The sequence below is a fragment of the Nelumbo lutea genome, chromosome 2, assembly GCF_056320005.1.
Source record: "Nelumbo lutea isolate HS-2025 chromosome 2, American lotus-T2T, whole genome shotgun sequence".
Lineage (NCBI taxonomy): Eukaryota > Viridiplantae > Streptophyta > Magnoliopsida > Proteales > Nelumbonaceae > Nelumbo > Nelumbo lutea.
In genome coordinates, this window is record NC_142685.1 from 16662382 (window position 1) to 16734470 (window position 72089).

General features: G+C 38.3%; 1 protein-coding gene and 2 pseudogenes across 2 annotated transcripts; 2 read left to right on the plus strand and 1 right to left on the minus strand.

The window, feature by feature from the left end:
• Nucleotides 1-24517: 24517 nt before the first annotated feature.
• Nucleotides 24518-27275, plus strand: LOC148868856 (large ribosomal subunit protein eL33y-like). The gene is made up of 5 exons (XM_088972906.1): nt 24518-24612; nt 24726-24761; nt 24882-25110; nt 25218-25260; nt 27107-27275. Exons 1-4 carry the CDS (start codon nt 24581-24583, stop codon nt 25257-25259), a joined length of 339 nt encoding a protein of 112 aa, XP_088829032.1. The 5' UTR covers nt 24518-24580; the 3' UTR covers nt 25260; nt 27107-27275.
• Nucleotides 27276-33390: 6115 nt separating this feature from the next.
• On the minus strand, nt 33391-34323 carry LOC148868857 (FHA domain-containing protein FHA2 pseudogene; annotated as a pseudogene).
• Nucleotides 34324-35104: 781 nt separating this feature from the next.
• Nucleotides 35105-55707, plus strand: LOC148868858 (cytosolic enolase 3-like; annotated as a pseudogene). Its single transcript, XR_016106601.1, has 7 exons — nt 35105-35352; nt 39430-39506; nt 40050-40153; nt 41192-41290; nt 41405-41490; nt 52768-52849; nt 53213-55707. The product of XR_016106601.1 is annotated as a cytosolic enolase 3-like (transcript).
• The last annotated feature ends 16382 nt before the right edge of the window (nt 55708-72089 follow it).

Consider the following 72089-nt stretch of genomic DNA (forward strand, 5'->3'; position numbering starts at 1 on the left):
TACTTTGTACTTAATGGGGGGTGTGGTAAAACTTATTCACAAACAGATATGGAGTCAGGAAGAAAATGAAATAGAGAATATAAGAGGTTGGGTTTATTACTGATTTTTTTAAGGAGATGGGATGGACTACCCCCTTTGTGTAGTCCCATAGACAATAGTAAATGGAACTTTAATTTGTATTATCACATCATTCTCAAGGTATTTTTAAGATAAAATTTGTTGAATAGGTGCCAGAAACATGTGAGAATTATAATTTAAGGGAAAAAGTTAAATTGATAAATTGTTTCATAAAATAACATAAAGTGCAAAGCAAAGTTGTCAACCCCCCGCCAAGTAGATGGCCTACTGACCAATACAAATGTGTATAAAAATAACATAGAATTGCTATTAAATCTGGAGCTGAGGGCAGCTCGGTAACGTCTGAGACCAAATAGTCGAAGATCTCCATCTGCAATGAATGAAAAAAATATGGAGCTGAAGGCAGTTTGATAATATCTGATCGAGTGGTTGAGGATTCCACCTGCAATGAGTGAAAAAAAACATTAGAGGCCCCGAATATATTTTGGACAGGAACTCCAACTATCAAATTAGTCGAAAACTGATGAAAAGCCGAGGTCATAAGAATTAGTAATGGATAGTAAATAACTTAGGATTTGGTGCCCTTTTATAATTGCAGTCGCCTAGGAGTTAGTAATGAATAGTAAATAACTTCTTACGAATCTTCATCATGAATGCGACTATTACGGGGGCGAGATCCCATCGGCCAAGCGTTACCACATCGTAAGCGTGCGGAGAGAGAGTTCAGCTGAGATCGTAACGCCTATAGTAAATACTTCCACAATAATAACATAAAAAAATCACGGCAAATCGAGGTCGAGGTGATGAGATTATCCTTGAATAATGCCACATGTCATCATATGGCAAAGCGGCCAATTATACCACATCAATAGGAAGTTAAGCACTGCTAAAATTAAAGCTGTTCTTGGCTGGCCAAGTAAAAGCTAAAGCTTAACGATAATTTATACGACAATTTTTCTGAATAAATACAGAAAGATAAATGTTGACGGAGACGATGAATACCAACAACTGCTTTAATATATGTAAAGTAACTACTTTCTTGCATGGCTTCTAAATTTCCATGCAATTTAAAATATTTTATTCATTTTATCTTCTATAAGTTGGGGGAAGCGTGGGGCGGTGAAGTATATTAATTAACTCATCACTGTGATTAGACCTGTTATTGGGCCGGGTGGCCCGACCAGTCGGCCCAGCCCCCGAACGGGTTTGAACATGCAAATCAGCCTGTGGGCTTAATCTTGGGCTAAAAAATTGAGCTTGCAATAAATTCAAACTGGGTTCAGGATTTGCCAAAATAGCTCAGCTTGAGTCCGACCTGGCCCAACCTATAATTGAAGCTAAAAATCCTAGTCGAATACCCCTCTTTCTTTCATCTCTTTGGCTCTTTCACCTCTTTTTCCAGTCGAACATTTCTTCTCCACATCCTCCACAGTTCTCAGTCCTCACACTCTTAGGCAGCCACACAATCGGCGAAGCGGCAAACGTTCACCGATGCAACAACTCCGGCGGTGAGTCCTCTCTCTCTCTCTCTCTCTCTCTCTCTCTCTCTCTCTCTCTCTCTCTCTCTCTCTCTCTCTCTCTCGTTCCTCTTCTCAAATCTCAGACACCGACAACGGCGAGGCAACGAATATAGGCACCGACGGCGGCGGTGAGTTCTCTCTCTCTCTCTCTCTTGCTCAAACGCGAATTGATCACTGTTAAAATCGCAGGTCGCAGCTCACAGTCATCGCGAACTCAGCTCCGGCGAACACAATCACCAGCGATGAATCCTCGGGCTTCGGGCCGGGCTCAGGCCCAAATTATAGGTCCATTGGTTGAGCCGAGCTCGGGCCCGAATCTAACAAATTTTTATTAATGAAGAGTAAAATTCAACCCAAACGCAACCCGACCCAGCCCATGAACAAGTCTAACTGTGATTGAACAACTCTAAGAACTCTACTAAGTCACCATCGTTTTCTAGCCACCTCTATAGAATAAATCTTTTTATAAATTAATACACCCAAAGTTAATAATGATGACGATACATATCATGCACGCAGATGATCTAAGCTTCACTACCTCAGTATGGCGATGCTCCTCTAATAGGTACATGAACCAACAAATTAAATTGATTTAAGGATATGCAAAGCACAACGACGAATAGAATCAATATATTAGAAAAGGTTTGTTTTGGTTCCAAGTAGCTAGGCTGGAACATGTTTATTTAAGAGGAAATTTATGAGCTATAAACACATAATATCCGAAGAGTTTTGATCAATTAGAACCCATCTATGAATTTTGATAAATAATATATGATTGATTAATACATTTATGATACCGGTTGATTGATTACAAGTTTTTCATACATGATATCTTTCTGATGTCATATTTAAATCTCATTTAAGGGATGTTCAATAATATGGTTGGTTTAAAAAACAATTTTTACATTGATGAAAACACCTCCTAATGAAGGTGGTTTTGACAACTGTTGCATGTTACCATAATCCAACCACCAATGTGAATGGGTTTTCGTTTTAAAATTGCTTTAGAAAATAAATCCATTCACATTGGCAAACTAATTCGGATTATTTAGATACAATAACTTTTCACTGATTACACAGCCCCCTGAAGAGACGTCACATTCAGCTGACCTTGCTCTTGACAAACACCCCTTTAATCACCAATTAATCGTATTAACTCTTAAGTAACTGATCAAATACGCCAGGGCTGCGAATAATTGTATGGTGGGAACATTATGTGAAAATTAGAAAAAAAAAAAAAGTCTAAGTTAGAATATACCAGTCCACATCGTCCCTTTTATACTTCCACCCTGACTCAATCCATTGAGAGTCTGTCAATGAATTCAGAAAGAAGCATTTATAAACTGAAGTCAACCACCCCGTAGGAGAAGATAAGAAGACTGCTTGAATGACATCTACAGAGCCAACACGCAACTGTTTTCCCTAGTAAGGTGCGAGCCTAAGAATTGAAGAAGTCAAATTGGAGGAGGAGGTTTTGATGTTTTTGATGTGGTAATTGTTTTTTTCGAAAATAAAGCGAATTATATTGTCAGAATACCCTTTAACATACCTTAGGCCCTGTTTAGTTCATGGAAATAGGGGTTTGGAATATACCAGACTCAATCCATTGAGAGTCTGTCAATGTCTAAGTTAGAATATACCAGTCCACATCGTCCCTTTAATACTTCCACTCTGACTCAATCCATTGAGAGTCTGTCTATGAATTCAGAAAGAAGCATTTATAAACTGAAGTCAACCACCCGTAGGAGGAGATAAGAAGACTGCTTGAATGACATCTACAGAGCCAACACGCAACTGTTTTCCCAAGTAAGGTGCGAGCCTAAGAATTGAAGAAGTCAAATTGGGGGAGGAGGTTTTGATGTTTTTTGTTGATGTGGTAATTGTTTTTTTCGAAAATAAAGCGAATTATATTGTCAGAATACCCTTTAACATAACTTAGGCCCTATTTAATTCATGGAAATAGGGGTTTGGAATCAGAATTGAAATGGGTTATTCTAATTCCAATTGTTTGATTCGATAGAATTAAAATCCTATTCTCATTTCTATTGGAATGACATTCTCCCATTTGAGGGAATGGGAGAATGGACATTCTCAACCTCCCCTGTGGATTGAAATCCCAATCCTACTATTTTAATTCCCATTCTCATCATTCTCATTTCTGTTTGTGGGAATGAATCATTCCAATTCTGATATAAACCAAACAGACCCTTAATTTTATTGATGTATCTTCCAAAAAGTGTTTTTTTTTTTTTTTAATTTGACATACCTTAATACGAATCTATGATTCTTGAACCAATCAAAAACCCCTGTTCACCACTTTTGCTGGTTGATTGACTACATGTGTTTACAGGATCATCGTCGAACCCCTAGTAACATCCAAAATAACTCAACTACTTGCTATATCCCATGTGATCTGAAATGTTCTCTAGCCTCTCTCACCCCACGAAAAAAAAAAAAAAAGACAACAACAGCAACAACAAAACTTTCACAGCAATCATGTGGTATTCATCAAAACACACGGGGTCTTTCATTGGTCCAGTCTCTCTCAATGTTATATCTATATATGGGTTATTTACTAAAATATCTCTACATTTCATAAATTTATTACCAACTACCTACTTTATAGTTTATATTTTACTAAAACAGTAGTTAAACATTAAACACCTATAGTCTCATCTAAAAATGGTCATGTGGCCATGTAAACTGACTTTGAAAATGTTTAAAGGCATAGGGATATTGTTATCTATTTCAAAAGTTCCCCTAGCACTTCATATTTTGATTTTGATAAAAATGATAAATAGAGAATGGCGGTAGTGTCCTGTGTCCACGTCTGCAACAGTGTATTCTAAATTATCACATATTATTTAATATAATGTATTTAGTGATATAGACCTAAAACCCAGCCCAACTTGAACTGGGCTACCGGGTTCCAAGAGAGCGTGGCGGCTTTTATATCAACTACGTTACGTTAACCTTTTAAATAAAGAAATTTTGCTTGCGTGAACAAAAGTTATTTGCTAAATGACTCCGGATTATGAATGAAAAGTGCTATTTTATGGAAGGCAATGATATCCAAGCAGCCATCATATAGATTTTTTGATGAATTTTTTATGATAAATATATAATATTATTTTTGAAAATTTGTAAGCACTTACTCAATAAGCAATTGTTTTAAATTTAAGTACTCTCAAACATGCCCTTAATATTTTTGTTATTGTAAACAAAATTTAAAATATTAGAGACTTCTTGTAAACTTGTTGCAATTTATTACACATGTTACTAGATGTTGAAGAAAAATTGAAAGAGTTCGACTATGATATGGAAAAGATATGATATCTGAAAAACTTCTGACCAGCCAATCTATGTTATTTATCAAAATCCATGGGTGGGTTTTGATTGGTCAAAACTCTTCCCATACCATATATTTTCTTCATTGTAGATTTTCCCCAAGGGAAATTCCCAATGAATACCCTGTACTTTGGGTCTAGTGCCACTTCGGTCCCCGAATTTTAAAATGTAATAATTCAGTACCCAAACTTTTAAAACATGACAATCTAGTACCAGCCATTAAGTGGTATTTGAAAAAGATACAAATGCCCTTTAGGTGTTATTTAATTTTCATTATCAACCATTTAAACGTTGACAAAAAAATTAACAGTCTCAAATCCTTGTGTTTTCCATTTCTTGAATAGAAGAGGCAAGGATTTGAGATTGTTAATTTTTTGTCAACGTTTGGATGGTTGATAAAGAAAATTAAATAACACTTGAAGGGCATTTGTGTCTTTTTCAAATACCACTTAATGACTGGTACTCAGAGGGCATTTGTGTCTTTTTCAAATGCCAATTAACTGTTGGTTAACATCTAGTTAACAATAGTAGAGGTGTAAATCGGGTTGGGCCGCTCGTGGCTTGGCACAGCTCGACCCGCCCCAAATATAGCCCCCCCCTCCCAAGGGGCCCAATGACTAGTTTTAGCTTTTGGGGGGGGTTTACAGAAATACCCCTCCAATAGTTATAAATAGCCATATTAGGGGGGTATTTGTGTATTTTGCTTTTTGGGGTTGAAAAAATGATATAAATGCCCCCCCTAACAGCTATATAACAACTAGTTTAGGGGGCTTTTTGGGTAAAGTTATAAATAACTTTACAATGACCAAAATACCCCTCCCAACAACTAAATAATAGTTAGTTTTTTGGGCAATTGAATTATGTTTAGTTCCTATAAATAGTTCTATCATCCACCATTCTCTTGATTAGTTGATTGTTTGATTCTGCATTCTCCAATTCTCAAGTCTCAACTTTATTAAAGTTTCAACTTTCAACAAGAAGAATGTTTGCTTAACCAGCTCAAGTATCTCAATTTGGGAGGCTTGGACGTTGAAAGACTTCAACCAATGAAATCAAGTTGGGATTTTGAATTGGCAATCAGGGTAAGCCAAATTAGATTAATTTTTATCTTTTTAGAATTAAAAAAAAATGGCCAACTCTTCTGAAAACCAATTCCCCAACATGTTCACCATTGGTGATATTCAATCGCATCATGATAGTGTTAGCACTAATGCAATTTTTCAAAGTAGAGGAAATTGAGGGGAAAGAGAAAAGGGATGTTTGCCAAAACTGTAGAAAGGACTTTAGTTATTATAGCAATGGTGGTATGGGCCATTTGAGCAGACATCTGCTCACACATGAGAAAGAAGAAGATGAAAGGAGAGAAACAACCCAAACACAGATTGAGAGTGGGAGTAGTTTTGGTACTTATAAATATTCACAAGAACATGCTAAGTATATTATACATGCAGAACAATCATTTATATTAGTTGAAGATCCAAAGTTAAAAAATGGTTGCATAGTTCTACAAATGCACAATATAAAAAAGTTTATAGGAATACTATAAGAATTGGTGCTTTAAATTTTTTTTATTCATATAAACAAAATTTAATTTCTTTGTTAGCAAGTCTTAATTCTAAAGTTACAATTACTTTGGATGTTTGGACATTCAAATTTAATATTAGTTATATTTGTGTTACTGGCCATTTCATTGATGAAAATTGGCTTTTGAATAAAAGAATTTTAAGTTTTACTATGATTGAATGGCCACATAGTGGCCCAACTATTGCTGCAAGTATTTTAAATACTTTGCATGCCTATTATTATTTTCTATTCATTTTGATAATGCCATCAATAATGATTTTGCAATAAATATCTTAAAATATCAATTAAGATTATGCTTAAATGTTAAATTATTTCATATTAGATGTGCATGCCACATCTTAAATTTATGTATCCAATATGCCTTGAATATTATTTCTACTCATATTTAAAAAATTAGAAATTGTATTATATATATATAAAGTTCAGAGGCAATAGGTAAGAAAACAAGAATTTAAATATTTATGTCAAAATTATGGTTTAAAATATAAGCATTCTATATTAGATGTAAAGCATAGGTGGAATTCTACCTATGCTATGTTAGAAAATTGTATATCTCATAAACAAATTCTTTCCAATTTTTATAATTCAAAATTGCCTAATGATATGATATTTGAGGAACACTGAGAAATGAAAGTCTGTATGAGAGATTTTTTAAAACATTTTTATTATGCAACTAATGAATTATCTGGAATTTATTATCCAACTAGTTGTAATTTACCTTATCAATTAATGGCAATTAGTGATTGTTTTGCAAAATATAGAAATAATCCAAAATTTCAATGTATTGTTGAAATAATGGAAAATAAATTTAAAAAAAAATATTGGGAGAAATGCTCATACCTTTATTGTTTAGCTACAACATTAGACCCTAGGATTAGGAAACTTGAATCATATTGTGAAAATACAAATATTGATATAGGAAATAAAAAAGAATAAATTGATAATTTATTATTTTAAACGTACAGTTTGTATGAATCTAAAGTTATAGGAAATATTCCTACAACTTGTTCATCATCTTCTTCTACTTCTAACCTTGAGCCTAATAGTAGAAGAGAAAAAACTTTTTTATTTAATAAGTAGAATGCTGAAATTTGCTAGTTCTACAACAAGTTCATTTACTGAACTTAATTTTTATTTACAAGTAAATTTTTCTAATTTAGGTGAATGATCAAATAATTTTGATATTTTAGCCTGGTAGAGTGAATATTCGAAAAATTATCCAATTTTCGCCGCCATGACACGTGATCTACTAACCCTTCCAGTGTCTACAGTTCCATCGGAGTTTTGTTTTATTGCAAATATTAGGGTGCTCGATGATAAAAGAATTTGCATGAACAATGAAAGCATAGAGATATGCATCTCCTTCAAGGATTGGCTAGAGGTAAAAGATAGATTACAATACAAAGGAGGGCATGATACTATACTGGATATTTCACCAGAAGTAGATGATGAAAGTCATGAATGATGATTCATGAATTTGACTACTTGTATAATTTTTTTTTATTTTTTCAAATTATTGTAAATTTTTTTAATATTATTTAATTTATTTGATATATTTTTTAATTTTTTAACAATGTAATTTTGTATTTTCAATTTGTAACCATATTGTATTTTTTTATTTTATTAATTTATTCTATTTTCATATTTCATTCATCCAAGTATCTAATGATCTAATCATTGTATTTGTAATTTGTACCATTCAAATTCAAATGAAATAAAATTCATATTTTTCTTCCAATTTGTTATTCCATCATTCTTATTTCAATTTGGTTAAGTATTTTTTTTTATTTATGTGTTAAATAACTTAGATTTTCCATTTCTTAATTTTTTAAATAGTTTCCAATTTTACTTAGAAAAGAAATCAAAATTAAAAAAAAAACAAAAGAAAATTTGAAAAAAAAAACAATACAGCTCGGTTTGGCTCAGGCCCAAGGCCCGCCCTGTGACCTAGCCCAGCCCCCAAAATTTCCACCAAGGAGGGTGGCACGACCCATAACAGCCTATAGGCCAACACGACATGGCCTACCTTTTGAACGGGGCCACCTACGAGTCGTATTGTGCCGGCCCGGCATGGCCCACTTTACACCTTTATACAACAAGTACTGGGTTGTTATGTTTTGAAAATCCAGGTACTAAGTTGTCACATTTTAAAGTTCGGGACCAAAATAGCACTAGGCCCAAAGTAAATTAGGAGTGCTTTTTGATGTCTATGACTTTTGGCCTTGTAAATGAAGGAGCCTTTTGGTCCATCAAATGCCAAACAGAAATAGACCCTTTTTTTTTAATTTTCGGAAAGATATTTTCTAGAAGACATGCTAGTTGCCTATAAAAGCTTTTAAAAGAGGTATCTGTATGAGTTTAAGGGTGTCAATGGACCAAAATCAATTTGGACAAGTTTATATTGGATTGGGTTGGATTAAGCTAATATCTGGTTCATTGATATAAGATAAGAATATATGTGTCAATGGACCCGGGTTTGGGTTGAAACCAATCTAAATCAAAAATGAATTTGAACAGATTGGACTGTTCAGACATTAAATTTGACTGGTCCAATTTGATTTAAAATATTCATTGGATTGGATTGGACCTGATCTATTTATAATGAACTCACGTTGACTGGATCAGATTGGGCCAAATCCAGTCCAATTGACACTCCTATATGAGGTGAAACTGATGTGAGGTAAGATACAAGCACATTATGACTGTGTTTGGTTTCGTTGAAAAGAAGAGAGAAACAAAATGTTGATGGAAAGGTCTTCAGCAATGTCACAAATTTTGTTATTAACTTTCCCTCAATTTTTTGTTTACGTCTTATTTTCTATCAAGCCAAACATGACATAATAATCAATGGGTTGGTCAAAAAATTGTAGATATAAGGATGAATGCCCAAATACTTGTGCTTAGATTTGTAGTAGAAGGGAAGACTGAGGAGCAAGAGTAGTAGAGGTGGAAGATCTGGGGTGTAGGATGTAGTTGAGAACTTGAGATAGTTGTTACTGCTCAGTGAACACTCCATAACATCTTTTGTGGGTTTTTATTTATTGTTTTTTTCCACTCCAATTGGTTAATTATAATACGAGTAACAATATTGCTAATTATAAAACTATAAAAGTAGTGAGAAGTAAATAAACCATCAGCTAGGGGATTGCGATTTCCCCTGTAAAACTGGGGCTTCGCCCTGTCCCGCCCCAAACGGGGCGGGTTTTCCCCGACCCTAAATAAGGGCGGGGTGGGGATGAGAAAAATAATTTTTCCCTGAATCGGGTATGGGTCGGAAACAGGTTTTGTATATAATTCCCCGAATCCAAAGGTAAATTAGTAAAATATTTCTAGGTTTAATATTGATATTTAAAATATTTCTAAGTTTTTCCTAAAATTTTAAAATCCTAGGATCCTATAATTTTATTTTTGAATTACCCCAAACGGGAAATTTCTAAATTTTTCCCATTTCAAGGTAATTATTTAAAAATTATCTATTTTATGGATAATTTATACATAAGACATAGGAATTTGGAGGGAGTGACTTTGGGTGGAAACAGGGAGGGAGTGCCCCACCCCAAACCAGCCCCGTTGTCATTCCTACCATCATCATTCTACCTCTTCTTTGCATTCAACATTCACCCAATTAGAGGTACGAGAAAGTTGCCCGATTTGTTACATTTCAATTACATTTACATTGGGCCTTGGCCCATAAAAAACTTAGGAAATTTATGCTCCAACCAATCCATATTGCACTCCTATTCCAACTACTTAAAAGTAGGCTTTTCATCATCTAGTGACCTTTATATTGACTGTTGATTTTGTTGAGGACAGGAATGTTAATTTAATGGGGTCGGGTTCGATATGGGTCTGGGTCAATTCAGACCAACCCACATCAACTCTGTTATGAAACCAACCGTCCCGATTTAACAATGATAGGATACCAAATCCGACCCAACCCATACATGGAACATCTATACACAATTAAGGCTACTTCTGCAAGTGATTTATTGTTGCGATGTCAATGGGTTAGATCGACACAGATTCATCTTAACCCAACTCTAACCTGATAGAGTCCTGTCCGGTCAATGTGGATTTACCACTTAACTTGACCTACTGACATCCATAGTTGAAAAGTGGCGAAAATCGATCCACCATGAAGTAATTGATTTTCCTTTTGTTTTTTACTACTAGTGGTGGGGGACCCGTACGATGCTGGGAAAACCCAATGTCGGCTGCTGGTAAATTTCTAAAAATATATATATATTAAATTATTGATTTTTTAAATATATTAAATAATTTATTTCTTTTTAAATATATTATTTACAAAATTATACTAATTTATCTTTTATTTTTTAATATAAGTTAATTAATAATTTCCTTTTCTAAAATTTTTCAATATTATACTAATTTATATTATTACAGAAATAATTTCTGTAATTATTGGTTCAAATTACCATTTTCCTTTGCCAATACTAATTTATCTTTAATAATATAAAATGAAACTCACACAATTTTTAAATAATTTTCCAAAATCCATCAAATGTAATAAAATTTCTCAAATTTCCAAAATATTTCAATAATTTTCAATAATTATTTAATTGATTTTAAATAAATTTTCCAAAATTATGTTAATAATTATTATTGGAATTTCTGTATTTCAAAATTACTGTAATTACAGTAATTTCAAATAACAGATTTTATTGTAATTTATAATTCTGTAGTAATTATTATTTTTAAATAATGGAAATTTGTGTAATTTAATAATTACATTATTGGAATTGATACCAAAATGGAAAGTTGTTAATTATGTATCAATAATTGTTACTATAATTTTCCTTTATTTTAAATCAAGATTCGCAGTTTTTCTATTATTAAATTTTCAAAAATTATTAGATAATGGGAATTACTATTTGAGATTTAAAAAAAAAGGAATTAGTTAAACTACACTAACAATTATTTTAGTGTAATAATTATAATTACATTGATAATAATAATAATTTAAATAATTATAAATTATGATAACATAATTATAATTTTTCAATAATTTCAATATATTTTCATAACATTCCAAAAATTAAAAACTGTAATAAGATTCAAAAATTGCACTAATTTATCTGTTATTTTCAATTAAAATTAATCAATAATTTTCTGAAAATGTAATAATGCGAATTATGCTAAATTTATGAATAATCAGTTATTAATTTTCAGTAATTATTTATTGATTGAATTATCAATAAATTTTCAATAATTTCAGTAATCTATTGAGTAATCAATAAATTGTCCATAATTTCCAAAAACTACACCAAACTATCTTTCATTTTCGAATGAAATTAATCAATAATTTGTAATTATCTGAAATCATAATTATAATTTTTAGAAATGTAATTATTTCAATATCTTTTATGAACAATCAATTACTAAAGTTTTTAGGAATTATTGATAATGATTTATCGATAAATATAATAGTATTTTATTAATAAATTAATTATTTGTATTTATTTTCAGAAATTACTATTATTATTTTTGTAAATTTAAATGAACATTATTGATTAATCATTATAAATAATAAATTTATTAATAATAGTAATGCTTTAATAGTTAATAGTATTTTCATTTACATTATTAATTACCAGTTTTTTCAATAATTAACAGCATTTTAATAAAAACAGTATTTAATGATTATAGTATTTTACTAATTTATAGTATTTATTAAAATATAGTATTTTAATACTTTTAATTAATTACATTATTTAATAATTAGGGTATTTTTAAATAGTTAAAAATACTCTTTGGCTATTTCCAAATTGTTGTTGCAATTTTATGATAATTATCTCATTAGCTTTTTATTATCCTAATTGGATTAGCTTATTAGCTTATAGGAATATATACACTTTATGCCTACAAGGAAACCACAACAATATTACTGTTAATAAGCTCAATATGGAAGTCATATGCACATATGTTAAATATTATTATACAATATTTAAATAACACATTTTATATTAATATATACAAAAATGTAAAAAAAATATTTGTTTGAATTTATAAAACAATCATAATTTTATAAATAACACAGGCAAACCTGTAAGCCTAGACAAATATTATTACAATTAAGGTGTGGTTGGGCTAGGCCACGCAACCTTAAAAACTACTAATGCACAATCAAAATTTAGCCTGAGATTTTTAATTTTTTGGATCATTATTAAAAATTAACCTATTTGTTAACTAACATTATTGTTAACAAATAAAGTATTTAGTTAATTAACACTATTTATTAATTAATAATAAATACAATATTTATTAATTAATTATATTTTTAATTAATATAGTACTTTTAATAATTAAAACATTTTTAATAATTATAGTATTTTATTTAATTAACATTATTTATTAAAAATAATGTATTATATATATATATATATACCTCAAAGCTTCTCTTCTTTGAGAAAAGCTATTTATCTATTTTTTCCATTTTTTATTTTCTTTTTTTTTTTCAAATATAAAGCATTAACCATTGCTTATATTGATTAGATTAATAAAATTGCACATTATTAGAGAGTGACCTTTGGGTTTTCCAAGGCCTCTTATTTTAATGCATGCTATTATTATATTTGAGAGATATATAAATAGATAGATAGATAGATAGATAGATAGATAGATAGAGAGAGAGAGAGAGAGAATAGTAATAATATAAATCATGGTTTTTAAAACCGAATTAGACAACAAACTAATCAGAGGTCTGGTTCCCGAGTCGAACGGTCCAACTGTTTGAATCGAACGAATGACCCGTTGTGACAAAAAAAAAGTAAAAAATTAAACATTAAAAAGTTTTCCAAAAATGTTATACGGTTCAAATGGTTAGCGGTTTGCTGACAAAATCAACAGTTTTTGTTGAAATAACAGTTTGGGGGTAAAACGTAACCAGTCACCTGATCGGTTCCCAGTTTTTCTGATCCGGTCCAATTTTGAAAACCATGATATAAATCAAATAATATAAATATTTTGAGGCTAACAAAACTTAGTAAATATTAAAAATATGTTTCAATTTCACTTAAAAATCCAACTTAATAAAAATAATAAATTTAAATATAAAAATATGAATTGATAGCTATAAAATACCAACAATTAATTAAAAATCCAATAAATTCTGAAAAACCTAAACATAATTAATGTACTAAAAATAATAATGGTATTTATTGAAAATGATTAAAAACAACAATTAATAGTGTTTTATTATTAAAAATAAGAAAATTATTAAAAAAAGGGCACAAGCAATAAATTATTTAAAATTAATTATATTTCTTATTAGCTATGGTATCTATTCAGTTACTTAATTTATTTTTACTAAAAGTAGATGCGAATTAATTTTGTAGTGACTAATATGCAAAAATAAATGATAATAATACTGAATATTATTGAGCTCGCCCAATATTGAGGATAAGGCAAGGAAATTCAAGGATTCCCCATTTTTTATGAGGAGCGGGGTGCCTTTCCCTTGAAATCACCCGACATTGAGGAGTGGTTGCCTTGCCTTGAACCCACCTGACACTAGGGACGTGGCGGGGAATGGGGTAGAGTGTCTTGACTATGGGGTAGGGACAGAAAATGGGGTGCCCTACCCTATTAAATTAAAGTTAATAAAAAATTCATTTAAAAATAATAACAATTATTAAAATTACTATAAATTATTGATAAAATGAAATTTATTAAAAAATATTTGTTCATATTTAATTAACAGTAGTTATTTTCTATAAATCAACATTAAAAGAAAATAACAATTATTAAAATTTTAGATATTAACAATAACTTTGAATACTTTTATTTAATTAACAAATTTTTATTATTAATTTAATATTAATTAATAATAAATAAATTAGATCCCTCTCTCTCCCCTCCTTCGTGTGTCTCTCTTTGGTCTATCTCCCTATCCTCTTCTCTCTCTCTCTCTCTGTGTGTTTCATTTATATGGATTTCTTCTTTTCAAGGTTCTCTTAGGGTTTGAGTACTTATTTGGATTGTGCTTTGATGTAGGGTGATTTGGCCTGACCTAGTAATAGGGGGACACGTGGACACGACCTAACTACCAGGATTATAGCTCAATCCGACGCACCAAGTCTGCAACGAATCGAGCTCAGATAACCAAACCACCTCGAGGCAAGCCCACCTCGGGACAAGTTCACCTCGGTCCCAAGGCACTTCGGCATTCGCACCAGGTCGGATCCGAAGGGCATTAGCTTAGGTAATATTGACCGACCACTACATGGCAACCTCGAAGATCTCGCCACCAGCTTCCACGCCTTACGGGATCACGCCTCGTAACAACTAGCAAACAACTAGCATTATCTCCTCCATCCGATTCGGGCGGAAGCGATGAATCTTATTAGTTGGCAGCGTTATCCCCAATTAACACGAAAACGGACCTCTCCGTAACGAGGACCCCGGAACAGCTCCGTGAAACCTGTGAGGACTCCACTATATAAAGGCTCCACCCCCCGGGGTGAAAGGTACGCATAATCTCTGCTCTCTAGCTCTCTTGCATTCTAAGCTCTTATCAGCTCGCAACCAAGTACTAACTTAAGCATCGGAGCGACCTTGTCGGATAAGCACCCCCGGGTTCTCTGATTCGCTTTTTGCAGATCAATTGAGTTCGTCGTCTACTAGAAGCCATATCACCTCCAGTTGGGAGCAGCCGGGTTGCGCTACATCATGCTTCATTCAGGGATTGTCTGAATTGGCAAAATGACATGCAGAGATATTGGTTTTTTGAAAAGCATCTTTGGCCATCTAGTGGGTACATGAATGTTTTCGTTTTCTTGTTTGCCTTTATTTTGTTTAATTTCATTCTGTTTTCTCTTACAAGGAAAGAGGATTTATTGGTGTCACCAGAGATGCTTAGGATTGCACGAAAATGGAGGATTATTGAGTTTGTATGTATTTGCCTTGGAGATGTCGACTATTTATTTTTTTTTCTTTTTTGGATGGTTTTGCATCTTTTTTTTCTCTAACGAGGATGTCTCTGTTGTCATGGTTGTGGTTTTTCTTGGATTTGATGGGATTGGCTTCCATGTATAGTACTTGGCTTATGCGTGTTAGGGTTAGTCATATTAATTACTTTTTTTGTTTTTTTTCAAGGGTTTAATTAGCAGGTTTTCAATGGCGAGGCTATTCCCAGCTGTTGTCTTGGTTGTGACTTCTGGTGTTCAATAGGGTTTGGAGACTTATAGTTTGGTTATTCCTATTCGGCTTAGAGATGTTGATTTTACCCTTTTTTCTGGTATTTTATTACTGATATTTTGTTTGATTGTTCATGGTCTCTTTTTTTTTTTGTTTGAAAGATGAGTTCTGTTCATGGTTCAGCCATTGATCAAGGAGACATGGATATTTTTTTATGCTATCAATTTGATGTTTGTGTTGGGGTTTAGCAGTGGCTTTGTTGGTTTCAGTGGTGCTCTTTATTGTACAGTTGTGGATATCTGACCTGGAGGGGGGCGATATGGGTTTGGAGTTGTCTATCTAAATTTTTGGAATTGAGAATTTAGGAAAATTCAGGATTTTTCAAGAAAAATATTTTGTTTTCTTGGTGATTTGCTGCCCAATAGGGATGAGATTCTTAGGGTTCGAGGACTAAGATATGGTGTGAGAAAGTATTAGGCACCCCACACATGCCCGGTTGAACTGACCTCTACTTCACCGATGTTTTAAGGAAACTTTCATAATTTTTGGGCTTAGAAATAAAACACACTAAACAAGCAATTGAGGAATGACAATTGTATCTACCCATTTTATTAACTAAGAAAAGGAGTATATGCTATCAAAATGACAGTAACACTAAAGAGAGAATGATCGCATGCTATTTGTCATGAATACATAAAAAAAAAAAAAAAAAAAAACTAAAGAAATTGCATGATGAATATCCATAAAACTGAATGATTAATCTAACAATGGAAATATAAAATATTGACCTACCACAATGACACAACTTCCTATTAATAGTTTCATGTAAAACTAAATCAAATAGGCAAATAAGTGAATGACATGAACTAAAAAACGGCTATGGAAACCAAGTAATGACTCCTATTATATACTAAAGCAAACTGGAAGATAAAAAAAAAAAAAAGATTTTCAAAAGTGTATAATAGTAAAAGTTGTGACGAATTTAATTGATTAGAGAATGCCAAATGCAATTAACAAAAGCTACTACGTGACATGATCAAATCCAACGATTCTAACTATTCTACCAATTGTTAGGTTGAAATTAAAAAATCTAAATGCAAGAAGCGATGCCAATTAAGCAAGTGAGATGAGAAATGAGATGATGCTAATAAGAGTAGAAAAAAAATGACGGCTTACTTGTTTAAGATAACAAAGAAATTCTATCAATTAGGCGGAATGTCAATCCTAACTACTTGGTCATAAACTAAGAAAGATGAAAATAGCAAGATGAAAAGGAATAAAAAAAGGGAACGTCTAACCTTATGGGTCATGAAGCAGGTGTCACCTCTTGTCAGTCTTTCTATCATCAATATTACCTTCATAGTTGCCCTTTTTATGCCTCTTCACGAGGCCTTTGAAATATTTGTAAAATTCCTTGGATTCGAGATGAATTCCCGGTCATTTGGGAGGTTAAAGACATCGGTTATATAGCCCAAGATGTGTGGAAACACTGCTAAATTGAGTATCATTTCTGTTGCATAATTTTTACTTCTAGGATGCTTTCAGTTTCTTTTCTTTGATGTATGCATGACTTGGGAAGCTCTTAGAAAGATGTGAGAGATGGTGGAAAAAGAGTGTAGGACATGGGTTAGGGAAGCTTAGGGCTGTTTGGGATGTGAAGGGGGGTATTCTCTAGACTAGTGAGTATAGAATAATTACTCTAGGCTTTCTTGTGTGTTTAGGATGTGAGGAAGGGGTGGTATTTATAGATTTTTTGAGAGGGGAATGGTGGGTTGAGATGAGAGACAAGGGAGATCAATGACTGATGTTTAAATGGTTTTTAGAGGGAGATTGATTGAGAAAATAAGCTGTCAAGACAGCTTTGTGAGAGATTCTCTCAATTAATCAAGACAAAGAGAGAAAGATTTCACAAAATTATCTAAATTGGACATTCTAAGTTTAGGTGATTGGCTCGATTGATTGGAAGCTATGGCTGGTCAAGTCTTATATTTTTAAGATGTTTCTAGAGGCTGAGGGGAAGTTTTGGTCGTGGAATGCCCTAAGTTCAAAGTTATTATGAAGAGGGTTCTAAACAGAGGGCTCGGGTCGAGTCTAGCTTCGGATCTCAAGATGGAGGGGCTAACGGTATCGGAATTGAACGATCTTGGTACCGTTGGATTCGGACTTTCGAGATATATCCATCTACAGGGTTGGATTTCATATTTTCTGGGGTTTAGGATTTAGGATCAGAGATGATCTCAACCGGACGACCGAAATTGATTTTGACTTCGGGTCTTGAGATGAATGGGTAAGCAGTGTCGGATTTGGGTGACCTTGGTGTTGCTGGATTTGGATTTTTGAGCTTTACGTACTTATGGTCTCAAATTTTGGATTTGATGTGAAATGAGGATTATGATCAAAATGAATCCGATCGAATAATCGGAATTAGTTCCGACTTCGGGTCTTAAGATTATGGGGTAAACGGTGTTGGACTCGAGTGATCTTGGTGTCATTAGATTTGGGTTTTTGGGTTCCACGTACCTATGGTCTCAGATTTTGGATTTGATGTGAAATGAGGATTATGATCAAAATGACTTCGACCGGATGATCGAAATAAATTCTGGCTTCGGGTCTTAGGATGATGGGGTAAATGGTGTCCAACTCGAGTGGTCTTATTGTCATTGGATTCAAACTTTTGGGCTCTAGGTACCTGTGGTCTTAGATTTTGGATTTGATGTGAAATGAGAATTAGGATTAAAATGACTTTGATCGGACGATCATAATTGGTTCGAACTTTGGGTCATAGGATGATGGGGTAAATGGTGTAGGACTCGGGTGATCTTGGTGTCGTTAGATTTGGACTTTTGGGCTCTACATACCTATGGTCTCGGATTTTGGATTTGATGTGAATGAGGATTAGGATTAAAATGACTCTGATCGGACGATCAGAATCATTTTCGGCTTCAGGTCTCAGGATGCAGGGGTAAATGGTATTAGACTTTGGCGATCTTAGTGCCATTGGATTTGGTTTTTCGGGCTCTACGTACTTATGGTTTTGGATACTTGAGTCCCCAACTTTTATAAAATTCCAAAAATACCCCCAGGTCGACCGCTGGATTAGCTAAATCATGCTTAAAGGTCAAAATGCTGCAAAAAGAATGAAGAGCGTAAAAATGGAGTATCTACAACAATTACAATTATGTTTTATGGGTGGTGGTTATGTAAGTTATCCAAATGCTGATTGGATTAGATATTTTGTGATGTGAGAGTGGAGGTTCTATGGTGGATTATGTGATTTGTTGTTGTTGTTTGGGAGTGGTTTGATGGATTGTTGACGAAAATGACTATTTTTGTGTGGGAGTGGAAGTTCTTTGGTTGATTTGATGATTTTCTACAACTATTTGGGAGTGGAAAGCGATTACTAGAGTTTGGTCTGTTCAGAGCTTGGTGGTTGGTGTTTGGTTTGAATCCTGTGGGGGTTGTGGGGGTTACCGATGTTTGGTTTGGTTAGATTTTAAAACCAATGTTTGTTTCGTTGTATTTAAAGTGTCATCATTTTTGTGATGTTATGTTTATTATATTTATGAATTTTTATTTTCTTTTTTATTATGATAGGAGTTTAGTCTGTTGTTATTTTTTATTATCATTTTTTTGTGGTGTTGTCATGCTTACCAAATTAGTTTTGTATATTTTGGTTTCTATTGTTCTTATTTCTTTTTGCCAATGTTTCTTTTTGTGGTTCAGGTATGTGGCTTTGCTATTTGATCTTTTTTTTGGTTAGGATATTCTTTTTGTTGCACTGGTTAGGATATTAAGACATTTCTTTGTTTCCCTATCTTTATATTTGGTAAATAAGTACAATAATCATCAATTGTAGTTTGCACCAGATTTGTTACTTCCATGGACTTCAGTAAATCAATAAAATTGCTCCCATAGGTAAAGAAGCACTTCCCATGCTCATATAATAAAAAATTTGTGCCTTCACTTAGAAAGGTGTTTTTTTTAATCAAATATGTTGCTTCCTTTGCAAATTTGACAAAGGACCAGCCTATATAGGACACCCAATATTGAATTCCTGTCTCCAATTTTTTAAATCAATGGTTAATTCTTTGCTATATATGCAATATAAGTTTCATCAATGGCAGACACACAACAAGTTGGTTGGGTTTTTGGAAGTTTTAAAGGAATATATAACACCTCTTTATGTTGTTACTGTTCAGTAAGTTGGTTAGTATTTTGTTGGTTTCTAATTTTTCTTAGTTGTGTAATTGGATTCATATTAGTCTGTGAAGCTCCCTACCTGGCCCAATATGAGTGTTTTTTTCTCTTTTTTACATTTATTCTATTTTCTTAGAAATGTGATGTGCTATTACTTGGGGATGTTTTTGAAAATGTCTTATTTTGGGTATTTCTATCTTTACTTATTTGTCCATAATAAATTAGAAAAAATGAAAAACAAAAATGAAACATGAGGTAGCTAGACTTACCCGTAATAGTTCCAAATGGACAAGACAAAATAGAGCACATTTTGGTTTTAAAATTTCTATGATAAACCAATAACCAGGTGAACACTTGCAGAGTTAGAATCTCAATTTGACGATAATTTCTATAATAAACCAATAACCAGCTCCCTTGAGCTTATGAGAAGCAGGAGTCTTATATTTATATCATCTTCCTTATCACATTTATTTGTAGATATTTAATGGTAATTTACAGTTTTAGTTATTTTTCTTTCATGGCATAGATTTGCGGTGAGCAATATGTAGAATGTTTGGATGCTTCATTATTATTGCCATTCTAATGCTTTATGGTTTGAATGTATTGCAATTAGCTTTCAGTAGAAGATAACCATAGACCTATCAGAGCTTAGGTACTTGGAAGATGAGGAGAAGATGCAACCATGGGTTAAGTTGTAGGTACCATTTGGGAAACCATGCACTTGGTATGATTTTCCAGGTGTTGAGAGAACCGTTGCATTTCCTAGACTGAAGATCATGAAGATGACGGATAGCTATGGGCTGGCCTTTGCTTCAACTGGAGGAGTTTATATAGATTTGGAACAATTGATACAGAATTACGGGATGAAGAGACTTTGATAAGGAACAGAGATGGTGGTTTTGATGTTGGAGTTTCTACTTTGGGTCAAATATAATCATTTATTCCCTCCACAATTGGTGTGTAGTCTCCAATTTGTAATGTACAATAAAACAGTATAATCCAAATTAAGTTGCTCTAATACTAACCTTACATTTTCTCTTAATCCCTTGCGACATGATATTGGATATTGGGCTTTTCCGTGCATTGCACGGGGCCCCGCTATTAAAATATAATTGCAAAGCAGGATTTATATAGCCAGCCAATCCCATAGGATAGGGTTTTGACGATGATAATGACTTTTGAGTTTTGAATAACCATTTAACCATTTAGGTTTTGACAAAATGAGTGTCCATTGTGGAGGATTTTCCTTAGCTTTCGGCTTTGTAAAGTGGGCCTCATCCAAGGCTGATCCAAACCTTAACCCAATAAGATAGGATCAATGTGGTTTCTACCTCTAAACCTAAACGCCCTTGATATGTGTCTTTAGGGAAGAAAAAAAAAAAAACAGGCATTTAGCTTTGTATGGTGGGCCAATCCAAATTATAAGCAATTTCGAAAGCCTAAATTTATGAATCCAGATTTGCTCCTCACAGTTCACTGAGTATCTGACACCAATCTTATAGCATGTTGCAATCATGTATTGAGAACATTTTTCTATGAATAATAGCTTACGAGATGTTTCAGATGTAAGTTTTCAAGTGCTTGTGACTTGTGACGTTGGTGTGAGGAGAGCTTTGTGAGGATCAAATATGAACTCTAAAGCTATGTTTGGTTTGAAGGAAAAGGTAGGGAAAGGAAGGGAAAAGTAGAGAAACCAATACAAGGATTATAAGGGTTTCCCTACCTTTCCCTACATTTCCTTCAAACCAAACACGGCCTAAATTTATTGTTTAGTGACAAAAAAACAACTTTCTAAGTTGGGCTTGCAACTTGGGCTGACCCAACTCCACTCATCTTGAGTTCTTGCATTGATTGGGCCTATGCAAGAAAACTTGAGCCTAACCTACATGTTGTTTGGTTTTGTGGCTGTTTATTGGAAAAATGGTGCCAGATCATCACCATTTAGGCATTGGAGGAAACACCATTGTTTGGTAACACTATTTATTAAATAAACATTTTCTTGATTTGTGTGAGAACCAACCATTGAGGAAAAAATACCATTTTTAATATTTCCCCAATGAGTCCGACTTCAGTCGGGACACCGTTCGTGCAGCAAAATAACACACCATGTGTTCTTAAAATGTACATATATTTGATACGTGCGAGGTGATTTAAACTCCTCATTCCTTCTATAGTTTCATTCCATCCCGCTCCTCTCGCCCCTGATTCCACCAACCATTAAATCTCTCGCCCACTGAACTGCCAGAATCTGATGGACAGGGACCAAAGTAGCCATTATTTGGACCACATAGTCTAAGGCTACCAGCGGAGCAATTGTTATAACCTTCCAGCGCAAGAGATTGCGGTATGCATCCCATTAACCTGTTGTGTGACACATCGAAAAGGCTAAGCCTAAGAAAAGATAGACTCCCGGGAATTGATCTTGTTAGCTGGATGTTCAATAGGTTTAATGAGTTAAGGGAGGGCAATGTTCCCAGTGTCAATGGAATTTGACACGTAAGTGAGTTGTCGACGAAATTTATGACGTTTAGAGAAATGCATGAACCTAACAAATTGGGTATGCTGCCAGGAAACATGTTATCCTGCAGCTGAATAATGCTGAGCTTCTTTAATTTTTCGATACTAAGCGCAATGTCACTTGAGAACTTGTTGGAGCTCAAGTCAATAGAAACTAGAGCCATCGCTTCTGAGATTTCCGACGACAATTCACCTGAAAATCTATTACTTGTGATGTATAACTGCTAGAGTGTTTTGGCATTCGCGGTGTCAAACTTAATGACTCCTTCAAGGTGATTCATAGCGAAATCGATGATGTTGAGGTTAGGCAAACCCCAGATCCCAGCAGGGGCGCTACCAGAAAGGGAATTATTGCTTACGCGGAAACGAGTTAGAGTCAAACAATTCGCATAAGTGGTTAGAATTTCTCCAGTAAACTTGTTCTACACCATGAAAGGCTTTCAATTTTCCATTATTGCACATTTCAAGTGGAATCAGACCCATCAAATAATTCTTAGAGCATTGATGATATCGAAGTCCATCCAATAACCAAGCCTCTGAGGGAGAGTACCACTTAGGTTGTTCCGGTAAAGCATCAAATTCACGAGATACTTAAAATCCTCAGTCTTTGGGGATTTCTTACGAAACATTATTCTCAAAGAGTTATAGAGTGATGAGTTGCATCAAGGACCCGAATTCCGAGAGATCTCCTTCGAGATTTTTAGTTGAAGCATCGAAGTTACGGAGACTGGTGAGCTTTCTGAACCCGACTCGAATGTTTCCGGTCAATCCATTGGCATATAACTAAAGCTGCGTGAGATTTCTAAAATGCACGATATCGGCGAGAATATATTCAATATGGGCGAGAGAGTGGTGAGAATAGTGCGTTTAATTCACCTCACACGTATCAAACATGCACACATTTTAAGTTTAATTCACCTCACACATATCGAACACACACACATTTTAAGAACAAGTGGTGCGTTATTATGCTGCACGAATGGTGCCCTGATTGAAAGTCGAACTCTTCCCCAATACCCAACCATTTATTTATCATTGAGCTTATATAGTACCTAATGGCTTGTACCTAACTATCAAACAAGATTGAATACTAGGGTTGTTCATAAGAATGCCCAACCCCACCAAACTGACCAACCCGGACCGACCCAACCCGAGTCAGCCGGGATTTCACCCATACTGGTCGGTCTCGGATTGGGCTCATACATAAACTGATATGTCGGGTCGGTTTCGATTTCTTGCGTGAAAACCGAAATCAACCCGACCCGAACCAAACTAGTATTGTACTAGTTTGGTAGTTCCTACTTCCTAGTTTGATTAGTTTCCTAATTCCTACTAGTCTTCTACTTCTAGACTTCTACTAGAACTAGAACTCTAGAAGGCCTATTAGACAATTACAATTAGAACTCAATTAGGTGTCATTTTTTAGTTTTTTACCTAGATTAGAATTTAGAAGGTTTCTAATTTTTTTATTTTATTGACAACTTTTGTCTTATCTTAAAATCTTCTATTCTCTAACTTGGTTGGTCCACCCCCCTCATTCCCTCGAACTCAATTGCTCAAGTCCCATTCTCAAAATCTCAACTTCAGACATTCAAATGTTAGTATTTTTTTTTAATTTAATGCATGTTACAAGTTGATATATTTTATTTGTGTTTTGTTTAAGTTTAAGCTTTGAAAAAAATCCAGTTAATGATGATATATTTGCACAAAAAAACTTCAGTTTTGTATGAAAAACCTAATCTATTTAAAAATTTAAGTATATATTTCAGTTTTAATTTAAATATATTTTATATTTAAAAATATTAAATATAATTGATATTCACCCTTTTTGTTAATTAGTTTAATGGTTGAACAATTCAAGTAACAAAAATTAGTCTTTGTATTAGGTTTAGAAGGTAGTATAGATCACTTTTAACAGTCTCATATGCTATCCTAAGTCCTAACTCCTAAATTCAGATAAAAAAACAAAATCAGGTATATTATTCTCAAATAAAATTTGAAAAACGAAAGACAACGTAACATCCGTTCATCAAGATGCGTGTATCGGAGTTTCCATAGGTCTGCTGCATGGAATAACTTTCTCTTCTATTTATAAATGTTATCTTCGCTCGAGAATTAGGTTTTCGCTTTCCCTTCGCAGGTTCTTCGTTCCGCCGCTTGTGTGAAGAACTCTCAAGAAAATGGTGAAGGGACGCCAAGGGGAGCGGGTCAGGTCTTAAACCCACCCCTTTCTTCCTCTCGATTCAGCTATCTAACTCTGCCTGTGATCCTCTCGTCCTTGTTAAATGATTTTTCTGATTTATGTTATTTACTTTTCTGTTTCAGACTCTATGTGAGAGGAACTGTCCTTGGATACAAGAGGTATTGAAACTAGTCTCACTTGGAAAATTCCTTGTTTGCATCATTTTCTCACAGTTTGTTTTCAGTTTTAGTTAGAACCAGCTTATTGAATGATTAGCAATTTTTGGTTTCGTGTTCAAGGTCAAAATCCAATCAGTATCCAAACACGTCACTGATTCAGATTGAGGGCGTGAACACCAAGGAGGAGGTCGGATGGTACTGCGGCAAGCGGTTGGCCTACATTTACAAGGGCAAGGTCAAGAAGAACGGAACTCATTACCGTTGCATTTGGGGAAAGGTTACCAGGCCGCATGGTAACAGCGGAATTGTCCGAGCCAAGTTCAAGTCCAACTTGCCCCCTAGATCTATGGTATTTTTTTTTTCTTTTTTTCTTATTTATTTCAAGCTGGCTTCAACCATTTCTTATTTCTTTTCTGGTTATTGCAAATCGATATTAATATTCTGTGGTCTTTGCAGGGTTCGAAGGTCCGGGTATTCATGTATCCGAGCAACATTTGAGGTACCATTGCTATCTCTATGTGCTGATTTCTTTGATTGGTGATTTGTTGATTTAGTTTTTTTTTTTCTCTTGTTATTTGCCTATCTGCTTGACTAGTGCGGTGTGGCCAATGGATTAGCTGGGAAGTGTTTGTTATAGATTTGTGGTTTCTTGGAAAATGGATAGACAAAAAATTTTTCCTGACATAACATTTTATTCAGTTAAACTTATTTCTATGAAAGCATCTAAGCCCATTTGATTGGTTATTTAGAAAGCTATTGTTCATACTCTAGAAGTCGTATGAATGATGAGACTTGTTCTTTCATGACGCCAGAAGACAAACTTTCTGAAAGTTCGATGAAAGGTTTGAAAAGGAAAGATGTTGGTGAGTAATTTTAACTTTAACATTGACGAGAAAGGGTTAGATTCAACAGTTTACAGTGGAAAGATATTTAGAAGTGAAGAATTTACATTAGAAGATAAGATGGGAAACGGGGGCAAAATTTCAACTTCCAGACTAAGCCATGGTTGAATTTCCATTAGACAGGCATATAACTGTCATTCGTAGCTGAAACAAAGGGACGTTGAAGCGAACATATAATTGGGGGAAATTTTCAACTTAGTCTCAGTTTGGAAAGAGCACACATACAAATATTTGGAGTGCAAGACTTTGTTTTTCATGTTATTTTGTATGTAGTTGTACTGTAAGTATTCGTATTTGTACTCCTTCCATACTGAGCCTAAGTACAAATACAAATATGTAGAGTGCAAAACCTTGTATTTTGTATCTATTTGCACTGTACATATTTGAATTTGTTTTCTTTTCAAACCGAGCCCTAGGAAAGAATCAGATATGAGATAAGTGGTTAAAGAGGAAGTGCAGATGGAATAAAGCCTTTGATCTTCTATAGACGATGGTACTTTGTTTTACTAATAAAAATCTAGAAAGAGGTAGAAGAAAACGCCTCTTCTGAAGAAGGAACATTGAGGGCTACTTGTTGAAGCCCTACTATAATGAATATGCTGCTACCCATTACTATTACATTTACTGTCAAGTGTAAACTTATTTTAAGACTCTCTAAAATTAAACTGAATTTTTAATGATGCGCTTTACACCTTTTTTGCCTTCATTAATACCAGATTACATGGAAACTACACTATAACTAAAACATTACACTATTACCGTGATGCACAAGGTGATCCAAGGAAAATGTCCTATGGTATCCAGATATGGCAAGAACATAACAGGTCAATGTCTTGGATACAGAATATACACTAAAATTTGAAGCAAACCACATGCTTTGCTCTGCACTACAGGCGTCTGGATATAGCCCCTTGAAGCTAGAAGAAAAGGCCCCTTGATGCTTTTTATGTTTGATATTATACTATTAATAAATACCATTAATTTCTTTACTATTGCCGAAGAAAATAGTGCTTTATTGAGAGGGACCATCCTTAAATAAATAACTTGATTTGATAAATGATTCTTTATTAAGCTGAATTGGTAATCTGGAAAAGTTGAGAGGCCCACACACCTCACCTATGATTACCAATTTGCAGTTAAACTGGTAATCTAGAAAAGTTGAAAACCATCCTTAAATAAATAGTTCTTTATTAAGCTGAATGACATTGTTTCCTAATAACTTGATTTGATAATTCTAACACTACTTTAATCCTTTTTAACCTTCATCTGTTCTGGGGGATATCCCATTTCTCAGATAGAAATTTCATTTGGAGTTGAAGATGTGAATGTGGGTGTTGGTTATAGAGATGGTGTTATAAACTTATAATGAACTGGGAATTCCATTATTGACCACGGATTATTTCCCACATTTATTTTCTAATCGTCACTTTTTATTTGGTGCAGTGTTTGCAGCACATGAATATGTCGATTAAGGATGCAGTGGATTAGTTTTTAGTTGTTCTCACCTTTGACCTATCTACTGGTTAAAAAGAATTTTGTATGAAGGATGTCTATCCAGTTGTTTTAGTACTTATTTTTGGTAGTTTTAAATGGAGAATGATTGATTTCTAAATGATTCATGTGGCTAGTAGTTTTCTCGTCGATTCACGATTGATGGTACAAATTTCAGTACAAAGCTCGACGGCTTTTTGATGAATGGATTTCTGAGTTGTTAAATATTACGCGGTTAAAACGGGTTTTAAACCAGGCTTCGTTCTGTACATGAGGGCTGGGCTTGTGCTTCGACGTGGACATTTTCTATTAACAAAGAGACAAAGCATAAACCGGTGGCTTCCTGATACGCTCCCACAGGGGGTGTATCGGGGTTTTGACCGGTTTTGGGGGTGGAGGAGCCCTAAACCGGCCCCTGAACTGATTTTGAAAAAAATAAAAAATAAAAAAAACTTGCCCATAATTAGGTCTAATTATGTTGGAGAAGGGTTTTGTATGGAAAAGATTGATATCAGAATTAGTAGGGGTATTTTCAAAATAAAAAAAATTGACTCATGCTACTTCACATTTGCTATTCATTTTAAGTGGTCACACGACCATTCTTTAGATGGAAATACAAATGGTTCTTGATGGAAGGTTGAGGTGTTTTTAGTAATACACAAATTAAGAGGGTAGTTTTTGTTAGAAATGACCCTTGAATTACGAACGAAACTATATATGATTTTGTTTGAGATTCATTACTTATCTATAATATATATTTAAGTTGTTTGATTTAGAAAATTAAATCAGGTTTAATTTGTAATGATGTGGTATTCATTGAGAATTTTCATAGTCTTTTATTTGAAATAGAAAGATTAATATGAGCACCATATCTTTTGAAGTGTGTTTATTTTCGTACTTAGTCATGTGTCTAAAGTTGGTATTCTTTAATTGCTAAATTAATTTCTGTTTGAAATAATTTTAATATTTTAAATTAGGAATCAAGGTTGCCAACTAAAAAAGAGGTCATACTATTTGAATTTAACGCAAGACCATGGATATAGTCTAGCCATGTCTGGGCAATGTAGTCCATATAAACTCCACCACTCCTAAGACCTTGGATAACTAAGACCATATGGATAATGGCCTGTTTTATTGTCATAAAGTTTAATAGTTAATCCAAAGTTTCAGGTGAAACAAATATAAGAAAGCCTTTGATTTTAGGAATGATTATGAAATTTTGCCCCCAAATAGTTAATCCAAACACCACTATGTTTGGTCAGCGGCTTGATTACCTTTCTTCCCTTTGTTCGTATTTCTACCAAAAAAGGCAGGTACATAGCTTCAAAGGGGTTTACCACTCTTACAGGAAGGCAATCCATAACCATCTTTGAATGGCCTTAAATTCACATTTTTTTACCTGCTAGCCACTACGGATCTCCATAAACTTTTCCCTCATCCACTACCCCCATGAATTGTGATTGTGACATATTCCCAATGCAATGCATAAGATTTTCTATATATTTGGTTCGGTGTTTATAGATCGGCCGTTTGTTTGTACTTTTTTATTTTAAATGTTTTTTGTTTTTGTTATTTGGTTGGACATCATTTTAAATATTTTTTTATTTCCTACTTCAGATTAATATCCATTCAAGTGTGTCACATCAGCATTTATCTTCAAAAAATATTTGGGCATTGGGGAGTAAGAATTTGACATTTCCCCAAATGCCCCATGCACAAAAATCAAAGTATTTTAATTTTCTACCATTTATTTTTATAAAGGGTGAAACCAAATAGTTGTTACATATTATTTCATATGCAATAAACACCAGCACCTATGTGGTGCTGATGTGATAATGTTTTTTCAATAAACACCCACAGAATCAAACATATGTTGTTGTGGGTACAAGATTTGAGCTTTTAATAGTGATCAAATCAGATAATTTATTAACTTTTACTAATTTATTAATTTTTAAAGAAAACAAGTCAAATCAAATCAGATCCAAATATATGATAGGATTCGAATTCAAATCGAGTCCTATCTGATCCGGTTGGATCTTCGGATTAGATTGGAATTGACATGGACCGGGTTCGAATATACCCTAATTCGAATATGATCTGACCCATTTGCATCCCTAGGCTAAAGTGGTTCTAATTCTAAATTTGTTTTTAAAACATTGGTCTATTCGACTTTAAAAGACAAAGTGGTAAGCTTTTTAGTTCAGTTCAACATCTTCATCTGTTATCAAATGGATACTGCTCAGGTGTGTATCGTGTGTAGCTTTCTATTCCCTGCTATGTCGGATATTGCTCGTCCATCTTAAAATTTTCATGAGATCATCTTGAGAATGAGCAGAATCAGAAGAATCACTCATCTGGAGTGATGCCAAATAGGGCCTATGTTATATTATACATTTCAACTGAGAGCCCACATGGATCCCACTTCATGACAACTGGGAGCCCACGTGGACCCACACATGAATTGCCATGTGGACTCAATTAAAATAATAATAATAATAAAAATGATCATCATAATAATAATAAAAATGATAATAATAATAAATAAATAAATAAATAATAATTATAAATAATAATAATTATTTTGCAATTTACTAAAACCCTAAGAGTCGTCTCTCGCGACCGAGAATCTCCAGAAGATGTCGGAAACAATGGACAAGTTCGAGAAATAATTTGTCGCCGAAAAATCCTATTAATAAAATATTAAAATACAAAAAATGGGGCGGTGGACATTCTAGTGACAGAGTGGGTCTTCCATGGAGGCTGCCTTTCCGACTTCCAACCTCCTCTCCCTCTCTGTTGATTGTCGTTTGCCACCAGAGCCACTTATGTCTTTTGATCCGTCCAAGACAGAAAAGAAACTAGAGAATCTTTGAAGAGAGTTTCGTGATCGAGTAGGAGTCTCGAAGCTTTGCAATTATGGCAACTCTTTACATAGTGGTGGTACAAGGGACAATCGTTCTAGCTAAGTTCAGTGCTGTTGCATGAAGGATCATGGAGAAATTGCCATTTGAAGCTGATACAAGACTCTGTTTCTCGCAAGATCGGTATATATTTCACATACTGAGATCGGATGGTCTCACCTTTCTATGCATGGCGAATGACACCTTCAGACGGTGAATAGGGTTCACTGCCAATCGTCGCTGATGGACCTGCAACTGGTGCACAGCTACCTACCTAGGTTTGAGGTTCGAATGAATGGGGAAGGAGGAGGTATAACCCTCATGGGGGTATTTTAGGCATTATAAAAAAATATCAGGGGCTCGTTCATCCCATTTTTTTGGAGAATTACTTCTTCAAGCACTTAAAAAAGCCAACTTGAAGTCACTTTTTTAAAAAAAATACTTCTTTAATAAAAAGTACTTATTCCTCACTTTTTTACCAAACACACATAAGTACTTAAAAACCACTTAATGTGTGGTCCCATGTCTTAAAAGAAGTACTTCTTTTAAGTGTTCTCAAACACTACCTTACTCTAATTCACTAAAAGACAAAGCGGTAAGCTTTTTAGTTCAGTTTAGCATCTTCATCTGTTATCAAATGAATGCTGCTTAGGTGTGTATTGTGTGTAGCCCTCTATTCCCTATTCTATCGGATGTTGCTCATCTGTCTAAGAAATTTCATGAGGTTCATTTTTCTTCAATTAAGAGCAAGGTTCAAAGTATCGGAAACACCAAGTGTATCGGAAAGGCAGTTTTAAGAGATGTGTTAGGATATGCCTTGGATATGCATGTATATCGGAGAAAAACTAAGATACACATAGATACAATTGGAAACACTAAATACTTTAGTAAATCATAAAAAAATACACCAACAACACTAAATATAAGACCTCAATGAGGTGTACATACGTTAAATTAATATAATTTAATGGTTTTATGCAGAAATATATTATAGCTAATTATAATTTCATTAAAAATCTTATGCTTAATTATAATCCTTAAGTTTTAATGTTTCATGGGATGGGAAAAATCCACCTCTCACATCCAACCATAAAATATGCATTGGCACAACTTCTATGTGAAAATATAATTAATAATTGTTTATTATTTAAGCAATTATTATTTATTACTCATTTCCAAAAAATTATAAAACATAAATAAACATTATATAATATATTCAAAAAATAGTTATTAAAGAAGAAATTTCAATTGCTTTGTAGATGTGATAGATCATCCATAGAATTATAATATATTCAATCATTGTGATCAAATGATAAAATATAACTAATTATTTTTTAAATCTAAAAATCTAAAAAATAAAAATAATAATTATTAAAGAAGAAACTTCAATTGCTCTATGTATATGATAGATAAATCCATAGATCTAAAACATATTTAGTCTTTATATGCAGAGAAAAAAATTACATTTTCAATTTTTTTGTTAATATATATTTTCCCCAAATATCTTCATGAAATTTCCATAAATCTATTGAAAGCACACAAAAAATTGTGATTTTGAATGTAAGAAATGTAGATCAACACATAAATTTAAACATTCAAGAAAAAAATAAATCACAAGATATTATAAAAATTTAAAAAATATATCTATTTTTGCCATATTTTTTCAAAATTTGAAAAATCTAAAAAAAAATGATCGACACTTGTTTCTTGCAAACTTTTGCAAATCTAACACTCTAGAAATGAAGTTTGGAGTTTTAGAGTCATTTGGGGGGGGGGGGGTGAAAGAAGGTTTATTTCGGGGAAAATAAGCTTGCTTTCCCCCCTTTTTTTAAGGTTTTTGGTCGTATCTTTTTCGTTGATACTCTATCGATACGCCCCTATACACCCCCGATACGCATGAAAAAAGATGAAACGTCTAATTTTCATGCATATCCCATATCGATTTTTCAAAAATATGATGTACCGTATCGAAATTTTAAACCTTGATTAGGAGAGAAGCCAACAAAGTGGTCCACCAGATAGCAACCCTTGCCACTAATTGAGGGGTAGCCCACTTGGTGTGTTGGATCAATTGTTGTAACTATGGTGTAGTTTCAAATCCCGTTATTATCTCTTTTAGAAAAGAGCTAGTAAATACCAAAAAAAAAAAAAAGATAGCCACCCTTGCCCTTGCCCCCTTTCACAGCGGTAGTAGACCTGTTCATGGGCCGGGTCGGGCCAAGCTTTCACTCTGTATTAGCAAATTTTTCTAAGGCCCGAGCCCGAGCCCGGCCCTACAACTTGGGCCCGAGCTTGGCCCTCATAAAAAGCCCGAAGCCTGGGCCTAAGCTCGAGCCCGAAATTTAGCCCATGCATTATTATTACTGAAATGGCTGAATAGAGATAGAGAGAGAGAGTGAAATTATAAAGAAAAAAATAAAAAATTTATATATATTAAATTATAAATATAAATATTAACAAATATTATATTATTTATATATTTTATATAATATATAAAATACATATTATGTATTTTATAAAATATATACTATTGAGTTGGGCCGGGTTTTTTTGACAAATACCGAGCCCGGCCCAAAACACAGTCGGGCTTACTGTATTAGGCCCGAGGTCAGTCCCGCGGGCCTAATTATATGACCAAGCCCGACATGGGTGCGGGCCGGGCCATCGGGCTACCCGACCCATGAATAGGTCTAAGCGGGAGCTTCTTTTGTTTTATTTTTGTTTCCCATTTTGTGATTTTTTTGTGCAATTGTATCCGATCTTTGTTCAGTTGGTTTATCAATATAAAATTCTTGAAAAAAACACTCTCCATTGTTGGTTGAGATATTTGCTTAACTCTGGTTGTTTTGAGTAATGTTTTAAAAGCCAACCTGTAGGCCAAACCGTTTTGCCTTCTGGTTGTGTGTGTATAAATATATATTTTATTAATAAATAATATATAATTATGTTTTAGATAAGTTATATGTATTTTTATATTTAATTTATATTTTTTAATTTTTTAATTTATAAAAATATTAAAAACCACAATTTGAGGCCAAAAAAAGGAATTTTTTCGATAGATCTCAAAAAGTTACCCGAAAAAAAAAAAGATCATTCCAATCAGATATCAAAATGTATTGAATGTGCAACCGCGAGCCAATGACCAGGTCGAATGGGTCAATTAAGCAACCCATAAATTAAGCAACCCATTTTTTTGAAGATGAGAGTTTTCCTTTAAGCAACCCATAAATTAAGAATACCAGTTATTGAAAAAACAAAGAAAAAGGGTTCAGGGTCACTCGTGCCATGCCTCAAGAAGAATCACATTGGAAATGCTCGACCATGCAAGTTAACTCATCAAAGCAAGGACACCAAGGAGACAAACTCTAATGTTACACGCCCCGTGGACCGTGTGTTGATGACAAAATGTTTTGGATATTCCTCAACAATGAAGCAGTCCAAACCATGGCCTTCCCTTGGATTCATTGAGAGGCTAGTCCTTTGATGCCAGATATTTCCATATTGCTCTACTAGCTCAAAATGAAGCTTTGCCATGGACATCCATTCTCCTAGTCTACAAAGATCAAAGAGCACAGTAGCTCTTGACTTGATTTCTGACTATTTTCTCTAGTTGTCTAGATGACCCTATCTTTCCTCTCGATCCACCATATCTAAACATCTCATGCTCTTCTCTCCGTAATTTCTTGCTAGCACTTGCAGTAACAATGTTGTTCTTGTCTTCATCGTCATCGTCCAAATAATCACTCGACGCCCTACCCCACCCCTTCTTGGAAGAGTGATGCGGCGGTGGAGGTTGCGAAACCCATGCAGAGGGCAGATGTGTAGCGGACGACGGAAGGGGTGGAGGAGCGTGAGGGATGTGGCAGGCAGAGAACCTCCAAGGATGTTGCAAACATTAAGGAGGAGGTAGAATTTCTTGTCGCCAATTTGGAGAAGGTCTTGGGAGTGAAGCTTGACGGGAGGGTTACTCGGGAGGTGGCGGATGCCTTCGACGAAGCATCCATTCTTCCCAACGACTTTGAGGGCGCAGCGGCGTCGCTGGAAATCGTAGAAGATGCGAGAGATGTTCATGTTGCTGCCGAGGCTGGCGAGGTCGACGTCGACAGTTGATTTCTTGTTGTTCCGACCAAGGATTATGGAATAGATCTGCATGTAGTATTCGAAGTCTTCGCGTTGGAGCTTGGTGAGGCTGGCCTCAACATCAGTCAAAAAATAGAGAAGGGAGAAGGTTGAAAGAAAGAGGGACACCGCCACATGAGGAACTTGCATTGCACGTGCTTTTGCCTCTCGGCGCTATTGCCTATAGTCTACATACTTCAAATCTTTAATTTGTGGGAATGACTTATTCATGTCATGCGAGAATGATAACTGGGCTCGAGAATCTTTATAAGGGTAGGATGGTCATTTTGAAAAAATTAATGCATCTCGGGCTTCGGGCTCGGTTGGAAGGGAGGTATGTATTATGTGTAGAGTTTTCTAAAAATTCAGGGTAAGTTTTTATTAAAGTAAAACTTGAGGATAAGTTTATATGATTGTCAGAAATCATAAGGGAGGTTTTTATATTTTACCCTTTCCTAGTTGCTAGTCACACGTCGCCCTTTGTGCAGAAAATTTTCTGCACCAGACTAATACCTAACGGCCACGTCAGCCTATTATTCTTTTTTTTCCCAAAAAACTCAGAAAGCAACTTCATTTATTACGTATCCATATTCCGGTTACTCTCAATACATACTATCCTATTATATTTACATGCATTGTAGGCCAGGTTATGAGCAACCACATTCCTGTGATGCAGAAAATTTTCTAAACCCGATTGCCCATCGGGCAACGGGCAAAGTGCAATTCAGGTTGGCGTGGCGGATTTTCCAAGGAAGCATGTGCCAAGTTTTCCCGCATGTTAAACCATGCAACGAGATGTTTCCATAGCGTATAATACACCTCCCCAACTCCCTAAGCAACTGCTTCGCGAGACTACAGTCGTTCCAAAGGGATCTGCTCGAGTTTTCCCTGCTTGGGAGATCTAGGGAACCAAAATTCATACGTTTTACAGAGAGGCTATGTGCACATATTCGGACTAGTCATTGAATGTAGTAGAGCAGAAATCGCCGGATTTAAGTTCACTTTTATAGTTCTGGAGGTATTAATTTGTCTTCTTATACGAACTGTACAACCCCTTTTGAACGGGAAGTGGCAATGTCTGTGCAAGAATTCTTGGATAATCACATGCTTTCTAGGAAAATCGAGAATGCTGTCAATGCTGCTGTCAGGGCCAAGTCTCTCGATCCAGTACTTTTCATCGTAAGCTTTTTATCGATTTGTGTAGTTTTAATTGGATTTACTTTATGGATACCTGGTGTGGTGATCTCTCTCTCTCTCTCTCTCTCTCTCTGTTTCTGTAAATTTTGAAAAATTGCAGTCAAATCATATCAAGAAATCCGTTTCTTCTGTGATAACGAAGATTACAGCTAGGCAAGTTCTCGATAGTAGAGGGATTCCCACAATTGAAGTTGATTTGTACACAAATAAAGGGATGTTTCGAGGTTCATCTCCTAGCGGGAATTGTACTGGAATGTGCGTTCACTTTTGTTCCTTGCGCAATTTGTTTCATTAATATTTATTTCTTCAGAACTCAAGAACTTCTGGAAAATATTGTTGCTAAGCATGTGAAAATTTATGCATTCTATTTTGCCCAAACAATTCAGAATTTCAGCTGACATGATTTTTTTTAGTAATCTTTAAACAAGAGTGGATCGGAGTTTCAGAATTTCAGCGCAATGTGTTGCACTGCCCTTGCTTATATTTTTAACAATTATGTACATTATACTCGGCTTGTGCTTGTTAATTTGTAGTGTTTCTGGTACCGGAAATCATCCAATTTTGCTTTTTCTATAGTTCGGAAGGAGTTTCTGATTAATTATGTAAAGTGCACATATAGAATAGGATACACGCATGTGATTTTATTTTGACATTATAAGAGCGTCTTATAACTTTTATGAAACATAGTAATTTATTGTCCCTGTTATTGTTTGAAATGACTATTTTGCATGACAAACTTGGGTATCCAAATGTCTTACAATTTAGAAATGCCATAACTAAGTTCATTTTTTGCATCCAAAGGGTTCGTAACTCCAAAAATCAATAGAATAACTCAAAGTCCTTAATGGTTTTGCTCTTAAAATTGAAAGGATAAAGAGATTCTTCATTTTCTGCTTCTGCTGCTACTGCTATTACTGCAACTTTAATCTTTTTAAGTTTATCAGATCTAAGTCACAACGTTCAACCAAAAGACATTGGCTCTCATGAAGATATCTTGGGAAAGGTGTTTCTAGAGCTGTTAAGAATGTCAATGAGAGAATATCTGAAGCCTTGATTGGTATGGATCCAACACTGCAGTCCCAAATTGATCAGGTCATGTTAGACTTGGATAAAACTGAAAATAAGGTAAGGGTTCTATTCACAAATTAGGTGGATGTATTTAAAAATTGAGTCAGGATCTGCTGCACTTTTTTTTACCACATTTCCTGTAGTAAGCAATCAGTATGTGACAGGTGTCCTTACCCTCACATGTACATTATTTATACATGTTTGAAACATCTATTACAAATTGATTTCTTAGTGCAATAATTGCAGGAAAAAAGTGCAACAGATCCTGTATGTCCTCAAGCTTTAACATATAAGATATAGCAGCTACATCATAGTAAATATGAAGAAGATTAATCTATAAGTGGAAGGAGTTTTTTTTACATGTCTAAGTTTACTTTTACAATGTTAGTATTATTTTCAAATTGGTTTTCTTTTGTGGTCAGTATTGCAGTCACTAGTGGTGAAAATTGAGTATACTTGTTCTTGTGCCATTAATGTTTTGCAAATATAAACAGCTTTTGCACTGTATTCTCCACTTTATAGTAGACATAATTATGTATATTTTGATAAATGAGTAGAAAATACGATATATGATTGATGATTTATGCAGGTTCTATCAAGTTTTAAAGTATCTATTCATGTTGAATTGTATTGTGTGTATCATATTGGTAACGAAAGTCACCGAAACTCAAAATACCAACAGCTAGGGGATATTAACAGTTTACTGTTAACATCTATCCTACCAACCCATCCATAAATATTTAACTGAAAAAGGAGTATTGACCGATGGAAACACACAATACATTTTTTTTTGTATCGTGCATGTCAATATTTTAAACATTGGGTTCTATGATAAAAGTTGTTTTAGTTTCTGGAGAAATGTATTAGAAGTTGTGAAGGTTGAACTAAATTTCTGAACTTTTTCTTAATGAAGAGGATTCTTGATCTTTGTTATATGCCAATTTGGTCCTGGAAAAGCTGGTGGAGCAACTTATAAGCCTCCTCATTAAGGTTTATATGATTCTGAATTTTTGATTGCCTTTGTAAAAAATAATTGTCTGGAAGGGAATAGTAACTTTGAAAACTTATATGGTGCTTTCATTTCCATTAATTTCTGTGCATTTTTAAAGAGTATAAATCTTTCTCTAAATTAAAGGATCTTGGATATCCTTCTCTGTTTTTTCTGTTTTCTTGATCTGTAATAACATCAAAAGTAGTTGTTTGTGGAAGCTGGATAGTTGTGATACCTTGTGTATCACATGGTAATTGTATTCTCTTGAGATCTTCAAGATGTTTATGTCATACAATTATAGATTTTGGGAGCCTTAGGACTAGGGATGGATTCAAGCCAAGCCAAGTCGAACATCTAACTATTCAAGCTCAGCTCGGCAGAAAAATGAGGCTTGAGTTTGAGTTCTAGCTCGATTTGAGCTGGAAAGATGAGCTCGAATTTGGCTTGACTCAAAAGCTCATATGTTCAAGCTCGACAATGAGTATATACATATAAAATTACACATAAATAATTATTTCTTATTATACTATAAAAAATAAAAAAATAAAAAACATCATATATAATATAAGCAAAATCAACTCGATTAACCTGTTTAAATTAAACAATAAATAGATTGAAACAGTAAAATGAACATTCAGTCATCCATTACCTTAACAAATTCATAAAAAAAAAAATTTCAATGTCATCTTTACCAACCATAATAGTATTTTATTCAAATATACATACATGATCTAATACTTTAAACTTCGGGTCATAAACAACTCATTATCGAGTTAAGTGGGTCAAGATGAAATTGGCACGTTTATTAATCGTGTTAAACAGGTCAACCCACTAACTTCTTGTTGTGTTTATGTGTCATATCAAATATTGCCAGCCCTATTCTTCATGTAGTAGATTTTTATAATAGCGTCACCATCTTTCCTTGATTTCATCATCCATTACCAAGACCCTTTGATCTTCCTCTGATGCATCTAGCATGATTTAATATTTGCGAGTCTATAAATTCCATTTTCTCCTTCTTTTATGCCTTGCTTATAAGTAGTAATCATGTAATTTAATAATGATCTTTCTAAATTTTATAAATGTATATTATCAAGTTAGGTCCATTTGGTCTCAAACTTTTTCATATAAGCAAACTAAATAAGTTAAGCAACTAACGCCTAGTTCGATAGCACAATTTGCCCACCTCACTGTAAATTTCTTTTTCTTTTCCTTGCTTAGGGGGTTGATACTTTTGATTATATTTTAAGTCAAAAGTAGAGACAGGGCATGTATTAAAACAAGAAAAAGCTATTTATGACCAAAAGAGTTTTTCTAGCTCTCTTACATTGAAAGCATGAATGCATGATCCCTATGGATCAACTGACCAACAAGGAAAAGGAGATTTAGTTATGAATTTTTTATGTAACTCCATATTGATGCTTAATATTCATCATATATGTGGATGATAAAATATCATGGATATGCTCACATGATAAAATTTCAGTTACTTTCCTTTGTCATCCGGAGGTTGATTGTTCAAGGGGACTCAAAGACTATTAAATTTCTGGTGAAAAGGTGAAATGAATGGACCATGGAGACTTTAATTGAATGATCACCACATAACCATTGTAACTTGTAAGTATAGGGTCCTGAAAGGAAGGAGTGTTGAGGGAGCAGTGTAGGACTGCTCCATAACATTAAACTGAAAATCATATACAGAGCATACACTTCTGTAAAATACATATTGTACATTTTCTGATATTATTAATAAAAGCATCAAGTTACTGATCAAAAAATAAAATAAAATTTCAGCTGCCTTTCACTCAACTGTTGCAAGTTTTTATTTTGTGAATCAATGCACCCCTCCCGGTTGATAATCTTTGGTCAAATTATCATGCCAATAATTGGTCTTAGATTGTTAAGATCATCTTGTTAGTGGTTTCTGTACCTTGTAGTAAATTCTGCAGCAGTATTGTGATCTTATGCTAATGATAAATGCTTCCTTGTTCAATGGGCAGGCAATTATTACTGAAAAATATGGCACATCTGGATGCAATGTTGGCGAAGATGGTGGATTTGCTCCAAATATCTCCAGGCAAGTTTTTCCTTCATTTAATGGTCTTTTCTGTTAATTTTGTATACATACCAGAAACAATAAATTAAATAATTAATTATTTTGGTGAACCTAGGCTTGCTCTAAGTAGGTCATAAGATAGTTTCCTGTGCATCAAATGCCAATCCTTAATCCAATAAGGTGTCAATTATTATTTGGTGCAGTTCAAGGGTCAGAGACGATAATACCCAGATCAAAAAGGATGTGGATTGGAACAGTGTGAAAAGACTTTGAGAACCTATAATTTAATAGAAGATTTGGCCCTAAAAGAGTGTCATTGTAGAGGATTTGTTTACTTGGACCTGGTAGTTTAGACAATGTTTAACTGAATTCTCTTGTTTTGAGGTTATATACTTATATGCGTTATTATTACTTTTAGAATCAATGAGAAAATATCCCATATTTCAGAATCCACAACGTGTATACTATATCAACTTTCGTGTTGCTTGATAGTTGATGCAAAATGTGTAAATTCTGGGGTGGATACTATATTGTCATCACTGCTGACTTTGTTTCAATTTTCAGTTTCAAAGAAGGCTTGGATCTTGTTAAAGAAGCAATAGACCAAACATGATACAATGGAAAAATCAAGATAGCAATGGATGTTGCTGCAACTAATTTCTGCATAGGTGATTATAATTTTTTTTATCCCGACTGATCTTAGTATCTTACAGGTATGGCGGAAAATATGTAAAATTTGTTTGATAATATGTAATTGTGGGGAGAAACTTGCCACCTAACATGGTCACAATTTGGGCTCTTTAGCATGTCTTTGAATGATAGATAGATGATCTTGAAATCATATGACTGTATGATAAGCATCTCACTTAACATTTTGTTTAGATAGGTTAAAAGATCTGCCTATGCTCTAGTAGATCAGCTTGTTGGATAAAAATATAGCAGCAAGTATGTACATTTTGTTACATAACCGTGTCTGGGGAGAAATATCTTGCAAGCTAACATGGTCCACAAGTTAGGCTCATTACCGTGTAATTGTATGATAGATAATATTAAAATCACGTAACTGCATGATAAATATCTCACTTTTAGTATTAATTTGAACATCTTGTTTAGATGGGTTAAAAGATCTGTCAATGCTCTGGTATATCAGATTGCTAGAGAAGGGATGAATCAGGTTGACCTATTTTGGAAGCCTATTTACAGTAATATGGCAATGGATTGGGTAACCCAACAGGTTCATTGCACAGTACTGATGCAAACCTATTGTAGTCTGCTCCAATTATTAATAGAAGTGCTTGGATCTGTCATCATAATCATTATCATCTAAGCCTTTTCCCAACTACATGGGGTCAGATACATAAATTCCGTTCTGTCATTCCTTTCTATTCAGTGCCACATCCACTGTCCCCCCCGGCCCCAACCCCACAGTGAAGTCAGGGATTCAATCCCAAGTCTCTGCTACAACCAGCCAGAGACCTTACCAGCAAGCTAGCTGGTAAAAAATCTTTTCACAGTCGGAATATTGACATGATCTGTTAAATTTTGTTCTGCTATTCCTTTTTATTAGATCTATTCTTTCCATGCTATGCAATACACATGACCTATTAATTAGTGATGCATGGGCTCTGGTTGAAGAGTGCGGTTGTTTTCAAATATTTTGACCAAGTTTTCAAATGAATGGTGCTTATTTCTCTTTCCTGATCTAGGAACCAAGTATGACCTGGACTTCAAATCCCCAAACAAGTCAGGACAGAATTTCAGGACAGGAGAAGAAATGATTGAGATGTATGTACAACTCTGTGCAGGTACTGCTTTCTAATATATATATATATATATAATGATTCTTTTAATGCCTTCTTTAATCTCATCAATGAATTGAATGGACTAGTACAGCTTTTATCTCTTGGCTTTTCTAGCAGACTATCCTATTGTATCAATTGAGCAGCCATTTGACAAGGAGGATTGGGAAAATACCAAGCTATTATCCGCACATGGGATTTGCCAGGTCTGGCTTGTATTTCTTTTATGAAGGATATCTTTTACTAGGTTATCTGCATATCTGATCTATATCCAAACAACAGTGCTGCCCCTGCATGTGTGCACTTAAACATAGCCTGTTAATGGGCCAGGACAGACTAATGTAGACACAACATTAGGGAAAATCCATAGAGAGAGATCAGTTTTCATTTGACTCCTTGTACGGTGGAAGTTTCATGTTTTTTGGATGATTTTTTAGTAAAGAGTTGTTTGTAAGTTTTTCTTCAAAGAAAAAGTTATTTGTTAGTATTAGGGTGATGTAGGACCTGCTCTGATTTCAAATGACGTAGGATCATATACGAGCCTAAGCATTGATACCAAATGATTTTTCACTGATATGACTTAAGTCTGAATTTAGTAGAGTATTGCCAAACCAAAATAGCATTTAGTGAATGATTTAATGTCTAAAGTTGGGGATCTTTTTTTTTTTGATGGATAAGGTGGGGATCAATTGTGGGAAATATTCCAAATTAAATTGTTGATAATTGGGGTGTTGTTGGGTTTCTGCCCAATACAGACACTGATTTGAGATAGTGTGATCTTCTAGAGAAGAATTGGGAGAGGGGAGAGAGAACAGAGAGGTTTCTGGGTTGAATCTTTCATAACTTTCTTATTACTTTGCCTTGTATTTATAGATGTACAAGTTGGTAGTTGTAGCAAATCAAGAAATCAAGAATCAAGATTGCCACTTGTCTCGTGTACAGCTGGATCTTGCTTAGCTGGATCTTTCCTGGCTGTTTTTACCCCATGTGCTTTTCTCCTTGAGTATACTTGTTTGATTACTGGCTTATTAGCTCGGTCTTGGTTTCTAATAGTTCCTTCCCCCTCCAAAACAGCCTCATCCTCGAGGATGTGGTGAGGAAATTGTTGCCTTAGAGCTGAGCAGGTCTCCCACGTTGCATCTTCTAGAGGTAGTCCTTGCCATTTGACTAAAACTTCCCATACCACCTGCTGATGCTGTTTGATCCAGCGATAACCCATGACCTGCTTTGGTTGAAAAATGGCATGTCCATCTTCATCAAATTCTGGTAGAGATAATCTGTATGCAACCGCTCCAATCCGTTCAGTGATGGCAAATGGTCCATAGTACCTTGGAGATAACTTGTGGCATCTTTGCCGCCCCAGTGAAGCCTGCCGATAAGGGAGAAGCTTCAAATAAACCAGATCACCTATGTTGTATTCCACTTGCCAGTGGCGTTTATCGTATTGGGCCTTCATTTGTTGTTGAGCCCATGTCAAATTTACATTGAGATCTTTGAGAATGTTGTCCCTGTCTGATAGGCGACTGTCAACCGCCGCTACTGAGGTGGATCCTTTTTCATAGGGAAGAATGGGAGGTGGTCACGCTCATAAAGTGCCTTAAAGGGTGTCATGCCCAGGGAGACGTGGAAGGTGGAGTTATACCACAATTCTGTCCAAGGTAGCCACTGAACCCATTGTCGTGGGTTATCACTGGCAAAACACCTCAAATATGTTTCTAAACATTTATTAATAGCCTCTGTTTGCCCATCTGTTTGTGAGTGGTAACTTGTAGACCTGTTGAGGGTGGAGCCTTGGAGCTTGAAGTACTCACGCCAGAAATTGCTTAGAAATGTTGGACCACGATCCAACAAGATAGCTTTCGGTGTGCCATGTAAACGTGTTATTTCCTTTACAAACACGGTTTCTACTGTTGCAGCACTATAGGGGTGTGTCAACGGTATAAAATGGGCGTATTTTGATAATCAGTCAACTACCACCAATATGGCGGAACATCCCTTAGACTTGGGCAGACCCCCAATGAAGCCGAGGGGGATTTCTTCCCATACTAATTCTGGTATTTTTAGTGGTTGGAGAAGATCAGCTGGTGATTGCGCCTCGCATTTCTGGAGTTGGCACGTTGGGCATGCTGCCACAAATTCCTTAATGATGCGCTTCATTCCCACCCAAAAATAGTGTGATGCAATGCGACGGTATGCTCTTAAAATGCCTGAGTGCCCTCCCTCTGGTGAGCTGTGGTACAGTTGTAATAACCGAGGCAAATGTGCTGAAGTGGATGAGAGGACCATGCGACCCTTGTACAAAAGAACTGGGCCTTGCATTGAGTAACCTGGTACCATTGCTGGATTTTGGGCCCATTTAGATTGAATTGCTTGTAGTTCGGGGTCTTCTTGGGCTTCTTGTTTGAGGATTTCCAGTAGTGGGTACTGCGGTTTTGAGACTGTTAGGATGGAGAGTTCTTGTTTGCGAGATAAGGCATCAGATGCTCTTTGGATGTGCCTGCCTTATACTCAATAACATAATCGAATCCCATGAGTTTGTAGGCCCACTTGAATTGAGCTTCTGTATTGACCTGTTGTTCCAGAAAATGTTTCAAGCTTTGCTGGTCTGTTCTTATGATGAACTTACGACCCATTAGATATGCTCTCCATTTTTGGACTGCAAGCACAATTGCCATCAGTTCTCTTTCATATGTGGATTTGCATAATGACTGCCCACTAAGGGCTTTGCTGAAATAGGCTATTAGCTGGCCCTCTTGCATCGGCATGGCTCCTAGGCCTCTTCTGGACACATCACATTCAACAATAAAGGTTTTATTGAAGTCTGGCAAGGCAAGTGTTGGTGGGCTGGATGGAGCTTGCTTAAGTAGATTGAATGCAGCTTGGGCTATGTCATTCCATACAAAGGAATCCTTTCGCAAGAGCTGGGTTAATGGGCCTACCATCTGCCCATATCCTTTTATGAATCACCGATAATACCCTGAGAGGCCCAAGAATCCCCTTAGGCTCTTGAGAGATGTGGGCTGGGGCCATGATTGGATGGCGGCTACCTTCTCTGGATCGGCTGAGACTATGCCTTTGCTCATCACATGGCCCAAATAATGAATCCAGGTTTTGCTAAAATCACATTTAGATTTTTTGCAAACAGTTAATGGTGCCGTAAAATTTCTAATGTGATTTTAAGATGGTGCAAATGAGCAGCCCAGTCTGCACTATATACACGAATATCATCAAAAAACACAAGTATGAAACGACGAAGGTATGGACGAAATACCTCATTCATGAGTGACTGAAATGTTGATGGCGCATTTGTGAGTCCGAATGGCATTACTAGGAACTCGTAATGGGCATCATGTGTTCTAAACGCTGTCATGTGGACATCATCTGGGTGGACCCTTACTTGATGATAGCCGGATCTTAAATCCAGCTTGGAGAAGATAGTGGCTGATCTGAGTTCGTCCAAGAGTTCTTCGATCAGCGGTATTTGGAATCTATCCTTTACAGTAATCTGGTTTAATGCCCGGTAATCAATGCAGAATCGCCAAGTACCGTCACAAGCAGCACCGGTGATGAATAGGGACTGGAGCTGGGTTGTATGTGTTGCTTGAATATCAGTTCCGCAACAATCCTTTCTGTTGTGAATCTTATTTATTGGTTCTGTGTTAGTATGCTGTTAGTATGTTGTTTGGTTCTGTGTTAGCATGCTGTTAGTATGTTGTCAGTCTAGTCTATCTAGGTGCTGACAGCTAGCTTTCTTTTTTTCCTTGTTAGTTGTTTGTTATTAGGAACTTCCAGGGGCATTCTTGTAACTTCAGTTCTTATTACATTAAGTGAATATAAATAAGAAGCTGGGAACGACCAGCCCTGTGTCTTTGAGTCTCAATTGACTCTCTCTTCTCTTCTCTTTCTTCTCTTCTCTCTCTCTCTCTCTCTCTCTCTCTCTCTCTCTCAGCAAGGAACACATGGTACCAGAGCAATAATTCTGGGCTCGAAGATTGTTTTCTCTCATCTGAATCTCAATCATTTTTTTTTTCTCTTGATCTCTTGGATGTGGAAGACCAAGAATTCTATCAGACTGTTCAGAGTTCCTGTGGCTGTTGTTCTTTGGGCTCCTCCTTGGTCGTAACACCTAGGAAACCCTAACAGAAGAGGGGCGATGCTGGAATGACCCTCCTCTCTTAGTTCAATGCAGTGAAAAATATTTTTCTGGGTTTGCACCTTCTTACAGGTGCTGGACAGGGGTATGTGTCCCCTTTTTTCTCTGTGGTCTATGCTGTGAAGGGCTGAGAAGGCATTGGTTTTGAGGTTTACACCTTCGTACAGGCGCTGGACTGGGGTATGTTTTTTTTTTTACTCATGTGCTGTGGTCGAACTGTTAGTAGTTTCTTTTTTTAATGACTGCTTGTGGCCGAACTCTTGTTGTTAGTAGACTGTCTTCAGTAGCCGGTTAGTAGACTAGTTGCTGGACTAATTTCTGGGCTATTCTAAGGGCCGAATTATTGCTGAAATGATTTCAGCAGTATCTTTCTCCTTCCGAAAGTGAAAATTCTTGGGAGTTTAGCATTCTGTTTGTGTGGAATCTGCTCTGATATATTTGTGACCCTTTTTTCTCAATGGCAAACTATGATTCCGCATCATCTGGAGTTACACCAACTCGTAGTACAGATGGTATGGGGGGTAAAAACATGATGTTTCCCATGCCAATTACCCATTTAAATGGCCTGAACTACCTAGAGTGGGCTAAAAGTGTGAAACTTTATATAACAACAAGGGGAAAAGCTGGTTGCTGGTTACATAAATGGCAGAGTGAAAGAACCCAAGTGTGAGGCATTTGAACATGATAGGTGGGACCAAGAAAACAGTATGGTGATGTCTTGGCTCCTTGCAGCCATGGAACCAGATGTGAAGAAGAACTTTATGTGGGCAGACACCGCAAGTGAGATTTGGGAATAGGCCAAAACCACCTATTCTGAGCAAAGGCATTATGCCAAGATTTACCAGTTGCAAGCTGAATCCTCAACCTGTAAACAAGGAAATCGTAGTTTTTCTGCCTATTATTCAGCCCTTACTTCCTTATGGAAAGAATTGGATCATTATCAAGCTATAGAGTGGAAACATGATGATTATGCTAAGGCCTACAGGAAGCTAGTTTCTCAGCAGCGTGTGTTTGCTTTCTTGTTAGGACTAAGCCCTGCCTATGAACCCTTGGGAGTTCAGATCTTAGGAAGCAAAGAGTTGCCGTCGGTTCAAGAGGTATATGCCCTTGTTCAATCTAAAGAAAGTTGGCGGAGTGTGATGGTTACAACTGAGGGGGAGCAACAGGTAGCATTGGCTGCAATGGGTAATAACAATATGGGGAAGAAAAGTGACTCCAAGAATGTTGATGTTAAAGACAAGTTGCTTCGTACCCACTATCGGTGCTCGTGACATACACGTGACACATGTTGGGAAATTCACGGGAAGCCCAAGTGGGCAATGACGAACCAAGAACAGGGTAAAATGCAAGGTCAGAAGAAGACGAATACAGCACGTGGAAACCCAAGATACTCAAGTTGCTGGTACTACCCGGGACCACTTTACTAGTTCTGACCCCAAGGAAGATATCATGAATTCCTTCAAAGATCACTTGGAGTCATATGGTAGGGCTTTGCGACAGATGGATAGTTTAGTCATTGGTACTCCTACTTCATTTGCATCTACATCAGGTAGTACGGCTTCTGCATTCCATGTCACTACTACCACTGATTCCCCTTGGATCATTGACTCAGGGGCCTCTAATCACATGACCGGTAAGCCAAATTTGTTTCAGACTTATAGTCTTTTGTCAGGAAGGGATAAAGTGAGGCTTGCAGATGGATCATTCTCCTCCATTGCAGGCTAAGGATCAATATACCTTCCCCATGGCCTTAGCCTAAATAGTGTGTTGCATGTTCCCTAACTTCCTATAAATTTGCTTTCAATCAGTAGCATCACAAACTCTTTAAACTGTAGTACAACATTTTTTCCCGGTTCATGTGTTTTTCAAGGTCTAACTTCTAGGAGGACGATTGGTAGAGGAAGCCTAATGGATGGTCTCTATATTCTCGATAACAAAGCTGGTCTCTTAGTGTCATCCTCGGAGTCATGTAGTCAGTCAAATAAGAGTTTTTTTTTTGTGGCATAGTCGATTAGGTCGTGTTTCCTTTGAAATAGTGAAGTCTTTGTTTCCGTTTTTATTTAAGTCATGTTTAGTGTCAGATTTTCAGTGTCAAACATGTCATTGAGCAAACAATGTAGAACAACTTTTCATTCAAGTAATAAAAGATCCAATTTTCCTTTTCATATTGTGTATTCTGATGTATGGGGGCCTACCACTATAACCTCTGAGGGCGAGTATAAGTACTTTATCACTTTGACCACTGATTTCTCCCGATATACATGGGTATTCCCAATGCATAGCAGAGATGAAGTTTCAAAGATCGGGAAAGACTTCTAGAGGATAGTGTTTATGCAGTTCCATGTCGAAATACAGATCTTTCAATCAGATAATGCTAAGGAATATTTCCATGGTGAGCTGAATGAGTTCTTTGCCTCCCATGGATCTATTCATAGGAGCTCGTGCGCAAGAACACCGCAACAAAATGGTGTTGCCGAAAGAAAAAACAAACACCTTGAGGTAGCTTGAAGGATGATGTTGCACATGAATGTTCCAAAGAGGTTTTGGATGGATGCTATACTTGTAGCTGCTTATGTCATTAATTGCATGCCCTCCAGAGTGCTGAACTACATGGCCCCTCATTAGTTGTTGTTCCCTCAGTCCCCTTTATTTTCCATTCCCATGAGTCTTTGGTTGTTGTGCCTTTGTCCATGATTTGTCTTCGTCTCAGGGTAAGTTAGACCCTCGGTCCATTCCTTGTATCTTTCTAGGGTATCCCTCCTCTCAAAAGGGGTATCGGTGCTTTGATCCCATTAGTCATAAATTTTTTGTCTCTATGGATGTGTCCTTTGAGTCTGAACCGTTCTTCCTTGCTTCTCCTCAGGGGGAGATTAATGTGGAAGAGGAGAAGCAGGTTTAGGTCCGCCAAGTCTCTCTTCCTTCTATTCCGGACCTGGCCCCCTTTCGTGTCTTCCAACTGTGGATGTGGAGCTATCAACCACTGATCATTTGACACCATTAGACTCCCATGAGGTAAATCCAAACCCTGCTACACCTGTTGACACTCCTTCTATTGTGGATGACCTTGACATTCCTATTACTCAAAGAAAGGGAGTCAGGTCATGCACTACCAAACACCCCATCACCCAGTATGTCTCCTATGATCACATTTCCCCCTCATACCGAGCCTTCCTATTTGTAGTTAATTGCATCCCTGTACCCAAAAATGTTGGAGAAGCCTTAAAATACCCTGAATGGACAGATGCTATGAAGGAGGAGATTAATGCCCTCTATAAAAATCAAACTTGGGAATTGGTAGATCTTCCAAGGAGGAAAGACCTAGTGGGGTGTAAGTGGGTGTTTACAGTTAAACATGTAGGAAACTGCGGACCCCACATTGAGAGTGTTCATGTGACACCCTGAGATGTACTTAGATTTAATTGATTAGGATCAACTTTCCTAGTAGGATAAGGATAAGTTTTATTCTATCTTATCTAGGATTAGTTTTATTTTAATCTTATCTTTTATTGCCATGTAAGCATTAAAGTTCTTTTACAATTCGGAAACCGTGTATATAAATTAAGGAGTGGGGTGGCTGTTTTAAGCACTCCAACCATTCTCTTCTTTCAAAGCTTCTCCCACGAGTGCTTCTTCTCTCTCTCACTTCTCTTCTTCTCCTTTTCTCCTTCTCTTTTATTTTATGTTCAAAACCTAAAGAGTCTTTGTAGTCTTGTACGAATGCTAAACACAAGGTAGATGGGATAGTTGAAAGGTACAAGATTGATAGCCAAGGGGTACATTCAAGTGTACGGAGTTAACTACGATGAGACATTTGCTCCAGTAGCTAAGATGAACTCAATTTGAGTTCTTCTATCATTACCCGCTAATCTTGATTGGGAATTGCATCAACTAGACATTAAGAATGCCTTTTTAAATGGTGACCTAGAGGAGGAGGTGCACATGGTTCAACCTTCGGGTGCCAAGGGAAGTGAAAAGAATGTGTGTAAGCTAAGAAAGTCTCTCTATGGATTGAAACAATCTCCCAGGGCTTTGTTCAGTAAGTTTCATATGACGGTTCAGCAAATAAGGTTCAAGCAATGTCAGTCTGATTACACACTCTTTGTGAAGAGATGTCAGGAACAGGTTGTTGTTTTGATAGTGTATGTGGATGATATCATCATTACAGGAAATTGGAGTTTAGAAATACAACAATTGAAACAATTCATTGCATCTAAATTTGAAGTGAAAGATCTAGGCCTTCTAAAGTATTTTCTTGGAATTGAAGTTGCCCGCTCAAAAAAGGGTATCTTCATTTCTCAAAGGAAGTACACTCTTGATTTGTTACAAGACACAGGCAATTTAGGTGCAAGGCCAGCAGATACTCCTATGGATGTTGATCATAAATTGGGTAACTATGATGGTGAACCTCTGAAAGATGTAAAGCAGTTCCAAAGGTTAGGTGGGAAGTTGATTTATTTGTCCATGACTCGTCCATACATTGCCTATTCAATTGGGGTCCTGAGCCAATTCATGCAATCTCCTAAGAAACCTCACTTGGAAGCAACAGAGAGAGTTCTTAGATACTTAAAAAAGTATCTAGGAACATGTCTACTATTCAGTAAGCATAATCATCTAAAAGTGGAAGTCTTTACAGATGCTGATTGGGCAAGTGTGGTGGATGACAGAAAGTCCACAAGTGGGTATTGCACATTTGTGGGAGGAAGCCTAGTAACCTGGAAAAGGAAGAAACACAGTGTGGTAGAAAGGTCAAGTACTGAAGTGGAGTATAGGACTATGGCACATGGGGTGGCTGAAGTTCTTTGGCTTAAAAGTCTTCTAGGGGAGCTTGGAGTTGCTGTTCACAATCCTATGCCTCTTTATTGTGACAACAAGGCAGCCATTAACATCGCCAACAATCATGTCCTACATGAGAGGACCAAGCACATTGAAGTGGACAAACACTTCATAAGGGAAAATTTGGAAAAAAATGAAATTTTCATCCCTTATGTCAACTCCAAGGAATAACTTGCTAATGTCCTCAGAAAAGGACTTCCATACTCGCGACACAATGAGTTGTGTGACAAGTTGGGCATGATAGACATATACAGCCCAACTTGAGAGGGGGGGGGGGGGAGTGTTGTGAATCTTATTTATTGGTTTTGTGTTAGTATGCTGTTAGTATGTTGTCAGCCTAGTCTATCTAGGTGATGATAGCTAGCTTTCTTTTTTTTCCTTGTTAGTTGTTTGTTATTAGGAACTTCCAGGGGCATTCTTGTAACTTCAGTTCTTATTACATTAAGTGAATATAAATAAGAAACTGGGGACGACCAGCCCTGTGTTTTTGAGTCTCAATCGACTCTCTCTTCTCTTCTCCTCTACGTTCTATTCTCCTCTTTCTTCTCTTCTCTCTCTCTCTCGTCTCTCTCAGGAAGGAACACACTTTCCATTTCATTTGTTTTATAGTTTGGATACCTGTATGGTCTTACATTTGCCGGTGGAGCACCTGGTGCGGTCAGGATTCTGTGGTCACTTTGCCTGGATGGTGGCAACCCCTGGGGTTCCTTTAATACATCCTCAAAGTTCGTCAAGAGGCGCTGGAGCTCCCTGGATATCTCTAGCTGTGGTTGTTCTGAATTCAATTCTGTCAGCTTGGGACTGTCTGGGCTTAGGCCCATATTCATCAAAAGGTGGTGTCCTTGCTGCATGCCGCACTTAGTCATGGACTGGAGGCTTTGATTCTGGGCTGTTATGGGCCTTACACCTTGGAGATGGCAATCCATGCCATCCACAGAGAAGTCCATTGTCATGCGCCCCCAATCACATACCACTGGGCCTAGTTGGGTGAGCCAGTGGATGCCGAGCACAATATCTGCTCCTAAGAACTGAAGAGGGTGCAGGTCAGCCTGAAGAAGGTAGCCTTGTACCTTCATGATGACATTTTTGCATAGGCCAGAGCACAGAAGGTTATGGCCGTTGGCGACCCAAACGTTGAAAGGTTGGGTGATACACAGGCCTAACTGCTTGGATAAAATCTCAGAAATGAAATTTAATGTGCTGCCGCTATCTTTCAGAATAGATACGGGTTTACCCGACACTATACCTTCGACTCTCATTGTTCTTGGGGAGCTGGAACCGCTCAGGGCATGTAAAGAGATCTCTGGTGAGTCTTGGTTGTTCTCCTCTAGGCTGTTAAGAGTCTGCCAAATTCTCTAGTTCTTCTGACTCATCAGTTTGGAGTAGATAGGCCCTTTGAGTCTTGCATTTGTGTCCTGGGCCGAACTTCTATTCGCAATTGTAGCAGAGGCCACACTCCCGGCAGTTCTGCATCTCAGTCCAAGAAAGATTCTTGCAAGGGACTAATGCCTGTGAATTCTGTTATAGAGCTGGGGATATTATGGGTTTGGATTGAATTGGTTCGATTCTGGGTGGGTTCTTGATGAGAGGGGCGGACTGGGGGGGTCACCCAGTCTTTTTCCACTGGTTCAGTTTTTCTTCTTGCAGTCTTGCGAGTCCTACGGCAGCCATAACAAAGGAGGGCTGCATGCTCTTCACTTCGACTCTGATGTCCTCACACAGGCCCCCGATGAAACTCCCGAGCAGTGCAGTTTCAGGCCACCCTTGTACACGATTTGCCAGTTTCTCAAATTGCTATTGGTATTTCCGGACGGTACCCCTTTGGCGTATTTTGGACAGGGCTTTGTTGTGATTGTCGAACCCGGTGGGTCCAAATCTTATGCACAAAGCCTCAGTGAAGTCTGCCCAAGAGACTTGAGGGTGGAAACACCGAAACCATTGAAACCATACAATGGCTTCACCTTCTAAATGGAACGAAGCAACCAGGACACGTTGATTGCTGGGTGTCTCATGGAACTCAAAGTAAGGTTCATCTTTAAAAATCCATGGGACTGGATCATCACTGGGAAGTCAAGTTTTCCCAGTCGAGTGCTGATCTATTGCTATCTTGCATCATATGTTTAATATTAGAAAAATCAGTTCTTAGAATTGTCTTCATGGAATTATTGCTATCTTGCATTATATGTTTAATATTAGAATTTATCATTGGATCCATAAAAAATTCCATTTTCATGGAGGATATCACTCATGTTAATGGCATCAATGATTAGTCTCAGTAATTTTCTTGACATTTGCATAATCCCTTGTATTGTCTCAATAGATTGACTGGTGACTACTTTCAAGTTTCAACCAAGATATGCAAAACATGGATTGTTTAGCCACTTTTTCCCACAACAACGTTCCATAAAACTGGATTTAGAATATAACCGTTTGCCAAAAAAATATTTAGAAATAACAAAGGTGCTAACTAATACTGTTTATTATTATTTTTTTACAGTTGCTTCGAATTGAAGAAGAGCTTGGAGAACGAGCAGTTTATGCTGGTCTTAATTGGAGAATGCCATGATCTTTCCTTTCAGGTTTTTCCCTTTCATTTTTCTTCTATATACCTGTGTAGTAAATCTGAGAGTAACTAGCTGTAACGGCATGCTGGTACAAGCTTTCAATAATTTTTAATTTTTTATCCTGTTATGGTGTTTGTAGTTCCTGTGTGACAGTGGGAACTCACAAGACAATGTTTTATTGGTTTATTCTATAATTCGTACCACTGCTAGAAATAAATCTTTTCTCTAATGGAAGAAATGGAAATTCTTGTTTAACTGGTTTGAAATTGGAAAAATGCAAGTGTCCTTCCCCCCGGATGGTCCCCTTAAAAAACTGGTTTGAACCAATTATTCAAGGCCACACTGATCTCGAGGTTTTCTTAACCCTGTAATGTTCAGGTTTTCGGTTTACACTGAAGAGGTCATCAGGATTTGATTCATCAGAATTTGATTCATAACAAAATATGAAAATAACGGTTGATAATTGATGAAGGAAGATTTGGCCTGACCTCGTAATCACTCGACACGTGGAAAGGCAACAACTCGGCACAACAATACGCCCAAGGCATGAACTCCGAAAAGAACGTGCGGTTCGAACTGCCCACGAGGAGCACGAGCTCTCCCTTGGATCCCGAGCCTTACAAAAGGCAACAACCTGAACCGGCCCGCCCCATGACAGTTCGGGCCACATCTCTTCCCGAACTCAAGACCACCTCACACACCACTCCAGCACTTCGCCTCTAGAATGTCAAACTGAACAACCGCACCATACCTGACACCGAAGGAGTCCGTATCTCGAGGCGGTGCACCTGACTGACTTGAGACTTGACGCTTGACAGCCGCATTCCAACGGCCACCTACCACGGCCACCTGCCACTGCCATCTCCAGTCACAGAGACGGCTCTGACAAAGAGAGCAGTGGCGGTTCTGCCCCAACAAGGGTAAGGACACCCGAGCTGGTTGAGGCGCAGGTAATCATACCCGACTTGACAAAAGCTTAGGAGTGAGTGCGCGAAGTGGTTATAAAAGGCTCTCTACCCCCCAAGAGCGAGGTATGTGAACTTTGCGCCATCTGGTTTATCATCTTGCCTTTGAGGATACTAATTTGAGCTTCGGAGCATTCTCACCGGGTCCCTCTCCGGAGATACTCGCTTTCTTCCCCGTTTCAGGCACCTTCGGCTCTAGTCGGATTGTGCACCATCAATTAGCGTCGTCTGTGGGAAACACTTCTAAAAGCCTCCCTCTAAAACTCTCATAACTTCTTTTTTTTTTTTCCAAGAAACCCCAACAATCATGGCTTCTTCAAGGAACGTCGGACGTAGCACGAAGATGAACGCCCCCAGCAACTTCAAGCCCCCGTGGTGTGCATCGGACAGTTCACCATCCCCCTTCTGGTGGATGGGATCCCCAGCCTTAATGCGCCACAAACAGTGGCGCCAGTGAACCTACCCGTCGTGAACGTCCCCCTTCCTCTCCCTGTCGAGACAACCTTTACTGAATCAACTGATGTCCCCCTAGCAACTAGCAAGAGCCACTTTGACGACCTGATGCAGTGCATGCGGGCAATGCAAGCCCAAATGCAGCAGTTCTAGCAGCATCAACTCCAGCAACACCAAGTGCTGCACCACCTCTCTCAATATCACTATCAGCAGCAGTTCCCCCAATTGCCTATGAACCAACCACAGCTTCCACCCCGACACCCTGCTCCAAAGCTGGTTAAGGCTTTCCCTTAGGGTGGACGCCATCACCGAGGAGAAGCCTCCCAACTTCAGAACCCCCATAACAGCCAGGCCTCATCCCCAGGCCGAAGGGAAAGAAAAACCACCCCCGCCTCTCAGTTCGCAAACGAGTCGGGAACCTCCCCCGCAAAGTCAGCACATCGGCGCTCCAAGCCTGAGCTCCCGCTCACAGAGAATCAATTCAGCATCCTAGCAGCGGACTACCAACATTCCGGGCCCATTGAGCTCAGCAACACAGAAGCCAGCAACACCAGTACCAGGACCACTCAACAATGAAGGCGCCGACAAAGTCGTTGAATTGCCACCTGTGTCCTGCCCGAGCTCAAAGGCAAAGAAGAGACAAGCTCGGACGAGATAAAAGCTGCCCCTATTCTCTCAGTTCCTTCCCCCCTCTCATCAAAACTCCTTGTAGTCCCCCTGCCTAGAGACTTCAAACTCCCCCCTCTAGACAAGTATGATGGGTCCTTCGACCCCAATGACCACATCGATGCCTTCCAATCCCAAATGCACATGGCAAGGGCCAGTGAGTCATGCATGTGTGTGGCCTTCACCACCACCTTCAGGGGGGTGGCTCGCACATGGTACAAGAACCTGGCCCACGGGTCAATAAGAAGTTGGACCCAGTTCGTGCAGATCTTCACCGCACACTTTGTTACCAGCAAGCAATGCCCCAGAACTGAGGAAAGCATCTTCGGAGTAGTCCAGAGGGAAGGAGAGTCCATTTGGGGCTACATCAAGCAGTTCAATGACACGTGCTTACAGATACCGCGACTGGACCCCGCGGTACAGTTCACGATGGCCGAGGAGTAACACACAAGGAGTTCAAATGGCACATGGTAGCCAGCCAGCCCGCGACCGTGGCCGAGTTCCTCAAGCTCGCGGATAAGTTCATGAGAACAGAAGAAGACAAGCTATGTTATAGAATACAGATGGAGTCAGACTCCTTCAACCCTTCCTCTTTGTCATAACTAGCTAACCGGCCAACCAACTCAACTCACCAGTTCTTTAGTGGTTCTTTTGTTTTGGAACATTTCGGCATTGTTCCCTTCTTGAAATCATGGGTGTTTTAAAGAGTCAGCCCTAGATCTCTCTTAGAAGCGGCCACATTTCACACTCACTTAGGTCAATTATTAATGTACACTACACACACTATTCCTAACTAATTAAGAGCCTCATGCTCAACCTCCTCAGCGGTGCTTATTGTCTTACCTCGGCATCTGAAATTGGACATAAATTGATATAGGTTGGGTGTCCATCACTAATGACTTTGTAACGAGCTTCAGCCCCATTCCTGCCAATGCCTCGTAAACCACCTTAGAAGTTTGTGGTTTAGTTAATGAATCTGCAAAGTTCGTTTTAGACCTTACAAAATCCAAAGCGATTGTACCTTCGCTGAGGTATTTCTTTACCAAGTTATGCCTTAAGCGGATGTGCCTTTATCATTGTATGTTTAGTTCTTGGCTTTGGCTATTGCTACTTGGCTATCACAAAGGAGAGATATGGACGGAACCAGCCGTGGCCAAAGTGGTATATCTTCCAATAAGTTCCTTAGTCACTCTGCCTCGAACCCCGCCAATTTTAGTGCAATAAATTCGGCCTCCATTGTTGAACTTGTGTTGCATGACTAATTTATTGATTTTCACGATACAGCTCCTCCACTTAGAATAAACACATATCCACTGGTGAAATTACTATCCTTTGAATATGAAACCCAATTCGCATCAGTAAAGCCTTCTAAAACAAGAGGAAAACATGAGTAATGTAAACCAAAATTTATGGTTCCTTTTAAATATTTTAATAATCCTGTTAGATCTTCCCAATGTTCGTTTTCGAAATTATGAGTATGCTGACTTAACTTTCCCACAACTATTGCTATGTCCGGTCTTGTACAATTCATTAGATAATATACCGATTCAATTATACTTGCATACTCCTTTTGTGGAACATGTTCTCTTATGTGTTTTCTTAGGTGAATACTAAAGTCAATAGATGTTTTAACCGGTTTACAGTCATAGTATCCAAATTTTTTAAGAATACTTTTCACATTGTGTGATTGGGAGAGAATAAAGTTTCCTTATTGTTTATGGATTTTAATCCCCAAGATTACATTAGCCTCACCCAAGTCCTTGGTATTAAATTTGGACATTATAAATTGTTTTGTTTCTTTTACTACCTCTAGACTAGTTCTCATTATTAGCATATCAGCAACATATAAACAGATCATGACTCTTTTATCATTTTCAAATTTTCTATAAACACATCTATCAGAATCATTTCTGTTATATCCATTAGTTACTAACACATTGTCAAATTTTTCATGTCATTGTTTAGGAGCTTGTTTTAAGCCATACAGAGACTTAATTAGTTTTCATCATTTATTTTCTTGTCCTGACATTATGAAGTCTTCTGATTGTTTAATATATATTTTTTCCTCTAATTCCCCAATTAAGAAAGTTATTTTCACATCCATTTGATGAACTACCAGTTTGTAGATGAATGTTATAGCAAACAAAACTCTAATTGTTGTTAACTTTGCAATCAGGGAATAGGTGTCAAAGAAGTCTACATCTTTTTTTTGTCTGAACTCTTTAGCAACTAACTTGGCCTTGAATTTATCTATTGTACCATTTGGTTTTAGTTTTTTTCTTAAAAATCCACTTACAATCAAGTGCCTTAGTTCTAGGTGAGAGATCTACAAGTTCCCAAGTGTAATTAGTGACTGAAGAGTCTAATTCACTTTTTATGGCTTCTTTCTAAAATACTGCATAAGGTGAAGTTATGGCTTCCTGATAGGTTATTGGGTCATTGTCCACTAGAATGTGAACATTCCGTCACTCAAGTTTGTTTCTCTTATTTGTCTTTTACTTCTCTTTAAGTCTGGTTCTTGCCTAAGTGAAATATTGACTCCTTGAGCACTCGATTGTTCTTGGTTTCTGATTTGGTTTTGAGAAGGTTCTCTATTTATTGTTTCTTTTCTCCAATGAAATATGTGCTCAAAGAACTCTACATCTCGGGACTCTATTATTGTATTGTTTTCGACAACATTATCAATTGTTTTAATTACAAGGAATCGATAAATCGCACTATTTTGTGCATATCCAATGAACACACAGTTATAGGTTTTTTGTCATAATTTCTTTCTTTTAGGTTCAGGTATTCCAACATTTGCTAGGCAGCCGCAAACTTTTAGATAGTTCAAACTAGGTTTTCTGTTATACCAAAGTTTAAAATGTATTTGTCATTTCTTCTTGCGTGGTATTCTATTATATAAGTGACAAGTCGTTAGGATTGCTTCCCCCACAAATTCAGATGTGCACCTGAACTAATTAGCATTGCATTCATCATCTATTTTAGTGTTCTATTCAGTCTTTTTACAATTTTATTAGATTCAGGTTGATAAGGGGTTGTAGTTTCATGTATAATTTCATTTTCTTCAAAGAATTTTATAATGGTTTGTCCATCATATCAGTCCCTCTATCTATTTTAAGTCTTTTTATTTTCTTTCCAAACTGGTTTTCTACTTCAATTTTGTAGTTTATAAAAGCTTGATTAGGTTAATCTTTTGATCTAAGTAAATCTGCTTTTGCATATCTAGAGAAGTCATATGTAAATTTTATATAGTATCTTTTTCTTCCTCTAGCTTTATGACATTTAAGATCTCTTAGATCATTTTGTATAAGTTGTAGTAATTCAGTTTCTCTTTGTACATTTTTATGAGGTTTCTTAGTGAATTTTGCTTCTACACATACTTTTCATTTTTCATTTGTAAAGTTAATAGGAACATTCAAAACCCCTAATTTACATAATCATTTTAAATAAGGAGCACTACGATGTCCTAGTCTAGCATGCCAAATATTAAAAGATTCAACAATATAAGCAGAAATAGAAACATTTTTATTCATAACAATATCAAAAATATTCAATACTAACAATCCTCCAACATTGTATCATTTTCAAAAAAAAAAACATTATTTTTTGTTAACACAACTTTGTCTACCCCAAATTTGAGCTTCAGTCCTACTTTGCTGAGGATTGCTCTCAATACCAAGTTTCATTGGATCTCTGGCACATGTAGCACATCATTCAGCATTATAATTTTTCCTTAAGTCAGTTTCAGGAGCACCTTTCATTTGCCAATGACCTTTGAAGTTTGTGAGTTTCCCATGAAGATTTGCTCTCCTTCAGACTGAATTGTATACTCAGAAGGAATTGTGGTCCTCACAATGTGCTTGGTAGCACCAAAATCCAGTACCCACTCCTTCGGCTTATCAACTAAGTTTGCCTCAGTTACCATGGTTGTGATAATATTCTTAGTCAAATTGACTTTCGGTTTCCAAAGTCCTTTTGGTACCGATAGTCCTTTTTGTAATGTTCGGGTTTGCCACATAAATAGCAATTTCCTTTCTTTTGTTGTTTCTTGAATTTCTGATCATTTTTCACATTCAAGTTCTTTTTGAATTTTGTAGTCTTTTCTTCAACCAGATTGGTTTTGGAAAACTAATCATCTTTCTTTTTGTTCTTTTCTTCTATCTTAGTTTGGACCACTACTTGGTCCAAAGTAGTGTCATTCCTCTTATGCTTCATACTAGTCTTGAAAGCATTTCATGTATGTGGCAGTTTCTCTATGAGAGAACCGACAATAAATTCATCTGGCAATATCATGCCTTTTTTTGCTAGTTCCCCCACAAGAACCTAGAACTCATCTATTTGGGCAGACACGTCCATGCCTTTTTTCACGGTGAAGTGCAGGAAGTTGGCAATTACATATTTCTTATTTTCGGAATTTTCTAGACCATACTTATTGTCCAAAGCATTCCAAATTTCATAGGCATAATTGTAGGAAGAGCAGACATTATAAAGCTCATTGGACAAACAATTGAGGATATGGTTGGTGCAAGGTGGTCGGATGTAGTCCAGTGTTCTGCAACAACAGAACGGCTTGATTCTTCCATGTTTAGTGGGTTGGTTCGGTCAAAGCAAAGGTTACCCCTAACTGCTTTAAGGCAAATAGAAGGCATTGTCTCCAATGCACGTATTTGGTTCCATTGAAAGGTTCTATCTTAGAGAAGTCAGGAACTATTGACAGTATCTAATTCCTCATGAAGGGGTTAGTAGGGATGGGTTCCATAAATGCGGTTTTAAGATTGTTGTAAAAATAATAAAGAAGACAGAATGAAACTTATTGGTAATCGCTTTCCAAATCGAAGTTGTAGTGATGTGATGTTACAGAATCTCGAAACTGAGAATTGCAGGGGGGAGGGTTGAGTCGTGGCACCTGTCACTCTCCTTAAAACCGCATTTGCCTCCTACGGTGCGGCCGGGTGATCGCAAATCGGTCGCCAAAATAAAGCAGCCCACAGGCTTCTAGTAGGCGCACTCACTTACTAAACCTCCGTGAACCACAGAAGTTTGATGCTCATATTTACAGAGAAGACAACGAGTCGAAAATTGTTGTGTAGACTGGGTCAATCAAGACTCCTCTTATAGAGTGCTCTCAAACCCGAAGTATCCATTTAGACAGGAGTCTCTTCAAAATATTGCACTTGTTCGAAGATGCGCAGGGAAAAAGAAAAAGTTTTAATTTAAAAAATAAATTCGAATTTGAATAAACAAAATGTTTTATTCAAAATTCAAAACCGATTAAAAGCAAAAAAACAATTCGATGCATCGTGCGCCGCACACGCGCCCATGCCCTGACCTAGCCCGGCTCGGCACATGTAAAAAGCAAGTCATATGCAAATTTGTAGCTCTCAATGGTCATGGTTACTTGCTCAACAAGTTTAGTCTGTTTTTTAATGTGTGAATTTATCTCATTTTTCTTGTTGTTTGAATTCCTTGATATTGTAATCTAAGGATTTTATCAACAATAATTATATTGCTTTTCTAACAATTAAGATCTACATTAATGTGTTTTCTATATTTATACTAGCAAGTCATATGCAAGTGGTTTGGATTGAATATAAATTTAATTATGTTTGGGTTGGCAAATTTGGGTTTTCGTATCAGTAATCAATTTGGTCCAGGCCAAGTCCCTTGTCTAGTGTTAGTCTTAAATTGGCCTTTAATTCATTAATTCAACCCAGCCCATCACATATATACCCCTAACTTATTAAGAGGTCAAGAGAGAGAGAGAGTCTACCAATCATGTCTCAATACTTCATACTTTAAATAAACCATTAAAAGTATATGTTTTTTCTTTTTATTTTACCATTAAAATATGGGTTTCTTATCATCTTATGTATGTACAACTTATTCATAATCTCTAAAATTAATATTCAGTATCATTGATATATGTTTTGGAAGTTATTTAAACTTTTCTGGCATATCCATTTAATTTTTTTATTATATTCATGTATTTTTAAAATGTATATTAAGTTTTCATTGTCTTTTAAAATTGTGTTTTATTACTCTTTGCATTTCTAATACTTTGAACTTTCGTTAAAAGAAGACCCTGTGTGATTAAATTTGACCTTTGGAAACCTAGAATTTCCGGTTTCCAGTGGGTTATTATTGCAATATTGATTTTTACTGCACGAAAGCACCGTTCCATTCATAACAGCCGTCAAGATGGGATCCATAATAGGGCTGTAATCAGATTGGATCCAATTGCATCCGCATTTACATCCGATCATCAAATTTGTATATCTGCATCTGCATCCAGTTAGCATGTTAGATTTAATCTGGAACCATCTCAATATGTTTAAAATGACAAAAAAATAAAAAAAAATAAAGTTTAAAATTTTAATTATTTTTAACATATTTATATATAATAAATGTGTATAAATATAACATATATATTAAAATTATCAATTATAAATTATATATATACCCTAAATTTATACATAAAATAATGGTTTTTATCGGCTCCGCATTCGATCCCATTTATCAAATGCACAATTCTAACATCTAAATCTAAGAACAATAAAAAAAAATGTAAATATGTTAAAAATAATTAAAATTTTAAACTTTTTTTTTTGTCATTTTAAACATATTGAGATGGTTCCAGATTAAATCTAACATGCTAATTACAAATTTGATGATCGGATGTAAATGCGGATGCAATTGGATCCAATCTGATTACAGTTAATCAGATTTGAAATTGAATGGGATATCGAACTTTGAGAATCCATTAACAGCACTAATCCACAATTAGACAAAGGGATTGATTCAATACTAAATATTGAATCCCGGTTCTGTGGTGATTTGCTTCTTACCCCATGTGTTTAATATCATAGAAGTTGGTGCAGATCGATTGATTAAGAGTCACTTGGCGTTGAACTTCACTAGCATCACTTCAGTTCTTACTTGGGTTATGACTTGGATCCATGTATGATAAGCATCACTGTTCTTTCCTCCTGTGGGCAGCACATGCACATTTTCCGCCACTGCTATCCAAGATTTTGACTACTTCCTCCTCGTTGACAGGTTGTTTAAGAATTGAAAGGTAGGCAGGAAGCCATCGAAGACCATGGATATCATAAAAATTGCATGAATAAATTAATATTGTATTTCTTTATGAATATTACAATATGATACCAATGATACATATTATATATAATACTTTATTTTATGCATAAAAGCCATAAGCCCACAATCAGGCTCAGAATGCGGGCCGGGCCTGAATTGGCCCAGGTGTTAGCCCTTATCACAGGTGCTAACTTGCTAAGTCCTGTACGGCCCTGCCTACGATCACCCCTATAAGGCCTGGCCTGTCCTGGGTTCTTAACATAGTGGGTGTTTGACATCGGTGCTGGGAATATCGCACCAGTTTTTCATAAAAACAGCGCTGGGCATGTGGAGTTGTAAGTGTTGTAAGTATCGTTTTCTGAAAATGGTGTTTATTTTTTGTTTGTAATCGATGCTATCACATAGGCGTTTTCTGAGAAAACAGCATTGGTTTTGTTTGGTACCAATGCTGGTAGCAATGTTTTCAATATTGATCTATATTATCCAATGTCTAAGATGGTACCACATCATTGCACCACTGACAGCAACATACCGTTTTCTCATAAAACATTGAATTTGGCGTTGCTTCATATCACACCTTCTAGATTTTCAAGACATGGTCTGGAATAACATTTTTTTCTGGAAAAATGATACCAACCAATAAGGCAAAGGCTGAACAAAAATAAGAATTACTATAAAAACTGAAAATCATTTGTACTTCCTATACTTTTACATCGATGCAAATGGAATTGCGTTGCAAACAAACTAGCATTTTGATGAAGGATTATTTGACCCAACCTATGAAACGTGACACGTAGACGCTGACTTAGCATGAGTGTCAACCTAGCGTTGAAAACCGGAGTGACCAAGTGACGGGCCCACGAAGCAGTCTGCTACGTTACAACTCACGAGGGGAGGAGTCCGCCGAGAGGCGAACTCTGGGTTCCCCGTACTATCTTTGAAGAGATACTCTGAGGCAACTGTAGTGCGCGAGCTAAAGTTATTAGCTCGCCCGAGCTCCCTAGCAGACAAGTCATTCCAAGGACCAATTCCACTAAGGGAAATCCTGAAGTGTTTTGAGCTCGCCACAAAATATCTCGCGGACGAGCCGCACTAACGCTCTCCAGAAAGTTTTCGGCTGATAGACCATACCGGTCAGACTGCGCCATATCCTTTACCGACGGCGCAGCCCCAGTCCTTTCGACAGTCTGCTTCCACGTCTCTCAGCAGGCAAAGGTGTGCCTACCACTTTGGAAACGTGTCAATCACCCGGGCGAGGCGTACGCCACAATGGCCACCTGCACAGCCCTGGCAGGTAACGGTTGTGGCAGGAGCCCAGTGGCGGTTATGCCTAACCTAATGTGAGTGTCCCTATAAAAGCCCTCAGGGCAGAAGAGAAACTTCTTCTTGAATCACTGACCCCGTGAATATAGTGGTAATGCGCTATCCTCACTCTTATCCCTTCGTCTTTCTCTCGCTTCTACCGAGTACTAACTTAAGCATCGGAGTGTCCCCGTCGAGTAGCCCCTCAAGGGACTCTTCTTATTCTTCCCTGTCTCAGGTGTCTTCGAGGAACCACACGAGTGCCAGCTAGGAGTGACCGGATTGCGCCACATCATTTGGCATCGTCTGTGGAAAACGCTTCAAAAGGCCTTTTTTCTCGCTAAACTTTCTCAGTTCTTTTCTTCCTTGAAACAATCCAACGCTCATGGCTTTCTCTAACAACGTCGGACGAAGCACAGAAATGGATAACTCCAAGGAACAACCCCAGCTTCCTACTGTCTGTATCGGACAGTTCACCGTCCCCCTCTCAGCGGACGAAATCCCCAACTTGAATGTGCCTCCCACAGTGGCACCTGTCATCACCCCGCTCCCTGCTACAGTCGGAGCGACGTTCACCGAACCTTCAGTTGTGCCCCCAACGGCCAGCCCGCACCAACTAGAAGACTTAATGCAGTGCATGCGGGCCATGCAGGCCCAAATGCAACAGTTCCAGCAACTTCAACTCTATCAACAACACGTACTGCACCAGGTCTCCCAGTATCAGTATCGGCAGTAGTTCCCCCAGTTGCCTCAACCTCAACTTCAACAGTCGTAGTTCCCGCCTCGGCACCCAGCCTCGCAGCAAGCTAAGTCTTGCCACCAGGACGAGCACCCCTCTGGCCGAGGATAGGCCCCCCAAACCTCCCAAAAAACCAGGCCTCCCCCCGTAGTAGACGAGAGAGACTAGCTACCCTAATCTCACCGCGGGCGGATAGGTTGGGAGGACCCCAGCTTGCCAGGTCTACATCACCTTGGCAGTCGAAGTTCAAAACCCCAATCCTTGAAAACCGTTTTGAGATCTTGGCAACAGACTCCAAGCAAAACCCCTCTGTCCGCAGCCATCACCAGCAGACCGGGTTACTTCCTACACAAACCATTCCGGGCAGCACGGAGGTGAGTAACACGAATGCCGAGCCCACTAAGAAGCAGAGATGCTGCCGCTCAGCTGGCCGATCTCTCACTCGCGATTTGCCTGAGCTCATGGGCAAAGAAGAGGTAAGCTCAGCCGAAGTCAAAGTTCCCCTCCTCTTAGTTCCATCCCCCTGTCTTCCGAACTCCTGGCAGTCCCAATGCCCAAAGACTTCAAGCTCCCCCCTCTTGACAAGTATGATGGGTCGTTTGACCCGAATGATCATGTAGATGCCTTTCAGTTACAGATGCACCTGGCGAGAGCCAATGAGTCGTGCATGTGCGTAGCCTTCTCCACTACTTTTAGAGGAGCAGCCCACACATGGTACTAGAATTTGGCACCCGAGTCGATAAGAAGTTGGGCGCAGTTTGCGCAAACCTTCACGTCTCACTTCGTTACTAGCAAGTGGTGTCCGCGAACTGAAGAAAGTCTCCTCAGCATAGTGCAGAGAGAGGGAGAATCCATCCGAAGTTATATCAAGTGGTTCAACGATGCCTGTATGCAAATACCGCGCCTGGACCCCGTTGTACGCCTTGCAGCAGCTAAGAAGGGCGTGACACACAAAGAGTTTAAATGGCACATGGTCGTCAACCAACCAGCGACCATAACCGAGTTCCTGAAGCTTGCGGACAGGTTCATAGCCACCAAAGAGGAGATCAACCAAAAGGGCGAGGGCGCGCCCGAAAAAAGGAAGAGGGAAGGAGAGCTTTCTAGTCAAGGGGAGAGCCGAAAGAAAAAGAACACAGCTCGGGGGGCAAAGCCGGGTCAGTTTTTCCGACCCCCTGTAGTGAACTGAGCTAATTACACCCCACTGAACGCGAAGTGGGCTGAAATCTTGATGACAATCCCATCTGAGGGGGAATCCCAATGAAAGAAATAAAAATCTGTATTCAATTTTCACAAAGATCACGGTCAAAGTACCGAGAGTTGTAAAAAGCTCTGCGACGAGATAGAGGAGCTCATCCGTTGCGGATATCTAAGAAACTTTGTACAGAATAATAACAATAGTAATAAAACAGGTCGGCAAGGGGAGCACGGTAAGGATTCTCCCGAGTTCAGTAGCAGGTCGGCCGAACAACCGCAGAAGCAGCCTCCGGAGGAGAGGCCAGTTCGGGGAACCATCCACATGATAGTGGGAGGTTCGATCATTGCGGGTTGCACTTCAACGGCAGCTCGGATGTCGGTTCGTGAGGCCACCCGGGAGGAGCATAACCCGCCAAAGCAACCGAGAACGGAAGAACCAATTTTCTTCACAGAAGATGATGCGCGAAGAGTCCACTACCCCCACGATGACGTGCTCGTAATAAAGCTAAGAATCAACGACTTCGAGGTCAGGCGCGTACTCGTCGACTCAGGTAGCTCAGTCGACATCCTCTTCAAAGCTGTGTTTGACCAACTCCAGTTGCAGAGAGGCGACCTGAAGCCCGCAGACACTCCTTTGGTAGGCTTTAGCGAAGAAGAAGTCTGACCCCTTGGGAAAATAACAATACCTATGAAAGTTGGCACGTGGCCTTGTGTGGTCAGATTCAAGCACGACTTCCTGGTGGTCGCGACCCCCTCCCCCTACAATGCCATAATAGGTCGACTGATCACCCATGTCCTACAGGCGATGGTCTCCACTTACCATTTGGCTATGAAGTTTCCAACAGACTTCGATGTGGGGGTAGCGCGGGGCGACCAGCTCGAATCCTGTAAGTGCTACGTCGCCGCCCTGAAGGGAAAAACCAAGGTAGCCGATGACCTCGAACTGGAGCGGCCTATGGAGCAAGGCGAAGAACAAGCCGCGCCCATAGAGGAAATAGTCGTAGTTCCGACCTCAGCAGTAGACCCAGCTTAGATGCTTCAGATCGGCGCTTCCGTCCAAGAACCTCTACGATCCGAACTGGTAAGTTTCTTACTTCAAAATTTAGATATTTTTGCATGGTCCATGGCAGACATGCCCGGTATAGACCCTGAACTCAAAACTCACAAGCTGAACATTGATCCTGTAGTTAGGCCCATTAGACAGAAGAAACGCAACCTAGCCCCGGAGCGGTGGAAAGCGGTCGATGTGGAGGTCAAAAAGCTCCTCGCAACTGACTTCATAAGAGAAGTTCACTACCAGAGTTGGGTAGCCAACCCCGTCCTGGTAAAGAAGGTTAATGGCAAGTGGTGCATGTGTGTCGACTACACCGACCTGAACCGGGCTTGCCCAAAAGACTGTTTCCCGCTCCCTAGAATTGACCGCTTGGTGGATGCGACCTCAGGGCACGAGTTGCTAAGTTTCTTGGATGCCTATTCGAGCTATAACCAAATCAAGATGGACCCGACGGACGAAGGAAAGACTGCCTTCATCATGGAATTCAACCTATACTGTTACAAGGTTATGCCCTTCGGGTTGAAAAACGTAGGGGCAACCTTTCAAAGACTTGTAAATAAGTTGTTTGCGTCGTTAATCGACAGAAAAGTGGAATGCTATGTAGATGACATGGTCGTCAAAACTCAATTCTCACATGAAGTAATACAAGATTTGCATTCTTTTTTGAAATTCTGCGTAAGTTTAATATGAGATTGAACCCAAACAAGTGTGTGTTTGGTGTGACCTCAGGCAAGTTCCTAGGATACATCGTTAACTGGCACGGCATCGAAGCCAACCCGGATTAAATTAAGGCCCATCTTAAATATGAAACCACCCCGAAAGTTGAAGGAGGTTCAGAGGTTGAACGGCCGCATAGCTGACCTAAGCCACTTCATGTCTAAATCGGTGGACCGCTGTCTGCCATTCTTTAAGGCAATTAAGAGCAAAGGGTTCGAGTGGACCCAAGACTGCCAGCTCGCGTTCGACGAGCTCAAGAAATACCTCGCTAGTGTGCCAACCTTAACCCGGCCCGAGGATAGCGATGTTTTAGAACTGTATCTCTTGGCGAGCGACGAAATGGTCAGTTCGGTGCTAATAAAGGAAGTAGATCGGGTCCAACGACTCATCTATTATGTTAGTAAAGTATTGCAGGGAGCAAAGACGAGATACCCGAAGATAGAAAAACTAGCATTTGCACTGGTAATTGCAGCCTGGAAGCTCCGCTCGTACTTCCAAGCTCATACTGTTATCGTCCTCACCGAAAAACCTCTGAGGCAAGTATTACTTAAGCCCGAGGTCTCTGGTCGGTTGACAAAGTGGGCCGTTGAGCTTAGCGAGTACGACCTCCAGTACAAGCCGCGAACTGCCATCAAGGCCCAAGCCTTAGCAGCTTTCATAGATGAATGCACATTCAGCTCCGAAGTCCCTAGGCAGGTTGAGCACAAGGCTCCCAGCTCGGGCGAGCCCGAAGCTCCCAGGCCGATCGAGTCCGAACCCCGTGAGGTAGCAGCCAATGTGGCATCTCTCCTGGCTCGTCCAACTGCGAACTGGGATGAGGAGCCCTGGATCCTTCACGTAGATGGCTCCTCGAACCAACAGGGCAGCAGAGCCGGAATGGTTCTACACGACCCAAGTGGCATGACACTGGAGTACGCGCTACGCTTTGAGTTCACGGCGTCTAACAATGAAGTAGAGTATGAGGCATTGATAGCTGCTCTAGCCTTAGCCAGAGAAGTAAAAGCCAAGCACATCGTTATCTGCAGTGACTCCCAGCTCGTGGTTAACCAGGTCACTGGCGAATATGAAGCTCGCGAGCCGACCATGGTCGCCTACTTAGCCAAAGTCAGAGAGGCCCTGCTCAACTTCCAATCACACTTCATCAAACAAATCCCTAGGTTAGAGAACACTAAGGCCGATGCCCTGTCCAGGTTAGCCAGCACTAGCGACATCACCATGAGAACCGTGTACATAGAGGACCTGTCTTAGCCTAGCATTCTCGGGGGGGGGGGGGGGGGGGGGCAGAGGAGGTCGCTCTCGTCGTTCAAGCAGAGTTGAGCTGGATTGACCCACTCGCGAGCTTCTTGCTACACGGGACCCTCCCTGCAGATCGCAATGCAGCCAGAAGGGTGCAGCGCCAGGCAGCCAAATACGTCATGATAGACAAGCGGTTGTACAAGAGATCCTACACGCTCCCCTATCTGTGTTGCTTGCGACCTACCGAAGCCGAACCCGTACTCCGCGACACTCATGAGGGGTTGTGCGGTGGGCACTTGGGGGGCAGGGCCCTTACCCAGAAAGCGCTTCAACAAGGTATTATTGGCCAACAATGAAGGCAGATGCCATTGAACTCGTTAGAAAATGTGACAAATGCCAGAGACATGCCAATATTCACCACCAACCCGTTGCCAACCTCAAGTATCTCACCAGTCTGTGGCCCTTTGCACAATGGGGCATCGATCTACTCGGGCCATTCCCGCCAACAACGGGTGGAAGGAGGTTCTTAGTAGTAGCAGTGGACTATTTTACCAAGTGGGTAGAAGCCGAACCCCTCGTAACGATAACAGCCCGAAATGTCCAAAACTTCTTTTGGGAAAACATCGTATGCCGCTTCGGATTACCTCGGGTATTGATTTTCGACAACGGAAAACAGTTCGAAGACATCAAATTCCAAGACTGGTACCAAGACATGGGAATCCGACAGAACTTTACTTCAGTCGCACACCCCCAAGCAAACGGTCAGGCAGAAGTAACGAATAGAGTCATCCTTTGCGGACTAAAGGCACGGTTAGACCGAGCTAAAGGATTGTGGGCAGATGAACTACCCAGTGTTCTATGGGCATACTAGACCACGGAGAAGACCGCTACGGGAAAAACACTCTTTAATCTCACCTATGGTACCGAAGCAGTGATTCCTGCAGAGATCGAAGTACCTACACTGCGGTTAGAAGCATACAGTGATCAGACAAATGAAGATGAGCTACGTACCAACCTCGATCTACTCGACGAAGTAAGGGACCTCACGTACATCAAGACCGCAGCCTACCAACAGAGAGTAGCTCGGTACTATAACGTCAGGGTCAGGAGGTGGAACCTCCGCGTGGGTGACCTGGTCCTTCGTAAAGTTATGGTACCAGAGCCCGGTGCTGGCAAGCTCGAGTCCAACTAGGAAGGTCCCTACCGAGTGAAGCGAGTGCTCGGGGAAGGAACATACGAGCTCGAGACCCTCGAAGGGAAACAAGTAGCTCGGGCATGGAATATTGTCAACTTAAGACAATACTATCTGTAGCAACCGAGTAGGTCACGAGCCTTTGAGGCACGGGCAAACCTCAAAATAGACTGTAAGTCACCCCCATAGCCTAAGGGCAAAGAATGTCGAGCTAACATGATCTCGGCACAGTCAAACCTAGTAGTCTCCATGGTAGCTTGTCAAGGTGAGGAGTGTAAGCAGCTCAGGCTTAAACCCCACCAAACGTGGCTTGTCCTAGTATAACGATCAAAGTAAAGAATAAATGGCGGACAAATAGTTCGGGTACACATGGCAATCGACTTGTGCACCATGGAGATGCCTTACTTTGGGTAAATAGCTCTAATAGCTTAGGTATTGAGATTGCCTTAGCAAAGATACAAAGAGCTCATCATACTCAGAAGAAGGAAAGAACTTTCATTGTCACTTCAAAAAAAAAAAAGAAGAAAAATAACAAATGTGGTAGCCGAGCTAAACAGCTCGGGAAAGTTTGACTATCACAGGGCACAACCGCCCAACAAAATACTTGTGAAAGACTGGGTTTACGGCACCCAGAAGCCAACAGAAGCCCAAAGAAATGCCGCCTCAAGGATCCACCTCCTCATCCTCTGGGGAGTCAAGCTCCTCTTCCTCCGCTTGGTCCACCGTATCAGGAGACAGACCCTTCATAGTAATGCCATCAAGGTTGAGTCCAGAGAACTTCTTCCAAACTAGCCACCGACAAAGCTTAAACCCCGAGCGGTACGAACCCGAACCATACTCCGCCTGGAGGTCCTGAAATTCCTGGGAGTCTTTAAAATCCCAAACCACTTTCTCTCGCTCATCCTCCACCATCTAATCAAAGTTTCGAGTCCGATTTAGAAGAGTGAACTCCAAGTCTCACACCTGCTGCCTGAGGAGCTCCATCTCCGCCGCCATCCTCGACGATTCCTCCCCGTAACGTGTGATCTCTTTAGAAAGCCGGGTGATTTGAGCCTCCTGGTCGTGGACGGGCAGCTCCTGAGACTCGCTCCCCTTGCGGGTGTGATGGAGCTCGCCCTGGATCCGGTCGAGCTCGTCCTGGAGCTTCTTGTTAGCAGCCCACTGGTCGAGGGCGTCGACGCGATGGATAAGCGTCTGGAGAGCCATTGCATGGATTGCGGAATCCACCTGCCGACGGAAAAGAAGATTAGAGGACAGTGGAAAAGAGCAAAACAAGAGAGAAAAAGGGAAAAAGGTCACTTACCACCATGCAATGGGCAGAGGCGAACGCAGAGAAGTCCCCGGGCTCCATGTTTCCCCACTGAGCGACCTCGTCATTATTGATCGCCTTCCGGCTCCTCTGGCGAACCACCAGATAATCATTTACCACTTCCCAGTTTTCCACTGGGAACCGGGGGTAAGGATGGGGCTGAAGGGGATTACAAGGAGCCTCCCCTGGCTGAGGGAGCTCGTTTCCCCCAGGGTTAATCCCACTAGCCCCCTCAGGAGAGGGCATCGGAACCATGGGCGGAGGAGAGGGTAGAACTGGCTCGACAGACCCAAACTCAGTACTTCCTAAAGGGGGGGTCCGGTCGGGGCGCGTTCTCTTCGCATGGCGCCTCTGGCTGCCCGAGAGGAGGCGGCACGAATCGGCACTGGACATGATGGCTGCCAAAAGACCACAAGATATTAGTCCAACAAAAAGCAAAATACACATATGCACAACATTGTCACAAGGCACTACGCGACCTAAAAGGCCGACCTACCCGGGCTCATGCCTGCCTGCACGAGTTTCTCCTCGGTTAAGTAGTCTGAGCAAAGGAAGCCTACCGATGTCTAGGACAACATTGTTTTCCGAATTTCAGGGTCCAGCTTGGCCCCGGGGTCCTGGATGGCGCCCCTCCAAGCAGTGGGGAAGGGCCATCCCTCGGGGTTATGGACCACAAAGTAATCCCACTTCCAAGTAGGAATCTTATTCGGCAGCTCGTATAAGAGCTTATAGCCACAGCGAGGAGAGAGGTAATAAAAGCGCCTCTCCGGAGGAACCCCAGGAGCAGCGTTCTTTATACAGAGGATAGAGACAAAAATATCAAGATCCAAAGGAAGGCAGTACTCGTAACACAGGGATATAGTCCCAACCATGTTTCGAATGGTGTTGGGATGAAGCTGGTCAATGGTGACGTTGAAGTGATTTAACACCTCCACTATCAATGGGTGCAAGGGGAGATGCAAGCCGGCCTCGAGTTGTTCCTAAAAGATTATTATGTCATTGGGACCATGCTCCCAAGAGAAGTTGCCAGTGGGGAGGCTGTAAACCAGGTCCCCAGGGAGGCGAAAGTAGTGGATCAGAGACCTGAGTCTCTCCGCTGTCATCAAGGAAGGGCCAAAGGTATCAGGCTCCCTTCCCCTAGAAGTAGACGCCATGTCGCTAGAGGCCTCCCGAGCCTCTGGGATCTGCTCCCGGGCTCCCTCCGAGCTCGAGGGAGCATCATCATCCTGGCTATCGCCCCTGTGATAGGTGTGGTATGGGTACCTAGACATGGCCGACAATGATTGGGACTCACCAGAGTAGACGGAACGAAGCAAACTGAGGAATT

What these genes read in the sequence shown, in the direction of transcription:
- LOC148868856 (XM_088972906.1), top strand. Translation starts at nt 24,581, where the DNA reads ATGGTGAAGGGACGCCAAGGGGAGCGGGTCAG. An exon ending in CGCCAAGGGGAGCGGGTCAG is followed by an intron (nt 24,613 to 24,725) that starts GTCTTAAACCCA and finishes TTTCTGTTTCAG; the next exon opens with ACTCTATGTGAGAGGAACTG. An exon ending in ACTTGCCCCCTAGATCTATG is followed by an intron (nt 25,111 to 25,217) that starts GTATTTTTTTTT and finishes TGGTCTTTGCAG; the next exon opens with GGTTCGAAGGTCCGGGTATT.